This window comes from Carassius auratus, chromosome 29 (genome assembly GCF_003368295.1).
Source record: "Carassius auratus strain Wakin chromosome 29, ASM336829v1, whole genome shotgun sequence".
In the NCBI taxonomy this organism is placed as follows: domain Eukaryota; kingdom Metazoa; phylum Chordata; class Actinopteri; order Cypriniformes; family Cyprinidae; genus Carassius; species Carassius auratus.
In genome coordinates, this window is record NC_039271.1 from 21,003,737 (window position 1) to 21,075,825 (window position 72,089).

Here is a 72,089-nt window from a genome sequence, read left to right on the forward strand (position 1 = left end):
GGAGCACGTTGCGCGCCCGAGCTAGGACCCCGCCCGGCCACTGGCCGCTATGGGCGGGTGCGCCTAGGGGGCACGGTGGTTGGAAGGTACGAGCGAAAACACCGTGTCCGGCACATGCGCGCATGAGAAGGGGCTCTGCCCCCTCTTTCTTGGGAGACTCAGACGGCCGGTCTATCGTAAATGTCCGCCACCGGCGGTCGGAGAGGAGGCGCGAGGCGGGAGGTCGGCTCCGTCCGGCCCTCGCCCGTCCTCCTCCCGGCCCCGCGAAGCACACTTTTCCCGGTTACGGCCTCGATCAGCGGCCAGCCACCCCCGTGACCCACGAGCGGGGGAGGTCGCCGCACGTCGCCCTATGAGCGGCCGCACCGCCTGGGTTCCGCCTCCCCCCGGGGGGTGGACACCCTGCGCGGAGCGAGACCCGCGTGTAGGAAACAAGCGCGCTGCGGTTGTCCATCCCACACCCCCTCTTGAGGGCTACCTGGTTGATCCTGCCAGTAACATATGCTTGTCTCAAAGATTAAGCCATGCAGGTCTAAGTACACACGGCCGGTACAGTGAAACTGCGAATGGCTCATTAAATCAGTTATGGTCCCTTTGATCGCTCCACCCGGTACTTGGATAACTGTGGCAATTCCAGAGCTAATACATGCAAACGAGCGCCGACCCTCCCTCACGGGCGGGGACGCGTGCATTTATCAGATCCAAAACCCATCCGGGGTCGGGGATCCGTGCCTCGCCCCGGTCCCTTTGGTGACTCTAGATAACCTCGGGCCGATCGCGCGCCCTCTGCGGCGGCGACGACTCTTTCGAATGTCTGCCCTATCAACTTTCGATGGTACTTTAGGCGCCTACCATGGTGACCACGGGTAACGGGGAATCAGGGGTTCGATTCCGGAGAGGGAGCCTGAGAAACGGCTACCACATCCAAGGAAGGCAGCAGGCGCGCAAATTACCCATTTCCGACTCGGAGAGGTAGTGACGAAAAATAACAATACAGGTCTCTTTCGAGGCCCTGTAATTGGAATGAGCGTATCCTAAACCCATGGGCGAGGACCCATTGGAGGGCAAGTCTGGTGCCAGCAGCCGCGGTAATTCCAGCTCCAATAGCGTATATTAAAGTTGCTGCAGTTAAAAAAGCTCGTAGTTGGATCTCGGGAGTGGGCTGGCGGTCCGCCGCGAGGCGAGCCACCGCCTGTCCCGGACCCTGCCTCCCGGCGCCCCCGGATGCCCTTAACTGGGTGTCCGGTCACCTCGGGGCCCGGAGCGTTTACTTTGAAAAAATTAGAGTGTTCAAAGCAGGCCGCCTGTCGCCGCTGAATACCGCAGCTAGGAATAATGGAATAGGACTCCGGTTCTATTTTGTGGGTTTCTGGAACCCGGGGGCCATGATTAATACTTGTTACTTCCAAACAATTGAAACCTGGTTAGAGACATGGAATAAGCTCATTATAATAGGGACACAGAAAAGCATGACTGGACCGAACACTTGACTTGTGTTAGTCAAGTGTTCGGTTTTTTGTGTGTGTATGTGTTCTGTTTTGCTCTCTCCCTTCCTCTCTTTCAAATGCTGATGACTAACAGATCGAGTTCAGTTAGCTGATGATTCTGCTGACGATGGCACTGTCCTGATTGGTTCATTAGAGAAAATGTTTGGAGTTAAAAGGCAGAGCTGAGACGTCTGTGCTGTGGAGGCTTGGAGTAGGAGGTCTTTTTGTAGTTGGTCCTTAGCATAGGTGGGTTGTGTTTAGGAGTTAGTATGTTTTTGTTTATGTTGGCCTTGACCCCTCCTGAAGCTCTGTTTGCTTCCTTGTGTTCAATAAATTTAATTATGATTTGCATGGATTATGGTTTTGTGTGAGTCAGTCGAAGGGGAAAGCTCCCTCCATTCATCCACCACTTTTTTAGTACTACTTCCCATCCCTAAAATGGGGAGGTATGTAAACAAACACATTATGATGAGGAAAAATCATTTCCCAACACAAGTTCAACCTTCACCAAAGGAAAATGAATGATAAAAAGAAATAATATGTTGGCTACATATGTTACTTTTACCTTTGAATACATTTTTTACTGAATTTTGTTTTCAGTTTCAGCACCATAAATCTAACATATGCATGTTGTAAATATAGAAAGGGGCAGAAATAAACAAACTTTTCAGACATTAATGTGATAACGGTTTATTGTCCATGATAAAGATAGTACATCTGCATAGGTTTAATTGCCCCCCCCCAGAAGAGACCAGAAGTGATCCTAAAAGAGGAAAAAATTGCACATTTCAAATGGCTGTAACTCAAACTGATTACTAAATAAGACTTGATGCAATTTTCTCACATATACAGAAAGTTTAAAAAATAAGTGTTTTTAAAAAGTGTTCTTAGTATAACACCAAATTTCAGTCTGGTTCTCAAATATATCATAAAGGTTTGCACAATGAACATATTGAGGTAGCCCTTTGTTCATTAAATATACTATTTACTTCATTTCATTACTAAAAGGTTTTTAAACTACATTACCCATACGCCTTTGGCACTATATTGATGTGACATGGGACTGTAAATTGTAGTTAATTGTAGTTCCCTACTTATGCTGTAGGGTTAGGGTTATGATTTCGGTAAATGGGTAATTTCTTTGCTACATATCAATCACTTATTGTTCAGTGACAGTTGCTGAAGTCATAATGACAATAAAACATAGTGTGCAACATGAAGCACCTTGTATTTTTGCCTAAACATTAGTCCAGCCACAGCGTGTAAAAATCCACGTCACACAAACTTGTCCAAATGTGGTCATTACAGGATCTTCTGGCAGAAGTAGGGTTATACCAGAAGTTCAGTTAAATATTTTTTCTTCTCGTTAAAAATAAAAATATAATTTTACAGGTATACATTCCTATCTTGGGGTAACGTGACGTAGAAACAGTTTAGTGAATCCTTTTTTCAAAGCATTGATTTTCATAGTATGAACCGGTTGTACTGTATACAAATAAACTATTATGTGTGCATATATATGTATGTATATACATATATATGTGTGTGTGTGTAATCTATACATATGTATGTGTATATATATATATATATATATATATATATATATATATATATATATATATATATATATATATATATATATATATATATATATAATAGATTTATTTGTAAACTATTATATAAATATACTCATACATATATAATAATATATTTATATTATTTATATTTCATGTTTGCCATAACAGACAGATGGTTCATATAAACTTATCTATACAGAGATGCAAACAGGTAGGAGGGTAAAAAGGTGAGAACCGAGGACATGCTCCAAACAGAATTATTTGTTTTACATGAAGATTATTTGACAGAAGATTTTTGTTTTACATGCTAATTGTAAGTTACTTACAGGTATTTGTACAATTATTTGTATTACCTAAAATGTCAAAAACTGTAATTTTACAAACACAAAAACTAAAAAAAACAAATTTGGACAATTTTATAAACATTATGTATTTAGTCAAAAGCCTATCTTATAAAAGATGAAGTGCTATGAAGGTTAAGACAATATTGGCTGATAAGAGCTAAAATGCTAAATGTTTGCCCTCTCTCTTCACCGTTCCCATATCTCAGACCTCAAATATTATCCTTTTTAGACAGTTTGGTAAACAAGTAAAGAAAATACTATACAGTTATTAGTCTTAGTTTTCCAATACAATTAAGGTACAATTAAACTAGCTTTTCTGCAACTGGTCCCAATTCTTTATTTACCTTATGTACACTTTCTCATAAGATCTAAGCAAATCTAAGTGACCTATTTTGCATCTATGCTATATTAAGGTTGCACTGTAAAAAAATATTTCATATATTTATTATATTTTAATATCTATTATACAAGTAATGTCTTTGGGAATGCCATTATAATGAAAAGCATGACTGTAGCATGTCCTATCCATAGGACTGTTATGCAGTTCCTGACAAATGTAAAAGGTGTTTAAAATGATACTTAAAAAAAAAACATACTAAAACAGTATATGCACTGTGCACAAACTTTAATGAAGAACAGCAAGCAAAAGAACAACAACAAAACACTCCGAATTGAAGAGTGCTTAACAAGTCCAGGTATTCATGGTCAGTAGACTGTCATGGTGAAAGCTGGTTGGGATTTGTAGACTCCCATGTGTCATCCCAAGTTTTGCCACTGTAAGTATCATAAGTTGAACATATCATTAGAATACAGAACAAAAATAAAGATTATTGTTGGGATTAATTTAGATTTCATTGACATTTATTGATATTTGTCAATAAATGTGTCATTTGTTTAAAAAATAAATAAAGCACTCTTAGATTACATGGAAAGGGGCTATGGTTTGCAGTTACAGAATACCGGACCAGTTTCAAGACTTCAGCATGTTTTGATGTTGCATTCCAAGCAGATCTGGCAGTTCTACAGACTCTGGGATAAGGATGGTGACTGCATCTTGCTCACATGGCCATTCATCATTGTTCTCCTCTTCTTCAGATTTAATACTCTTCTTTTTCTCATTGCCCTAATCTTCCTTTATGCATTTTATCACCACTGCTGTCACTGTTCTAGTCTTCATTGCAAGACACTACTGGAAGCACTTATTGTTTTAAAACCTCAAAAAATAAGATGCAAGTTTATTCATTTGAGTCTTGATGGATGTATTTTTACATCATCAGTTGGGACCACAGATCTCATTAGACTGCTATTGGTTCATTGAAAACCACATTTTCCATCTTAGAAATTTGCTAAATTAAGTTTTTTTAAATTAAGTTTTATGTTTCAAATGCTGAAAAATTATTTTCATGATTCACTACTACTACTACTAACGCATTACTGGGTAAATGTCCTCGGTCAATGTCCTGCTAAATAAATACGCTTCAGATGATTGTGTATGTAGCAGCTTAGCTAAAAGCAAAAATATGTTCACATCAGCCCCATTTTATTGTCAATACACAGGCTGCCTGTCAAATATTTTTTTTCAATTGTATTAATTGTTTAGAAAGCACTGAACTGTCTAGCTTCCACAATCTATTGTATCCACTTCACAAAATCCTGGGCTCTCCCTACTAACTAGATCTAAATTCACTCAAGGAGGTAGATCATTCTCCTATTTCTATCAAAAAAATTGTATATTCTTTTAAGAATTTAAGTTTCAGTCACACTCTCTGAGTTTCAGTCCAGACTACTGGTCATTGCCCTTTCTCTTGCCACAGACATCAATAAAAGAAACTTCCATGCTGCTTGTAAGAGACCATTTTAACTTTGCCTACATCATATTGGTCATGGAATAGACTACTTAGCATTACAATGGAATAAAAAAAAAAAAAGTTAAATAAAACAACTTACCACACAGTACAAGGCAACCAGTGGACTTTCAGTTCTGCTTTTCCCTACACACACAGAGAGAGTAATTATTATTTTAGCTGTTTACGCAATCACTGGATAGTGCATAACATATTGTCAAGTAGCCTAATAAAATACATTACCTCATTTATTCTTTCCCCAACTATTTTATCAAACAGGAAGATCTTCTGCCTACTACATTTTCGGCAACCTTTATGATAAAAAAAAAAAATATAACACTTGCAAGGTTATCATTTCACTCGTGAGGTTATCTGTGGTTCTGTCCACTTGTGCCCAATTGACTTTGTCCCTGCTTTTTGTGGATAGAGCAAAATGGGTTGAGTTTCCCAAAGCCCTCTTAGCTTTAAGGTGCAATAGGTCATTGTCTTCTGAAATATTTTTGTTATGCTGTTTGAAAATCTCTTCACATCCCAATAGCAATTATTAAATTAAGTGGTTTATGTATTTCAATCAATTAATCACCTTTATTTACATAGCACTTTTAACAATACGGATTGTGTCAAAGCACTGTACAGTATCAAATAGTAGAATAGAGTGTCATTAATGTATAATGAATTATATATATATGTATAATAAAGATTAAACACTCAATTTTCAACTTAAGCCTTAAGGCATTTCATTATTGAATGCAGAGACGTTATTGCCTAAGTCAGCTCCGTTTAAATAGATTCTGTGTAATCAATTCAACGATAATTGCTAGAAATTTAGTGTCCCCATTTAATAATGTATTTAAATATTCGGTGTAAGGTGTAGGCCCAAAAAATGTATGTCCAATCAAAACGCTCATTTCAAACATTTCTATTGGCTTCCCTACCTGACTGTCAACATGAATTGAGAAAACATAGTACAGTTAGTAAAAGTACTACAATACCAGGAAGGAAGGTCAGTTTGTTTGTTGGTCATTCTTGCTCTGTCTGCACAGCGTATATGTAAACGCGCAGATGACATTTTTCTCTGCGTGAACCAGTGTGCAGAAGTATGTGCAGTGTGCATTGTAGTAATGTTGTCTCTGATTGTCTGATCTGCATGTGTATATGCCTTCAGGGTGTGTGACTTTGGACAGCGATTTGCAGGGAGGGTCGCTTTTAGGCTAAAATTAGCTTTAGAACCACAGCCCCTGGACACTATCCACATAAACACATCTATATCTAAAGAACAAAATACTGTGTATTGGTTAACAATGACCCGAATAAATCTAATTTGCCTAAAGTCCACTTTGTCTGAAAGCAAATCTATTAATAGTGTTTATTTAGGTATATCACTGCAAAACAAAACTTACCCTTTCTTCTCTTCTTCACACATGGCCCCTCCTGCCTCAAGGACTGGGAGATGGAAGAGGCAGCAGGTGGAGGACAAGACTGTGGAAAGGAGAGATCTGTGGGGATAAGAGACGGAGGAGAGACAGAGGTGGCAGAAGGTGCTGCTGAACAGACTGAGGTTTTTGTTCTTTTCTTCCTCTGTCTCAATAACTTAGAGCATGGCAGTGGAGGTGGAGGAGGAGAAGATTCTGAAGGAAGACCAGCTGGAAAAGTAGTAGAGGAGGGAGGAGAGAGAGAGGTTGAAGAGTATTGGGAAGACAGAGGAACAAGGTTGAGTATAAATAGAGTCTCGGACTCCTTTGTGGGTTTCATCGGCTGCTCCACGGCAAGGCTCTCCGGCTCCGGCTGCTCCACGGCAAGGCTCTCCGGCTCCGGCTGCTCCACGGCAAGACTCTCCAGCTCCGGCTGCTCCACGGCAAGGCTCTCCGGCTCCGGCTGCTCCACGGCAAGGCTCTCCGGCTCCGGCTGCTCCACGGCAAGACTCTCCAGCTCCGGCTGCTCCACGGCAAGGCTCTCCGGCTCCGGCTGCTCCACAGCAAGGCTCTCCGGCTCCGGCTGCTCCACGGCAAGGCTCTCCGGCTCCGGCTGCTCCACGGCAAGGCTCTCCGGCTCCGGCTGCTCCACGGCAAGGCTCTCCGGCTCCGGCTGCTCCACGGCAAGGCTCTCCGGCTCCGGCTGCTCCACGCCAAGGCTCTCCGGCTCCGGCTGCTCCACGGCAAGGCTCTCCGGCTCCGGCTGCTCCACGGCAAGGCTCTCCGGCTCCGGCTGCTCCACGGCAAGACTCTCCAGCTCCGGCTGCTCCACGGCAAGGCTCTCCGGCTCCGGCTGCTCCACGGCAAGGCTCTCCGGCTCCGGCTGCTCCACGGCAAGGCTCTCCGGCTCCGGCTGCTCCACGGCAAGGCTCTCCGGCTCCGGCTGCTCCACGGCAAGGCTCTCCGGCTCCGGCTGCTCCACGGCAAGGCTCTCCAGCTCCGGCTGCTCCACGGCAAGGCTCTCCGGCTCCGGCTGCTCCACGGCAAGGCTCTCCGGCTCCGGCTGCTCCACGGCAAGGCTCTCCAGCTCCGGCTGCTCCACGGCAAGGCTCTCCGGCTCCGGCTGCTCCACGGCAAGGCTCTCCGGCTCCGGCTGCTCCACGGCAAGGCTCTCCGGCTCCAAAATGGAACCATTGCACTGTTCCTCACTGGGGCTGTTGTGCTGCTCTGCGGTGGGGATGTCACTGTCCGGCTGCTGTGCTGTGGAGGTTGCTTTAATACAAGTTTAAATTCATTTAAAATCTGTATTATATTAACAAAGAAAAATACACATTTTAAATAATAATTATTATTACTGAACACATACTTGCTCTTACACTTAGTCAAAATAAATTCATAAGCCCTCTGCATCTTCTCCAAAAACATTTTTGTGACAGGAGTGGGGTGCAGATGGGTAATTACATCTGCAACCCACTTATTTGAAGCCTTATTTTGTTTGCCAATAAATAAAATGGGCTTGTAACCCACTGCCTCAAGTTTCCGCACCTGAAAAACAAAAACAGTTACTACACTTTAGTTAAACCTACTGAATTATTAGATACATAAGTACTGTATAAAGCAATTTTATTTTCAAATCATTTAATGGAGTTTAAATTTAATGGGTTTTTTTACAAAGTTTACTTTCAGATAAGGCCAGTTTCTACCATTACCAACATGACTTTATGTTGCCTTTATTTGACAGAGAACACAACTTATTTCTATTTAGCACAATTTAAAGACAAAGAATATTCCTTGTACTGTAGGAAATAAGAGTACATTTATAAATGCCTCATCATACTACTACGTATATGATTTTCACTATGTGACAAACATGGCCTTTCAGTTACACTTCAAATAACACTTTGCATTTTTAAATTACATTTGTATGTTACTTACTGCAATACGAGCAGAATCGATTACACAGCCAACATTTCTGCTTTTCTTAACAGATTGCCCCCACTGTCTATCCAGTGACACCACTTTGTCATTTATTTTTTTTTTAGTGGATAGACTTCCAAAGCAGACATAACAGCTTTTCCTGCTGGCCTGATTGGGCGTCTGGCAAGATGGGCAGGGTCGGAATTTGGGCCGTGTCATAACTTGACAAGAAATAGAAATATACACAAAAACAAAAAATAGACAGACAGACAATGTGTTAAAATAAAGAGTTTGTCAGAGAGAAACAAAAAGACGGACAAATATGACAATATGAACAGAGAGAGAGAGAGAGAGCGAGCTACAGACAGACAAGTGCAGGGTAACAAGACGGACGTGGCTCTTAAAAGTGCCTTTGGTTTGTGTGTGTGTGTGTGTATGTTTGTGTGTATGTTTGTGTTGAGGGAGGTTAAAATAAAGGAGGGGAGAATTTGAAGGACCTGATAAAAAAAGAAAGAGATAGAGAGAGAGAACAAATGAACTCCTTACATTTTTACCAGTATTTTTTTTCCATCGGTGTTGGCAGATTGGTCAGTTTTCAATTAGATATTAGTTTGTACTAGGTGGAATAAAATAGCTTTAGACAGGTGGCATTTTGATATTTCTGTTGTTCCCTTTTATTTCTTTAAGGCAAATGACAGACACGTAGCCTTACAATGTAGCCTTCTTTAGAGAGCACTTAATTTCCTTTATTACATGCCATTTGATGAGCCACAATACTGTAGTAGATGTGTGTGTTTATAATTTTGGATTGTGGATTTTGAACAATTACTGGAAAACACACCAATCTGGCAACTTGATCTGAACATTTATAAATGGCTAAAGTGTTGTGATCGAGCTAACTTAATATGGGTAACCGATCACATATAATAACGAAAAACCATACAATCTCCTATATTACCTTGCCTTGCATGATTGTATGTGAAAAAATACACAAGCTTGAATTTAATTAGCTAACTCAGCTAACGTTAGGCTATTGCACACGTGGTGCAGCAAGTTATATTTTGTAATGACTGCTGTCATTTACTGCATAAACTGATACCTTGCAACTCTAAAAATTCTAAACACAACATCTTGACCCAATTAAACGGTTTTTGTTCCATAAATATATGGATTGTTCCCATCTGTATTAATTAACTGCTCTACTTACCAAGTGGAAAATCGCACTGGACCTTGGGATCGCGCCTTACGATGACGTCAGCGCCACTGATTGATTTATTAATACATACAAATAAATAAATAGATAAACAATCAAACAAACAACCAAACAAACAATTAAATGCATAAATAAATAAATACATTTAATGAATGAATGAACAGGTTGATTGCATCGCACTGCAGTGATTAATCATTAAACAAACAATCACAGCACATTAAATACGTTTTTATCATCAACAAGCCTCCGATAAAAAAAACAAAACAAAACAAAAACAAACAAACAAATACCAGTATTACCTAGCAGGGCTGCAAGATTATGACAAAGATCATAATTGTTGATTATTTTCATAAAATTGTAATTGCGATTGTTAATTACGATTATCACAGTAATTTACGCTGAATGATTATACCATTGTCTGAAGAACCTGCATGCCATATTTTTACATAAACAAGATAAAAAACACTAACTGAAAAACCTTTATTGCTTTTCTATAGCATCTATAAATCTCAATTATACATTCGATTGGTTTATACTTAAAAAAATGGTAGGCTACTATAATGTTATACTAAAATTAAAACAATGAAAAAACCCTTAAGATAACCTGTAGAAAGAAAGAAAAAACTTCTTCAGCATGCAGAATAACATAAGTGGACTATAAACGATTAATTCACTTTGAACATTACATAATTGCGGCATCTGAAATTGTAATTGCGATTAGAAAATCGATTAATTGTGCAGCCCTATTACCTAGCAAAACTCGGTGGAGCGTTGTTAAAGTCACCGTTGCATGCTGTTTCACATGCGGCTCTTTAATATCAGACACCAACGTCATTTTTACAATAAAATTAAAAAAAAACTGTTAAATATGACACGGGGCGCCAATTGACTTGCCCTACCATAACTAAATTATTGTAGCCTTTTCTTTTTTATGCCTAATTATCGTAGTCTCGACCCGTACGCGCTGCAGACAACGGTCTGGTTACCTGCACGTCACGGGCTCCGGTCAGAAGTCTATGGGATTCCCTGCACGTTGAAACATGACGCCTAAGGGGTGCCCAGTAAGTTAAATATTGACGCCAAAGGGATCCTGACCAAGCTTCAATATGTGACGAGTTGGGAGTGAGAACGTGTTGCCCAAAACTTCATCAGGTCACGCAGCACATCTGGTGACGCTATGGAAGAAAAAATTGTACTTGTGACTCCTCAAAACTTTACATTGGAGTAGAGCTTTCAAATAAAATATGAAGTAACGATTCTAATCTTTTCAACAAATCCAGTTATGGCACTCTTAGATACTCAAGTAAAGATAACACATAAGAAATGCTTGCTGTTTAGACAGGCTTTAAAACAGATGACAAACAATGTGCTAAACTTTTATCACAGTGCTGAACTTAAACAGTACAAACTTTACAAAAGTAAAATCCCTGTAGTCTCTTTTCCTCTCCTAGTTTAGAATGTCAAAAAGATTACTTTAAATGCTGCTTTAAATACTGTGTAATGTAAACAAATTATGAAGTTTAATTTAGCAATTGTATGTGCATTTGCGTTTCATTTAATCTCAGTTTGAGCTGGGCTTTACTGTTTCTGTCAAACATTCACATTTATGTCTTCTCCTTTCCCTGTGCTGTTGTAAAGCACACAGCAGAGGACCGAAAGGAGGAGGGAGAGAAACATGACCATTTGACAATAAAACAGTAAACCAGCTCACACTGAGATGAAATGAAACACAAATGTACATAAAACGTGGTAAATATGAAGAACCACTTTATTATTGTAGCAACTGGGATTGTTAGGAGGAAACAATTATATGTGAATTAAGAGAATGGAAAATAAGGAAATAAAAACCATTTACAGTATTACCTTCCTCTATGAATTTTCTCAAAAATCCAGTGACAAGACTGATTTTCTCCAATGGAACAGTGTCGTCCTCATCCTCATCGCTGTCAACATTGGGTTGTGGCCAGGAAATGCTCTGGATCAAGGTCTACAAGGGATAAAATATAAACATTTCATGTCAGGATTGAAACTTTTATTTAATGTTGCAAAGTGATCTCAAAATTGTAGTGATCTTTGTATGAATGAACAATCAATTTGTGTCACATTAGTAACAACTTTAACATATGACTAAAATAAACCATTCATTTTAGATGTACACACCCCTGTGACACCAAACAAAACTACACACAGTCTTTGCAAAAATAAAATCATAAATGGCTAAATTGGCTGGATGTCGAGTCGGCCAACTTCTACAGATATTTCTGTAGAAAACGGTGGGGGCACCGTTTTGATGAGTTGAGTAGTTCACACATAACGACTGGCGACCTCTGATCGATCACTGATTTACTCGCAATCACAGCCTGACAGTCTCCGAGCAGCAAATCTGGCTAAATATTGAGTAGTGTGAATCATGTTTACCTGTGGGTTAAGCTCCTCACTTGACTCCCTTGGGAAAATTAAGGGGTGGACATCTGGCCTATCTGAAAGAAGTGGCCAGATTCCTGTTTGTTTAAGGCCTTTCCGTATTTGTTTAATTGGCTGTTTAACACGATGAAGTACCTGCAGACAGATTTGACAGGACAGAGGGTAACATTTACACAAAGGCACTATTTTATAGGAAAGAGTTAACATGAGTTACACGGCCAACCTCCAATATAAATACTAACAAGTTAATTTATAAAAATAATTACTGCATGTGAAAGCAATTCCTGGAACAGCCAGACACGATTGGTGGAGGTTGGAAATGGAAGATCCCAGGACAGGCAAAGCTCAGTCACTTTGGTGTTTTCTTCTGCAGTAAGTTCAGCATTCTTCAGCTAAAGCATGTACACATTCACAAAAGGTAAAATAATTTAATTACATGAAAAGTTGTCACCAGGCAATCCACAAAAATGCAAAAAGGTACAATAAATATAACTAACATTTGGAGTAAATAGACACCAAAAGCTTTGGAAATCATGGATTATAAAATGTCTCGGAACAGACACGTTTGACATGAATAAAAATTTAATTCGTACAAATGTGCAATGTGTAACCAAGTTACTCACCAAACCAATTGTTTCACGATGGTCAATATCAGGACAGTCTTCCAGTGTCAGAGCTGATGCTGCAGTGTCGATGCTCTCACCAGTCAATAGGGTCACCACAGGCAAACTGAGTCCAGAGAAGCTGGACCCACCATGCAGGAAAGAATGGCCAATCATACGACCTGCCATTTCAAATAGGTTGCTTTCCCGCAGGACAGCAGCTGCAGAGGGAACCCGATGTTCTTTTTCCCCCTCAAAAAGGGTTGTAGGAGCAGCAGAGCCTTATTAAAAAAGAAAAAGGCCAAGTAACTGAGCATTATGTTTAAAAACATGATTGATCACAGTTAGACCCAAATGAATCTTTGGAGGTTCATTTAGATTAAGTTATAAGTAGAGTTTACAAGTCAATACAATTCCCTCATTTGATGACAGTGTCCAATAAATAGGCTATAAAAAGTACTGCAATTAAAAAAGAAAACGGACACACACACACACACACACACAATATACAAACCTAAATTTATTCTGAATCCAGTTTTCAATTTCTGCATGGCCATTGACAAAACATGTCTGTTGACACCATCACCCACTGCTGCATCTCCTTGGGGGAAAATATTATTTGAGATGAAAAGGATAATCGACCAGATTATGTCAAGAAAACGGAGCATGGCTATTGTGCTAAAATTTTCTGAGTTTCTACAACGACAAATAAAGGTGGGTTAAGGGACATGTACTCAAATCAATTCAGTGAATAACTACCTATAATGGAAAAAGTTGCACGCTTTATTAATACCTCTCAGCTTGCACTTGAATGGAGCTGCCCAGTCTACATTATTCTGCTTATAGAATGAGATGAATGCACTGTCCTGTTCTTCTTCTTCATCAAACATGTTGAGTGACAGAGAGAGGCGTGGACTTTCAGAGTAACAGTTCAGTAAATCTTCTTTGTACAACTCGCATGCTTTTTGGAGCTCGACTTCAGTGGCCCAGGTTGAAGCTGTAATTTACCACAGAAAAGTTGTTGATGCAAAGGGCCTTCTAAATTATATACTAATATTAACTTATTTCCAAAGCAAGAATACATTTGTTTCAGCAGTGACATTTTGAAATCCCCGCAGTTTAATCTAATATGTCATGAGGAGGAATTTGATATCAATATTCCTTTATTAAATCACTTGACAAAAGTTCTTTTGACAACATTATTTTCAACAATGCAACACTATAGCAGAAATAGTGTATAAATTACCTGCTGACAATTGTGGAACTGAGGGTCCTGGCAATTCTTCTCCCCTTGGGGGACTGGCTGCTACACTAGGTCCAGCACAGTTCATTCTTAGAACAGACCAAATAAACTATAATAAAAAACAATGCTTGGAAGAATGGGAAACAGCCAAATCATAAGTGGTGATTACTTTAATCATTTACCATCTAGTTGGTCAGTGGTGCCAATTGTTTATATTAAAATTAAGACATGGAGTTAATTTACAAAACTAGGTTAGTTAAAAGGTGCTACAGTATTAATATGAATAAAAAAATTTGGTAAAGCAGTAGCTCCAGAAACACTTCAACACGTCATGCCCCAACGTCATGCCACCACGTCTTGACCCCCCCCCCCTCGCTTTATGCAGAAAGGTGTCCCGCTGATCATTCTTATCGTAATACGCTCATGTAATGACACTCTTTACACATGTCCTTCCTCATACTTAGAACATGTCATTACATTCTGATCATGTCTGACTATCAGTTACCTGAATCTATCAGACATGAACGTCCTACCTGTCACCACATGTGCTTGCATGAAATGGGAGAAAATCAGCTGGGTACGATGCAAGACAGATTGGGCAGACCTACAAAAAAAATAAGAATAGCGTCATGTTTTTTGCATCTAACAAACATGTTATATTCACTAGCGACAGGAAATATGCTATGATAAATAAAAAATAAAATAAAAAAAAATTCAGTTTGAGATATGCCCAATCTATTTATATATCTGCAAGCATTACATTTATCTGTACTAAAACTTCTGCTTGCTTACTTTATGTGATGAATAAAATAATACTAATGCTTTCTTACTAAATTCCAGAGCAACAGAAAGACAACATCTATTACCGACAAGGATTCATCCGTGCCTATGGTAGATGGGACTGGCTGCTCAAGAACTGAACAATCTTCATCAAGACATGTCCCAGATTCACTCTCCTAAATAAATAAAATACATGTATAAAAATATATTTTTCAATCAATCAATCAATCAACATTTATTTGTATAGCGCTTTACAACAACTGTCAGGTATCCAAAGTGCTTCACATCATAGAATACAATAAACATCATATCATACAATAAATACATATAACAAAAAAGAAAACAGCAAGAGGGAAATTGTGTCACCACTACTATGTATTAAAAGCCATCCTAAACAGGTGGGTTTTAAGTTTAGACCTAAAAAGAGTTTCATCTGCAGTTGTACGGATATCAGGGGGTAACTTGTTCCAAAGTCTTGGGGCAGCAACTGCAAACGCCTGATCACCCCAACGCTTGTACTTTGACCTTGGGACTTCTAAAACCAGTTGATTTGAAGACCGTAACGACCGGCTGTGCTCACGCAGGGTTAAAATCTCACTTATGTACTCCGGTGCTCGGCCATTTAGGGCCTTAAAAACGAACAACAAAATCTTAAAATCTATTCTAAACTGTACTGGAAGCCAGTGTAAGGAATAGAGGACAGGAGTAATGTGTACACGCTTAGGTGTATTTGTTAAAAACCGAGCGGCAGCATTTTGCACAAGTTGAAGTCGTGCAATAGAGCCTTGACTTAAACCTACATAGAGAGCATTACAATAATCCAACCTCGAACTGATAAAAGCATGAATCACCTTTTCTAGATCATGCCTATTAAGAAAAGGCTTAACTTTAGCTAGAAGACGAAGCTGAAAAAAACTCATTTTGACAATATTGCTGATTTGCTTGTCAAATTTCATGTCGCAATCAAAAGTAACCCCTAAATTTCTGACAGCAGGCTTAAGGTATGGAGCCAAAGCCCCCAAAGTCACCGCTGAACCGTTTGGGTTGCCGAAGATGATACACTCCGTTTTTTCATTATTTAAACTAAGAAAATTTTGTGACAACCACATCCTAATATCATCGATACAACTAAGTAGGGAGTCTAGTGAGACATTATCATTCGGTTTTAAAGGCAAATAAATCTGCAAGTCATCAGCATAACAGTGAAAGGATAGATTGTGCTTTCCTATAATACTCCCTAACGGCAACATATATAAAGAAAACAAGATTGGGCCAAGAATTGAACCCTGGGGTACCCCACAAGAAAGAGGAGCAGCCGACGAGGAGCATTCACCAATCATAACAGAGAAGCTCCTATCTGCTAAATAGGAGCTAAACCATTGAAGTGCCAAACCTCGAATGCCCACACAATGCTCAAGACGAGAGAGGAGGACTGCATGGTCCACCGTATCGAACGCTGCTGTGAGGTCCAAAAGCACTAACACAGCAGGACTCCCGGCATCCACAGACAAGGCAATATCATTATGTACTCTTAGCAGTGCAGACTCGGTACTGTGACGTGATCTAAAACCAGACTGAAATTTTTCGAGGACAGAATTTTTCTGCATAAAGGCTTGTAACTGTATAAAAACAACTTTTTCCAAAACCTTTGACAGAAAAGGCAGATGAGAAACTGGTCTAAAGTTAGATAACACTGAAGGGTCAAGATTTGGTTTCTTAAGTAGGGGCCTGACCACAGCATGTTTAAATGCAGCTGGGACACAACCTAGACTAAGACACAAATTAATTAAAGTGAGTAAACTTGACCCAATGGCGGTATTAAAAACTTCTTTCACTATCCTGGCTGGGACAATGTCTAACGGACAGTTGGTGGGTTTCATGTGCTGCACTACCTCAGAAAGCAGTGTAAGTGAAACTGGCTTAAAATCCTCAAAAACAGCAGAAAGCACCGGAGCAGCAGGTACAAACACGTTAAAATTAGCACTGCAGTTTTGCCTGACAGCTGCTACTTTGTCCGTAAAATAACCAAGAAATTTCTCACATGTACTAACTGAAACCTCTGTCGGATCAGAGGTGCATGGATTCAACACAGAGTTAATGGTATTAAATAAAACTCTAGGTTCATGACAACTGCTATTTATGACTGAAGAAAGATAGTGCATCTTCGCCGCCTTCACAGCCTTCTGGTATGTGGCTAGGCTGTCTCTTAATAAACCTAGTGAAGAAAATAATTTGTCCTTTTTCCACTTTCGTTCGGCTTGCCTACAGTGTTGCCTAAGGGCCCTTGTGGTGTCATTTAGCCAAGGATCCACCTTAGGTTTAATAGATTTAGTCCGAAAAGGGGCAATAGAGTCTAGAATTTCAGTGCTTGTGGAGAGAAACACAGAAAGAATATTATCTGGGGATGAAGGAGAGACCAGACCATTCATAGCATAAAACTGTGAGCCCATAAACACAGAAGCAAACTCTACACCTACAGAGGGTGTGATGCAGCGGCGCCTAGAGGCTGAGGAGACAGGTTTACTAGTGGGTGGTGGAATACTGATCTCAAATCTAATGGGGAAGTGATCTGAGATACCAGATTCTGTTATTTCTTCAAGTGAAACTGAGAGCCCGTGTGAAATAATGAGATCCAACGTGTGGCCAAGTTGATGTGTCGGACCTTCCACACATTGATTTAAGCCAAAAGAACTTAAAAGAGTTTTAAAATCATGAGCAAGTGGGTTTGAGGGATTTTTATACTTTGTAACGGTCATTTGAACAAACTAAAAAAAGAGAAATGAGAGACATGTTGTAATACAGCTTACAGTCAATGTGCCATTGCATCCCTCCACATGCAACGGCAACAGCTGCAAAGGCATCTGACTGCCACATGTAATGCATTTTGACTGTGGCATCTTGGCGAACTCTACTGAATCATAGGAAAGTGGTTCAGTAGAAAGCTTCTCCTGTAGTGGAACTACAAATACTATGTTTTTCCCATTGTTAGATGCTGATTTAAGAAGCCTTGTGGAGTAACCCTCAGCGTCAGTTGGAATTATGGACAGTTTGCGACGTCCGCTACCACCTATTTTAAAATGGAAAGTAGTAAGAGTCCTTTAAAACCGTGCGGTCTCACAATTATTAATATTACAAGTTATATTTTGTCAGGCAAACAGGTCATAGTACTGTCCTCTACAACATGAATAGTTCATCGCATGACATATCTGAGGTTTTGATTTTTTAAATAAAAAAACATTATATTTTTTTGTAATTGGAGATTTAGAAAAATACTACCTGTAGACTTGAAAAACATCCAACCCCCTTGTAAGGTCTTTAGTTTAGGATATTCCTCCTCAAGAAGGGCTACAATCTAAAAAAATATATATATACACACACACATATATATGTATATTTTGCAAATGATTAACATTTTTAATCATTACCCATTCTACAATATTATATACAATGATTACCTCATCATGTTTCAAGTGGTCTGGTATGCTTAACATCCTCTTCCCAAGGCCAGCATGGGCAAGTTCTAGCACTTCTGAGCCCTTTGGTGTGAACTGACTGGGTTCCGAAAGGACATAGATATGGAAGTCTGTCCTTTTTACAATGCAAGGGGCAGAGGTCGAGAATCGCCGTTTTCCTCTTGGCTGATCAGTATTAAACATACTAGGGAACTGCCTGGTGTGGGAAAGACAAATTGATTTGCAGGGAAACCAGATTTTATTTTTGTAACGTTTACCTACTTTTCAATAATTTAAACAATGTCTCAAAAGTATAAAATACAATAACACTATTCATTACTGTTCCAGACACCAATATCAAATGTGTCAGAAGAATATTACTCACGGCCAGTAAAGTGAACATGTGTCACTTAATAGACAATACATAAGCTTTATCTATGTACCAAACACTTTGGTGGACTGAATAATCTTTTCTTAAGCAATCAAATGTCAATTTTTATGTGAATTTCTGCTTTAGCAACATTCTTCACCAAAACATTCATATAAATTAAGCTAACATGCCAATTAAGCACCCCCCAAGCCCCAGACCCCCCAAAAAAACTTAGAACAATAAGTTAAATGTATCACCTTCTCATAGCCTGTCTCACCCTAGCATCGCTAACCGGTAGAGGAGCAGCACTGCCCCCAGCCCTGACTGTTGTACTCTCTCTCGGTGCGTTTGGGGCCGAGGACAGCTCCCGGGCCAACAACTGCACAAAGGCCCGAGCTGCTACCTCGGCTTGGGGCGACAGACCCTGTCAAAAAGTCACTTAATTCACAAGAATTTCAACTTTATGGAACGATGCTAGCCTGACCCTATTAGCATGCAGACACGCTAGCCTAGCTCACTAGCTTATGTTGATAGTTGCACAATTAACGTTAAACCGGTTGACATTAACAATTAAACAACATCTCATAACAAGGAGATAACTATCTTAACACTTTAAGTTGTACTTACCGCTCCCCTGTCGTTTCCAGAGGCCATGGTGAGTTCTCAACCAACCGAGAGACAGACAGAAGAACTCCAGCGCACTAGCTTGCGCTTGAGACAGACAGAAGAACTCCACCGCGCTAGCCCGCGCCCGCGCTCACGCCACACATCGCGCTGTGTGAACGCGTTCGTGTGATTGGCTTAGAAGTAAACAATCCCCCGCGTGGGGTGCGTTCTTGTGATTGGCTAAAACCAGGGAGATATCTGATTGGTTGCTGATCATTCCCTGTTAAAAAAAGGCATTTGTGTGTCGAGCTGAGTCAGAGGAGTCTCAAAATTCACACACAAATGCAGTGAAGTTCACAGAACGCAAGCAGTTTGTAAATCACAATATATTTGTGTGTGCATCAGAAATACATTTCTGAATCTTGTCCTGTGAATTTCTGAATCTTGAGTGCATTTGAAAATGTTGTTTGCATTTCTGAATTGTGTGTATTTATGGATTTTGTGTGCATTTCTGAATTTGTTATGCATTTGTGAATCTTCTGTGCTTTTTAAATTTTGTGTGTGCATTTGTGAATTTTGTGCGGATTTGTGTATCCTGTGTCTGTATTTATGAATCATGTGTGTGCATTTGTGAATCATGTGTGTGCATGTGTGAATCATGTGTGTGCATGTATGAATCCTATGTGTGCATATGTGAATGTAGTGTGTGCATTTATCTTTATTGAGACTCTTTTGGCTCCATATTTTGGCTCTCAATTTTCCTCTGCTTGGGACTGAAAAGAAACAATGATAAATTGTTACCATTACTGCCTACCATTTTTGTGCCTTTCTGCTTTTTCTTATTTATATGTCTAGGTCAGAGATCACCAACTGGCAGACTCCAGGCTGAATCCCGACCACAAAATATGTCCATGTGGGACGTGAATGCTTTTGACAATGAAATTAATACCTTACACTAATTTCTAATAAATCTAATTTATATCAAGCCTATTAACTTCAGCTCGGTAGATCCCTTTAGGTGCAGTCATTCATGCAGAGATAAGAGCAGAGAACAGTTTGACACAGAGACATAAAATAGTTCATTACTGGAGCTCAAGCTGTTTTAGTTGAAGATCCCTAATCTAGGTATTACATTAATAAAAATTAAATTAAGATTTACACCCAACTTAACCATACCATTGTTTTCAGAGAGATTTCTTTTAGTGTTTGGTCCATCAGATGTGTCCTACGGTGACAGTTTCCTCCTTTTCAAAGGCTCTGTGGATATGGATAGGCAAAATCATCGTTTTACAATGCTTTGATTTAGATATGCTATGAACAAACTCTTGAATATCTAAGTAAAGCATATGTATAGATTTAACTTTTTCCCCAATCTAAACTAGTTTACAAAGCTCAAGACATTTTCAATTACATTTAACACAGAAACAGTTGTTTTCAGATCTTACACACCCACAAATGTTAATTGTATGGTGTATAATATTGTTCTAAACATTTGAAAATAAAACATTAACCATTATAAACAAGTTGAGAATGGTTTTATTACAAACAAAATCCAACATTTCAAAGAACATAACCTTTTTTTTTAAACAAAAAGTACACTTTTCTTAACTTTTAAACATCAAAACGCAAGTGTTATATTGTCTATAATATAACACCTTTAAAGTTATGAAACAATCACCAAAAACATCCTGAACTTACAGTACTTAAAGTAATACTTCATTATAAAAATGAAAATTGTCATGTACTCATCCTCAGGTTTCAAACATTTATGAGTTTTTCAAACATTTATGAGTATTGAACACAATAAGATATTTTGAACAATTCTAGTAACCAAACAATTGTTGATCGAACTGACTTCCATAGTACACAAAAAATAAAGTACACAAATCAGTGGAGCTCAACAACTGTTCAGTTACCAGCATTTTACAAATCATTTTATTTTGTGTTCTTGTACAAGTTTGGAACAATATGAGGGTAAGTAAATGACAATTTGAATTTTTGACGTGAACTGTTCCTTTTATATACTTTTTAAGCACTACAAAAATATTGCACCTACATTTTCCCTAGAAATGCATAACTACAATTTCTTTCAATGAGGCCGCTTTAAATACTTCCTCACTCCTCATTCCATTCCTAAACTACTCCTTGATCTGCTTCTTTTTAAACATAACAAACAAAAATATTGCCGCTAGTTTTTCCCCACAGAAACTTCTTAGACGGATACTGCTGTACTTCCTCACTCCTTATTACTTTCCTAAATATAAGAAAACAAATACAGCTAGGCATAACTTTAAATTATACAAAAAAATTAATACAAAATTGCAAATATTGACAAAAGAATTCACTTAAACTTCTAAAAATTAACATTCAATAAATATCCACTGACATTTCTCAATCATGTGTGTTGCAACTGCAACCTTATCATCCACAATATCTATCTCGAACACTTGGTCCACCAACAGCTCCAACTGACACCTCATGCTTCTTAGCAATTGGAGGTACTTCACCCATCTTTGAATCTTGAGTTACTTCTCTCAATATAGAAACTGAAGCAACTTCTTCCTGTACAGAGCCTGCACTGGGTGCTTCTTCCTGAAGGTAGATGAATCGATTGCAGTTTTCTCCAGAGAAACAACAATGTTGTTTTGTATTTTGATTTTGCATTTCTCCGTGCTCATCTTGATTGTCTGCAAGTAATTGCAGAAGTTTCTCTTCTTCCAAATACCGTTTCAACACACTGTTGGACAAACTGACATCTTCACCGAAAGTACCTGCTAGGGACACTTTCCCTTTTACAATACATTCAAAATTGAGACACTTTTGCAAAAGTGCACATCTCTGACAGCGATGAAACTTTCCTTGTGGATCGATATCCATTTGCCAAGCCTGCCATTTTTGGCACCTTCAAGAAACAATAATCTCAGCAGCATTGATTTCACAGATGACTGTTTCACTGCATCTTCTTCCACTGTGAAATCTTCATTAGGAAGTAAAATGCCTTCCACCTCTTGAATCTCTGTATTATGTGAACTAGGGTGGCCATTCATGCCATTTTCGCAGGACATGTCCTGGCCAGGATTTCTATATTGCCTAAAATATCCAGGTTTTGGCTTTGGTTTCCTGTTTACATACTTAATGACGGTAATGATCACTTGACCAATAACCTGCAGACATTGTACGTATATCAACCAATCGTGGTGCATGAGAAGGTGGTATCTACAGAGAACGGTCAAAGGGATGCAAATACGTGTAGATTATTGTTGGACTGGAAAGCAGCACAGAGCAGACTGATCGGTGTATGACATCACAGTAACGTGAAAGCGATTCAAAAGCACAAGAAGCAATTGGCCTGTGCAGTGCAAACAAAGCGAAAACGTGTATATTTTTGGCAAAAAAGTTAACAGCTTAAGTCATTTGTGGATTAATGCGTATTAGAGATGTGGACCGTTTAAACCGATTCAGTTCGATTTGGTGAACTGAATGATTCGTTGGCGAACAAATCCAGGCTGCATTAATTTTACTCATTCTCACAACAGACACGGAAGAGAAGACAATCCAATTCAATTAAAGTTTATTTGTATAGCCATTTTTACAATACAAATCGTTACAAAGCAACTTTACAGAAAATTATGTTTCTACAATATTTAGTAGTAGCTAGTAGTTTGTGCAAGTTTGACAGGATTTTATAAAAAATAAAAAAAATTATAATAATAATACAAGACATAGTCAGCTAGACGATGAACTATCAATATTATTAATTAATAGTTATTATATGATGCAGTCACACATGTAGCAATAATTGCTAGTTCTGTTTGTTAATTTTGGATCAACCCGCGGATCACTGATGGGTTGTAGCATGGTAGAAGGCTAGTTAGGTACGCAGGAGCTAAACCATTTAGGGCCATATAGGTAAGTAATGATTTGTAACTGATACAGAACTTAATAGGTAGCCAGTGCAGAGACTGTAAAATTGGGGTAATATGATCATATTTTCTTGACCTCGTAAGGACTGCTAGCTGCTGCATTTTGGACTACCTGTAGCTTGATTATTGACGAAGCAGGACAACCACCTAGAAGTGCATTAAAATAGTCCAGTCAAGAGGTCAAAAATGCATGAACTAGCTTTTCTGCATCAGAAACAGATAACATGTTTCGTAGCTTGGCAATGTTTCTAAGATGGAAGAATGCAGTTTTTGTAACATTGGAAATATGATTTTCAAAAGACAAATTGCTGTCTAATATAACACCCAGATTTCTGACTGTAGAGGAAGTAACAGTACATCCGTCTAGTTGCAGATTGTAATCTACAAGACTCTGTGTAGTGTTTTTTGGATCAATAATTAATATCTTATCCGAATTTAATTATAGAAAATTATTAGTCATCCAATCCTTTACATTTTTAACACACTCTGTTAGCTTAGATAATTGGGAAGTTTCATCTGGTCTCGTTGAGATATATAGCTGAGTATCATCAGCATAACAGTGGAAGCTAATTCCGTATTTTCTAATAATATTACCAAGGGGCAACATGTATATTGAAAATAGAAGGGGACCTAGGACGGATCCTTGTGGCACTCCATATTTTACTGATGATAAATGAGATGACACCCTATTTAAGTAAACAAAATGGTAGCGATCGGACAGGTAGGATCTAAACCATCTTAGAGCCTGCCCTTGGATACCTTCTATAGTTTTGTAATCGATCTATGAGTATGTCATGATCTATGGTGTCGAACGCAGCACTAAGATCAAGTAAGACTAGAAATGAGATGCATCCTTGATCTGACGCAAGGAGCAGGTCATTTGTAATTTTCACAAGTGCAGTTTCCGTGCTATGCCTAAAACCTGACTGAAATTCTTCATGCAGATCATTTTTATGCAGGAAAGTGCTCAATTGAGCAGACACAACTTTTTCTAAAATTTTAGACATAAATGGAAGATTTGAAATAGGTCTATAATTTGCCAGTACACTAGGATCTAGTTTTGGTTTCTTAATAAGAGGCTTCATAACCGCCAGCTTGAATGGTTTTAGGACGTGACCTAAAGATAATGATGAGTTAATGATATTGAGAAGCGGTTCTTCGTCTACAGGTAACAGCTCTTTCAGTAATTTAGTGGGTACAGGATCTAATAAACATGTTGTTGGTTTAGATACAGTGATAAGTTTAATTAGCTCTTCCTGTCCTATATTTGTAAAGCACTGCTGAATAAAGTCGTCATTTTTGCTATTTTTGGACCAAAATGTATTTTCGATGCTTCAAAAAATTCTAACTGACATGAGGGTGAGATATTAATGACATAATTTTGCTATCTGGGTGAACTAACCCTTTAAGACTTCTTCTATTCCTTTCTGAAAGTTTGTCTCAGCAGCTTTGTGAATAGGTTTTAAGAAAAAACCCTCAGCTAAAAACTTTTACTGCAATTTAGGAGAAGTCTTAGAGTTAAGATAAAATGTTTTGTGAATACGGGCCCTGATCATCAGTGTTTTGTGTGTTAAAGGAACACTCCGACTTTTTGGGACTTTAGCTTATTCACAGTATCCCCCAGAGTTAGATAAGTCCATACATACCTTTTTAATTTCAGTGCGTTCTGTAAGTTTTATTCGACACACCCACCGCTAGCCTAGCTTAGCACAAAGACTGGATGTTAATGGTAGCATAGTAATCCCAATAAGTGCAAAATAATGCAAACATTTTCCTATTTACATGTTGTGATCTGTATAGTCACAGCGTGTACAAATAACAAGGCTATATGAGACAGAGCCCATTTTTAATCGTATAAATACTGGGAACTATATTCTCACTAGGCGTAGGAGCACAGCTAACGTTACTTGGGCGGAGTGGCTACTTGGGCGGAGTGATTAGCGCAGCACACGAGACGCGCTGTTGATGGTTCCGTAAACAAACAAACGTGACTAACTAGCTAGACGTGACTCGTGATCATGTCTGACTTTGAGGAATTGTCAGAATCAGAGGAATTTTACTGTGTATCAAACCAAGATCCAGAACCATATAGTTTTGAGCCAGAATACACAGACGAGGAGTTACAAACTTTGGAAGCTGTAAGACAAGATGTCGAAGGAAGAATCAGAATGAACACAGACTGGTGCTGTAAATGTGGAACATGCCAACCTATGCCGACAGAACCAAGTGCCTCTGTTGTAATGAATGGGACCGGGTATTGCCATCAATGTCAAGGCTTGACGACAATCAAAATATTTGCGTCACTACCACGGAAGATTTCTCTGCCCTAATACACCCGGTAGTTGTCGTTTTTTTCCCATTGTGACAATATCAACTGGAAGAAACGCCCCATGCCGAGTGAACCTAATGGTCAGCTGCCCACCAAGTAAGTGATTTTGTTATAATGATCGCGAGCATTGTGTTCATGACAACACAATAATAACAATAAAGGGGATACATGGAGCCCCATTCACGTAATAGTGTCACTACTAAGGTTATATTACATTAACATGGCACTGTTACAGTATGGCTAATGTTAGTCATCTCAAAACATAACACTTACCGCAGCAACAGGTGATCCAATTTGTCCTGTCTTTATTATCGATGGGATGGCTGTATCTTTTAGCACACCTTTCATGGTCCGTATGGCAACTTGCATTTTTTCAAAATAGTCGTCTACAGTAAAATGTTCAGAGCAAATGAAATACTTTGTGATGGTGTTTACAGGTGTGTTTGGATCTATTTCCAGAGCAAGTAGCCATCGATTCATCAGGTCAGCGTTTTGGGTTGGAATTCTATGAAACATTATAGTATTACTTGGTCTCCCCGTTTATTGTCGCAGCTCTTTACAATACAGCGAACACCCATGATTGTACGATATAAATTTACTATCTAGTGATTGCTGACTCTATTACTCAAACTCTGAGTGAACTCTCTGCTCCTCACCACTGCGCGTCTTGGATGCTGCACTAATCACTCCGCCCAAGTAACATTAGCTGTGCTCCTACGCCTAGTGAGAATATAGTTCCCAGTATTTATACGATTAAAAATGGTCTCTGTCTCATATAGCCTTGTTATTTGTACACGCTGTGACTATACAGATCACAACATGTAAATAGGAAAATGTTTGCATTATTTTGTCAGTTATTGGGATTACTATGCTAACAGTATCCATTTACCAGTGTTGTAGTCAAGACCAGCTCATTCGAGTCCGAGTCCAGATAGAGTCCAGAGAGGGTCGAGTCCGAGTCAAGACCGAGTCCAGAAAGGGTCGAGTCCGAGTCAAGACCGAGTCCAGAAAGGGTCGAGTCCGAGTCAAGACCGAGTTTAGAAAGGGTCGAGTCCGAGTCAAGACCGAGACCAGAGAGATTGGGTCTGAGACAAGACCTAAAGAAATCTTCAAGAGTATGTCAAATGTTTGGTGGAAACAATAAAGGTTAAAAGGGCCACACAGGTCATTTTATTAGTATTATGAAGTGTTACTTGTCAATATTAAGTGCTCATTTTCACATAACATCGTTGTACCACTATACACATCCATATAACCTTTCTAGTACAAGTAACATTACTGTACCACTATACCTGTAAATGTTCAACTGTAACAGCTTTTACATAACTTTTAACCTTGAAGCTTAACTAATGACTGCTAATATCCTTACAATGTCTTGGATTATGTGCACTTCAGATGTTGTGAAGATTACAGATGGGCATAATTACTTTTCAAAAAAATAAGTGAGGAGACCATCCTGCTACCCAACCAAGCACGATGTGGTCTCATGATCAATCCACCCCAACTAAAACCTCTCTACTGGCGCAGAGGAAGCGGGGACTGACAACAGTTACCATTTTATCACTTTCTGTAACAGCAATGGATAATCTAATGCTAATTTCACTGGATGGTGCGTTTTAATGCAGGGTAAAATACACACTAGTCAAAGTTTTTATTAGTTACGGAGGGCATACACACAAGAGCCGACTGACTGTCCAGGAAAATTTCATCCAAAAGTGAAGAAGAAAGCTGGATCAAATGCCATATAAGTTCAATGCATTCTGCCAGACATTTTTTGGGGGGAGATGTTTAGTGTTGAGACAGTCAGTCTGTGTCTGTATTCATTATATAATTTAATTAAACAATATTTGTTTTTTTTTCTGTGACCATTTTGTCCTACTTTGTAAAAATAACACAGTTGAGAGAAATAATGTAGCAATGTGGCTTCCTGGAAAGCGGGATCACTACAGGCGGATGGCAGGAGGGTAACTTAAGGCCGGTGACACACTGGCTGCGTGGCGTCTCTGCTGCGTGCCAGAAGCGTGGTGGCTGCTTCGCGTTTTCTGTGTCTTTACACACCAGAAGAGTGCCTGCACGCGGCGCTTGGCGCGCTGCTGCTGCTGTAGGTGACATAGAGGGAGGCCGCCAAAAAACCAGGCTCTTGTCTTCATGACAACAATATCAACTTTTTTTTTTTTTTTTTACACACCTACTGATAGGACACCGTCAACAGTATTGACGGCAAAATAGAGTAGGCTATGTTTGACAGGTGCAATATTTGACAATCGATCATTATTAATTTATTTTTTTAATTATATTTATATCTGAATTTATGTCAACCTATAGACTTTCAAATATCCAAATGTCATGAATTAATATGTATTTGTGTGCAAAATGACATATAAACATATTTTCCTAGTATATTTTACCTGGAAACGCTTCCAACATGCACGCGTGTCGCGTGAAAAATAGGCGTCGGTTCTAGCATGCCCGGTTTTCCGCGCGTCTCACGCAGACAGTCTGCAAGATCTAACCTGTTAACATGGGAGCCGAATTAAAAACAGACACGCCACGCAGTGTGTTGCTGGTCTAACGTCTCACGTCAAAAGAAAATCACCAGTCATTGGATGTGTCAATCATACATCAATTTAAATAAACTTTAACATACAGTAATAATCATGAAATATTTTGATTGGGACTCGAGTGGACTCGGGCATAAGTCCGATTCCTAATATGTTCGAGTCCGAGTCAATACCGAGTCAAAATGCACACGAGTCCATGACAAGACCGAGACCATTAAAATACGGTCTCGAGTCCGAGTCTCGAGTACTCAACACTGCCATTTACATCCAGTCTTTTTGCTAAGTTAGGCTAGCGGTGGGTGAGTCAAATAACATTTACAGAACGCACAGAAATGAAAAAGGTATGTATGGACTTATCTAACTCTGGGGGATACTGTGAATAAGCTAAAGTCCCAAAAAGTGGGATTGTTCCTTTAAACACAATCTGCTAAATTACATTGTTATTTTTCATTAAAATGTAGTTTTTCACAAATGAAAATATATTTAATCATAATCTAAGACAAAAATACTATTATAAACTAGATATTGGATAATTCAGCAGCAAAAGGTACAAGAATCATGGGTGCACAAAAATGTTATAAAATCTAAACATTTAGTGGGGAACAAATAAAGTTAATAAGCCTAGGTCTAAATCTGGTCAAATGTTATGCATTACTCTTTTGTATTGTTGTAAAATACATTCATGAAAAACAAGTAGCATAAATATACTTATACTATAAATATATATATACTATAAAATAAACTGACATTTTTTCACAGTAATAAAGCCAGAAACATGTGATAGATGGGACAGAACAAGACTATTAATAATCTAAGAGTATTATAATATGAAAGGGTATGGCTCCTTCATATTTCAATGAGCAATAGTTAACATTTCACTTTATTTCACAATTTGTGCAAAATTTGAACAAAACTGACATTTTGGGCCCATTACAACAACATTGTCTGTAAATTAATAGATTTGGCATATAATAATCTTATAAATCATAGTTTCACATCTAAAATAAACATTGCACAAATACAGAATATGTCCCACAATACTGAAAGATAAAAAAAGAAAAAAGAGATCACAACAGTAATATAACACCCTTATAATTAGACCAAATGCTAAATGTCTGTCATATTCTACAATTACAATATGACCGATTAATTCCTTTTTGTTATAAAAGAAAGAAATCACTGCTTTTTAACTTTTTCAGCTAAAACATTATAGTTGTCTGAAGTAACTACCTAAACACTTAAATTACAAATTGTACTAAACTACACAAATACACATTACTTCTTCCTCTTTCCCTTCACACTCTTTCGAAAACTTCCAACACTCTTCAGTCACATCTCCAAGCACTACTTCTCTTATTTCCTGCATTAGCTGCCCAACAGAGCCTTCTGAAGTACTAGAACCTGCTTGCTTTTCTACACATCCTTCATCCTTCTCTTCAGTTTGAACTTCTGCAAAAACTTCTTTCCTCATCATATCATCAGTCATAGTGGTACATTCACTCTTGTTAGACTTGCACTGCACTCCGTACTTTGTGGTACAGAAGATGAACTTGCAGTGTTGATGTCTGCTACAAATACCACATCCAGAACACGCGGTCCACAAAACTTTACGTGGAGGTGACTAGATCCCTCCCCGAGCAATCTCAAAATGAGAAGATCAGGATCTGGAGTGCTGATGGCACATTCAGAAGTGAATGAAGCAGAAAGTCATCCAGAACAAAACACTCTGTTCATTCTTCTTCAAATGTCTCAATACCTTGCAATACAGACACAACTCTGGATGAATGGCAAAATGCGTCACATTGCTGACACCTGGTATGTGATGTTGCCAGATTTACTGAAGATAAAGGATGCTGTCTTGGGCACAACTAGTCTACCTTGATTTGACAATTTCACCTTCCTTTTCGGGTCAAACGTCCAGTAATGTTAACGGCGTTATAACGACGGGAAAAGTAATTAGTTAGATTACCCTGTTACTGAAAAAATAACGTCGTTACCTAACGCCATTCTTTTAAACGGCATTATTCCAAACACTGCCAATAATACATGTCAACATTTCTCACCTGCCAAAAATGACCTACCTGCATACTTGACAACACAACATTTAACAAACCATTAATCTCTTCCTGAAGCAACATGTTATCATTTGTGCAATTAGACATACTCAGATTCAACATTTCTTCAAAAAATAATACTTCACTCATTTAATTCTAATGTACACAATTTATCTATACATGCCATCATATCAAACAACTTACCATTTGATATTCACGGGCCTCTTGGAAAATATGCAGCACTGTCACATCGTTCACAACATCATGAGAGGACTCGTCAAATACAAAGTTAAGATGAAGCACACATGGATGCAAAGATGCTGTGCTCACAATTACATCAGCTTCACCACTTCTCTGACGTCTTACATGTGTTCTAAAAATACAACAAAACATCATTTACATTAGTTTTTTCTCAGACAAACCTGTCAGGGTGCAGGTACAGAAGATCCAAATGCAAAAGGTAGCCTTCAATAATTACAGTCCTTTATTATAACAAAAACAGCCGAAGGTAGCTGGCATAAAAATAGAACAAAAAACTCTCTCCTTAAACACGACTGAAGAGCCTCTGCCAGGCGGGGCAGCGCAGAACAAAAACTCTAACAGGACTACTCGAGTGGAGAGAAACTCCAGATGGCTCTTCCCGGCTGGGGACAGGAGACAGGGCACACTTAAGGCGAACGCTGCTACACAAGACAGGACAAGACAAGGTTATGGTAGACAATCACACAACGGCATAGCGCACACAATAATCCGACCCAGAACAGAGAGAACAAACGCCAGAAATAGACTGGAGTAATTAGACAAGACAAGACAAGACACAGGTGAGAGCAAGTAGGTATCGCTGCAGCCCGGAGACCTCCAAGTGGGAGGAACTTTTGCCGCTAGTGGGCGGGACTTCACGGAGAGCTCCAAGTGGGAGGAACTTTTGCCGCTAGTGGGCGGGACTTCACGGAGAGCTCCAAGTGGGAGGAACTTTTGCCGCTAGTGGGCGGGACTTTACAAATGGGCGGGGTTTAAGCTGAAATTTCACATTGCGTCATTGCCAGGGTGCGCGCGAATGAGGACGGCATAAAGTAGCGACAGATTTATTGTTTTTCATTGTAGTTTACATTTTATTAACAAGAGATTATATAATTTTGTGACAACTGCAAACATTCAAGTATATTAAATTATATACATTTTATAATTATATCAGTATCAAGAAAATGAATGAGTAATTTAGAGCAATAAAATGTTTACTGTATGTTAATGTTTTTCTTTAATGCAAGTTTGAAATCTGAGGGAGAAATTATATTGTTTAGATTGTTACAACCCCCTTGGCTCTAGGTGAAACAACATTACAAAAAGCCACACGTGGAAGTAAATTTACAAATAAACATTTAATAAAAAAATAAAAAAAAATCTAAATAGTAATACAAGAATTAATAATAATAAAAAAAACATTCCAAGACTTAAGAGGAAAATATTATTGGTACCAAAGTCCAATTTAAGACACTCTTTTCCCCATCTCCTTTTTATCACCAACTCAATCACAGGTAACACTCCACACCATTAAAAATTCAAGTTTTATTTGTTATATGACATGCAAAAAGCAGTGAAATGTAGGTCTGGCATACTCTATTTAGACTGTGCAAAAAAAAAAAAATAATGAAACAACAGGAAAAAAATATACTGTATAAAATATACACAATATACTGTATTAAACTACACTGATGATTTGTAGAGATGCTACATAGAAACTGCTACACAGATGATGTGCAGAGATGTAAACAATGTGCAGTGAGGATGAGTTGCATAGTTAGGTTGTCAAAAAGTGCAGTGTGCAGAGAGTTATTGGGTAGCCCTAAACAACCAGTCTATAAAGTGCAGTGTGTTTAATGTCCATGTTTAGTAGTCTGATAGCATGAGGGAAGAAACTCCTCCTGAGCCTCTCTGTTTTTGCCATCAGACTGCAGAAGCGTCTGCCTGACTGTAGCAGATGGTTGGTGGGGTCTTTAAGGATCTTAACAGTCCTAGATATACATCTTCTGGTGTGGATGTCTTGCAGAGAGGGGAGAGATGTTCTGGACATGTGCTCAGCTACTCTTTGCAGGGCATTTGAAGGTATTGAAGCTGCTCACTCTCTCCACTGGGGTCCCGTTAATGATGATTGGGGTAGATCCACTGCTGCCTCAAATAGAAAAGAGTTATTGTAAAATATTATTACAATTTACAATATTACTGGTTCTACTGCATTTCTGAACAAATAAATGAAGGCCTGGTGAGCATCAGACTTCAAAACCATTACAAAATCTGTCCAACCCCAAACAGTCCTGTCGAGAGCGCTGATAGCGATGAACAACAGGTGAAGAAAGAGCGCAAACAGGTGTGCGCGCACTGAAGTGAGAGAGAGAGCGAGAGAGAACGAGACCCAGATCCTGACAGTAACCATCATAAAAATATTACATTAATTTAAAAAAACATTTACTCATTTCAACATTGTCACCTGTATTTCTCCTTACTCCGAAACACATTGTGTTTGAAGATTGAACACCACTACACGACTGTTTCTTTCGCTCTCCTGTATTAAGGCTGTAAATTATTTGTGATGATCAGCCCCTTCCAAATTTCAGATACATCATGAAGATATCCTTCAATTTCTACCTTTCCCCTCGTCATGATTTTCACAACAGCAATACTCCTGTGCAAAACAAAAGAAAAATATCAAACAATACAACCTTATTCTACGATATACAAAGACATACAAACAAGATGCCCAGCGACTTCATGTATATTTTACACTGAATCTTAGAAGGCATAAATATTAAACAATCATTGTAAACATACATTCATTTCAATTTATTACTGTTATATGCTTCAATAAGACAGTGACTTATGGCAAACCCACTATGTAACACTAATGAGCTGATGGTATTTCAGCCATCTGTTCCATACTAGTGAATCCTGACTCTTAACACATTCGGAGCTCAAAAGACCAGAACGTGAGTAAACAAGGACCTTCGTTGTTTACATAATTCACCATTTTGGCCGCCCTGAAGTCGGCCACATCCTGCCTTAAGTGACAGTTATTTACGACAAGAAATTCCAGAGTCACGTGGGCGAGCCTCAAAGGAGACACTAAACCAACCACATTCCAACATACACAAAAAGAAACCTTTCGTAAAGTTCCTTACTTTTGTAAGTCCTTATTAATATGTATTTTTAATGTTTGTGTATTGCATAAAAATGGTTAATCCTGGGTAAATGGTTAAAGTGCTGACTTATAAGTGGAAATGTTTTCAACATGCCTAACTCTTTCTCAAATAGTCATGTGTATGTAACCCCCACCTTTGCAGGTCGTACAACTTTACGACCACCCTGGACAACAGGAGAGGAGAGAAGCCAAATCACTGGTTTCTTTTCCCCAATGCATTCTATGGAATGTATTCATTACCTTTTTGTTTTTATGTTTTATAAGTGTATTACGTATTCCTTTTTGGTACATTAGATGTTTCCCATATAAATTGGGACTATCTGCAGTGTTATCATGTGTTAATCAAATCTTTAAATGTGTGTAATTCTGCATTTGAATGTAACTTTGTGTTTTGATCATTTATATATATATATATATATATTATGTTTAGTATTGTTCTAATCGTCATGCTCTGACAGACCCATTTATCTAGAGCAAAGTAATGAAAAATGTATGTAATCTGGAATTACAAACTTGCTAGAAATATCCCTGAGGAAATCTGACAAGCCCTAGATCTCCAGGGGGTTGTTTTCTACAGAGACAAAGGAACTTTTTCCCGCTGCAGATCGTGGACATTCATTGGATGTTCCCTCGAAAAAGGGGCGTGAACCATTTCAAGCTATAAGAATCGACCGATCAAGGTCCGCCCTCTCTCTTCTTACGCTGACTCCCTTCCCTCCTGCATCGACCAACGTTGCTTCTGCGCGGCCCTGGGCCGCTCTCATAGCGCAGTCGTCCCCCCCTCAGCACAGGGGCTGAGAGAAAAAGCCATTTTAATGGCTCCTTTGGAAGCTTTCGTTTTTGTTGTTTCTTTTCTTTTCTTTACTAAGTTTATTCAACTATTCGCCTCTCCACACAAGGAAGACGAATTCTGGAACATTGTTTGTTGAACCTTTCAAATACCGCGCGAGGACAGAACAAAGGACCACGTGCTCCACGCTCACGCCAAGATCCAGCGCAGCGTGCACGCGCGTCACATGGCCTCCGGCACACGCCCGCTGTTTTCAAAAGGAACAGCGCGCAAAGCTCACACGCGCGACGCCGATCTCACGCCACGCACACTGGGCCATGCAAGTATCCTTCTCTATGGAGATTTAAATGCTGCTTTAAAGTGTTGCTATGATCTGATTGTTATTGGCTTCCAAAAGTTACTGACTGTGATTTCATACCTGAGCTCCTTATGTGATCTCATTCTATTTTCTCTCTCTCTCTCTCTCTCTTTTATTTGGATTCCGTTATGTCTTGTATAAAGCTTACTGTTTGTAGTGTCGTACGCATATTTACTCTGTGCGATTCGTAGTTTGATGTATTACTAGTTGATTTATTAAAAACCCATATACTGACGATTGGCTTGGACTCCACCCCACTCACATTACGAGTCACTGAGATGTCTGATCTTTAGCTACAAGCTTTAAATTTAGAAACTAAATTTATCATAAGGATAGGATAATGTTTTCATGGCCAGAGAATATTTTTCCTTGAATTATAAGGTGTGATAACTTTATTGGAAATTGATAGGTCAGTCTGGTTTGCTGGACAAACCACTGTTTGATTTGCAGTAATTTACAGTAAGAGATATCACAATAATTGGTATGAAGAATGGAATATTGACATATTAATGAGTAAATTACAATGCCCTGTGATTATTTATTGGTATAGGCAATTGAGCTATTTTTCATAATCAATCAAATTTAATGTAACTGTCATCTGAGATATAAATTAATCATATTCCTGATTAATTATTCAAATTCCCTATATATCATTTGAGTTAATTATTCTGTAAAACTCGTTGTTACAACTACTATGAACAATTCAATATTAAAAAACACACATTTTTAACACGCTTTCTATCCATAACACATAATTAAGTGTAAATGACCAATAAAATATCCTATACAGGTTCATCATGATATACAATAAAGGTACCCATTAGACCCAACAAAATCTAACTTTTACTGTATTCCAGACACATTAACAGGGCTCTAGACTCATTCTTCCCACTGGTCGCTCTTTTGGGACTTTCTCAGTTGGTCACACAAACACATCATTTGGTCACAATTTTATTTGTCTTTTTTTTTTTTTTTTTTTTTTTACTGTTTTTAACATTTTCATCAATATTATTTTTAGATTCAAATTTTGTAAACAGCTAACGTTATTCCTCTTTTCATGCACTTTTCATGCACAAATTCACCATTTTCCTAAAAAAAAAAAAATTGTCTGTTTTGCATATACCTTTCACTTTCTAAGACTAAAACAAAAGATGGATTCATTGTTATACTTAATTAAAAAGCACACAAAAAATAAAACAGTTGGCTACAATAACTATCTTACATAACCTTTATTAACACAAACGAATGTCTTACTTAAAGGGTTAGTTCACCCAAAAATCTAAATTATGAAATTAATGACTCACCCTCATGTCGTTCCAAACCTGTGAGATCTCCGTTCATCTTCAGAACACAGTTTAAGATATTTTAGATTTAGTCCGAGAGCTCTCAGTCCCTCTATTGAAGCTGTGTGTACGGTCTACTGTCCATGTCCAGAAAGGTAAGAAAAACATCATCAAAGTAGTCCATGCGACATCAGAGGGTCCGTTAGAATTTGTTGTAGCATCGAAAATACATTTTGACTGACTGAACTGCTGTGAAGAGAGAACTGAAGATGAAGCCAAGACAGATAACGAACGAAAGACTGACTCGTTCATGAGTCAAGATCCGTTTCTGTCAGACGCGTCCGATTCGCAAACCGAGGAGCTGATGATACTCAGGGCCGTGCACAGACCTTTTGAGGGGCGTGTGCTGAAACTGCACCCCCCTCCCATTTTTTATATCAAGATTATTTAGTAATCTGAAGGTAATTCCCCCGCACCGGTCTCCATCACATTCTCTTGATCTACACAGTTCTGTACTGGCTTTCTTCTCTTGCATCTCCTTCTGGTAACTCTCCTGCAGAGGCTCCTGTATAAAGAATAATGTTTCTTTTTAATTGTGAGTGTAGTTGCATCTGTTCAAAGTTGCATTTTTATTCATTAGCTTGGGTTAAACTAATTTTACTTTGTTGGATCAGCAGCTATGCTAATGATGTCTGTATTTTGTTTCTATGTTTCACCACGGGATTTACATCCTGTCGTAACTAGGATTTAAACAAGCTCCAGTCTGGATCCAGAACACCTGAGAAGAGATGATGCTGACCCTCAGAGGACCCCAGATGATGCTAACCTTGAATCAACAAACAGAACTAACAATTATTGCTAAATGTGTGACTGAATCATATAATAACTTAATAATATTGATAGTTCATCGTCTATCTGACTACGTCTTGTATTATTATTTTTTCTAAAATCCTGTCAAATGTGCACAAACTACTAGCTACTACTAAATATTGTAGAAACATAATTTTCTGTAAAGTTGCTTTGTAACGATTTATTTTGTAAAAAGCGCTATACAAATAAACTTGAATTGAATTGAATTGAATTGTATCTTGTTCACCAGCAAATTCTTGTACATCATCTATCGCTTCTCTCTCTACATCTGAATTACTACTTCCTTCCTTTTCTTCTTCCCTGCTACAAACTGGCCTGATCCATGAAGTAAGTGAGCTGCTACCCTTGGCTGCCTCTCCTTTTTCTTATTTCTCTCTTTCAAGGCATTGCACTGCAACCACCAAGTAATCAAAATTTATGTAAGTGCACAAAAATATTTTTTTGTCAGTATTATTTGTAGGGTCCTGTGTTTGTGAATTGCTCTTGAGTACTCCCTCTTTTTTTAAATTGCATTTATAGAGAAAAAAATACTTGACTCGTACATAAACATGTTAACCAAAATAATACAAATTAGCTTATAAAACCAAACAGAAACAAAAATCTTTTTTTATTGAACTTATTGAAACTGAAAAAAATTATATATATTCTCTTTTTTAGCTTTTCTGTTTGGTCTTATAAGCTAATTTGTATTATTTGGTTAACATGATTATGAATGACATTGAGAAGAGGGGAAGGTGAGCAATGAGTATTTTTGACAAACTTTTTTGAAATATAATTTAAGTAATTATGTCCAACTCAATTCCAGATTATAAGAAACTATAGCCATACCATCACTATAACATATCCAACATGTATCCGCCTACCTGGTAAAAAATTGATACTGTGGTGGACCAGGGATGTTGGTCTCTTGAAGGTCTCTTATTCATTACACTTTCCCTAAAATAAGCCAGCGATGAAAAAATAAATAAAAGTTGCAGTGAAAAGCATTTCTGAAGGATCACGTGACACTGAAGAGTAATGATGCTGAAAATTCAGCTTTGATCACAAAAATAAATTACAGTTTAAAATATATTCAAATAGAAAACAGTTATTTAAAATTGTAAAATTATTACATAATATTACTGTTTTTGAAAATATATAATATATAATAATATATATATATATATATATAATAATATATAATATACAAACTGTCTGACCAAACAATTAAAATGCTAATTAGGCAAGAAAACCTTGTGCTTTGTTCACCTAAACAACTTACTTAGACTTTATATATTGAATGCGATTATACACACACTTTAATAAAGCCAGATCAGTTTTTGTAACAAGTGAATACGTTCGTTGACTAAAGACATAACACATAATACACTCTTTTTTGCCACCTGCTGGCATATTTTGTGTAATAGAAGAAATGATAACTGAACGAATCATTGAACGATTCTGAACGAATCATTTTGGTGAACGAACTGAAAATGAATGAATCTCTAGAAAGAATCATAATTTCCACCACTAATGCAATGCAGAAGCAGCAGCGAGAGTGCGTTATTGTAATGCAAAAGCACATTAAAATAATGCACGAGTGTGAATCCCTCTGTGCGCACGCAGATTTCCTTTGCTCTGTCACAAAACCAGACGTGCTTGCCCGGAGAGTGTGTGTGCACTTAAAACTTGTCTCCTCTCACTTAAACTGTGTCCTGTGCACTCACAACTCTCTCTATGATCATGTGCTAGATATTCATTATTTTCAAGTTTTTATTTCTAGCCTTTTACTGCGTGCAGTGTGAACGCTCTGATCCGTTAACATGGGCTCGGAAAAAAGGCGCATCACATATTATTATACAGTTCATGCATAAGAAACTTTTATCCAAAACGACTTACAAAAGAGGAACAAATTACTCCAGAGTCAGTCACAATGCCAGGTTTATTTTATAACATTAATCAAGTGCTAAGATTATCACAAATTAAACAAGATTTTGATGCACATCTTTCTTATTAAATTGTTGTATTCCACCTCTTACTACGCTTGAAAGACAATCACTTAAGACACTTTGCTGTAAACCTATTCCACATAATAATATTCATTAAAACTGTATGTTAACACGTAGGAGCTTGCTGCATGAATCCGTGAGTACAGTTTACAAATCCAAGGGAACGGATTGCGAAAGCGTGTGCATGGATAATTAATTCGTGGGTACAGATTCTAAAACTGAGGGTACGGTTTACAAAATCTGAGCGCACGGATTGAAAATTCAGTTAATCCGTGGGCACGATTTGTTAAACCGAGGGAACAGTTTAAAAATTTGTGAGTACGGTTTATGAACTGACAGAACGGATTGCAAAACCAATTATTTTTTTACTCCTACAGGTGACGTGCGGGGCTCCATACATTCGAACTAGAAAGACACAGCTCACATTTGACTAAGATTTTAGTCTTTATGCTTAAGAGCATATGTCCACTTTGAGAAACTCGTGTTGCTCTTTCCTTGACTCGCCATGACTGCCGCACATACTTGAATAAACGGAAACACGTCCACAGTGCGTCTGGTGTTTACAGTGGTTGGCATCCTCCAATCAATGCGTCGCTGCTGCAAACAGGTTAGGGTGTAGGCTACACTTCAGCCAAAATTAATTAATTAAAAATAGTAACGGACAATGCACCATGTGGTAACGGTTACGGAGTTAACTTATTTAAAAAGTAATGTGTTACAGTATTAGTTACTGTCAAAAGTATCTGCATTACAGTAATGCGTTACTAATAACGCGTTACTGCCTAACACTGGCTAAGTCTGAGGTACATCACCTCAATTATGAGGTAATACATAAAAGCTAAATTTAGCAGTTATGGCTCCAGCTAAAAAAAAAAAAACAAAGTTCTGGCTGCACCTGTCCTGGCAGGATTCTCCTCTCGTCAGCGCTCCTCTCGCACCGTTGCTATGTGAAAGAGCGCTAATCGGGAACCTCTGGTGGCAGATTAAGGAAATCCTGTGAAGGCGGAGGATCTCATACACTTTGGAGGACCCTTCGTACACTTCGGAGACCTGGTCTTTGAAGTCCATGGCCTTCTCAGTGTGGACAAAAAAAGTGGAAAATCACCTGAGGTCTCATTAATAAAACACTCTGTAGATTTCATCCTAAAAGTGTACATGGGCACAAAAACAAGATTTTTTTTTTAAATCCCAGTCATGGGAAAATTGTGCTTACGTACATCTCCATCTCGTCTCCTCCCCGAAATAACCATATAGGAACGAATGGAATTCACTGGAAAACTGTTTTTTTTTAAATTACATTAGATTTTTAGACTGTTTCCATGGTGACGCATCAGGCTTGTCACGTGACACACCACGTCAATGTTACCGGTCTCAACAAAGGAGGATGAGATATAGTAACTGTATAAAATGATGAGAAAACACACATTAGTGTCTGCAGCGTCCTGGCGCTTTCTTTTAATGACTTTTTCCTTTTTTTTTTTAAACCTTTTCAGGTAACAGGTAAGTATAACTCATTCATAACAGGTCACACATACAAAATTCAACTCACAGCATTTAAATGTATGTCCATTAAGTCAGCTAGTGTAATACATTTGACCATTTCTCTTCTATATTACACTTTTGAGCAACTTTAATAAACATCTGGATACGACTTTACATGTGTCTTGTCTTGTAACATCACACCGTTTTCTCTCAACACTTTAACGGTTCACTTTATCCATTTTATATATATATTAAAGTTCTAAACAGAGAAATCAGAATACTTTCAATGAAACAGACAGAATAACTCAGATGGAATAACCAATCAATAATGATTAACAGTCTCCGCTAATGTAGATATGTTTTTAAACACTTACTAGTGTATATTTTTAGAGAAAAACATCATTTTGAATTTCACTTTTGCACATAACAAAATGGTGTGAGTAAACACAATACAACCCATCATACAGCTCAACCTGGAAAATCCATCAAGATTACCTCTGAAATATAGTTGTTGTTGTATAATTGTTTCAAATCTCTTACTTACACATACCATCATCTATGAGCTTCGTGAATTAAGACTGTTTACTCAGCTGGAGATTGCATCGACGGAATTACAAATAAAATAATAATTTGAACACTCACAATCAGTTAAACTGAACAAACAGAGTCTTAAAGCATTTATGAATGTCTCAAGTATCACTAATGATCGATATTGATCCATACAAAACATTTTACATACCTGTATAAAATGATGAGAAAACACACATTAGTGTCTGCAGCGTTCCGGCGCTTTCTTTTAATGACTTTGCCCTTTGACCCTAAGGTCATTCCTCATCACTCTAGTGCAATGCGCCACCTACAGGCCTCAATCAGAATACACTTAATTCTATGTAGCATTAGAATGACTTTTTAAGACTCTTTTAAAAACTTGAACTGAAGAAAGAGAGAAAAAAATAATTTTGGGTTACCTATTATTACTCAGTACTTTTATCTTTCACTGTAATTTTTTCAGTCCGTCACATCAACAATATTATTATTTCAAATATTCACAAACTTACCACGTCATGAGCAATCTGATATTCAGATTCATAAATATGTGTAAATGAGTGTGTTGTCATATAAAAATCTTTCTAAATGATCTTGGTCTGTAATGTGAGATGTGTTTGAGTCTTGTACGTTGGATTTACAGCACGTGAATTTATCAATCTCTCCCGATATACAATTAATGAGTGGCCAGTGAACTGGGTGAAGATTAGAATGAACTTTATAGTTACTTACACCATGTGTTTCTGATATGAATAAAGCACATCTGCAAATTAAATTTGAAAGTATTGTTATTGTTGCTTCCATAGACATATGCGTTTTTTTTTTTTTTTTTACTCTAAATGTATTTTTTTTAACTAGTCCTTATAAACAAGTCCTTATAAAGTACATTGTGTGGATCATAAAGAACTTGATATTTCTCAACTTCTACGATGAGACGAGTTTCGGAAAAGATTATTGTCTTTCCAGGTGCACTCTTAAGACCACCGCCTGTGACACCACATGCTGTTGTTTATGATTGTCAGCATGATGTCAGCATGTTCTTCTGCCAATATATAGGCCTATTTATAAGAATACGACTACTAATAATAATAAATAAAGAGGTGCTTCCAGAAGTCATAGATCCTCTTCTGACTATTATTAATTCCTCATTGTCATTAGAATATGTCCCCAAAACCTTCAAACTGGCTGTTATTAAGCCTCTCATCAAAAAACCACAACTTGACCCCAAAGAACTAGGTAATTATAGACCAATCTCGAATCTCCCTTTTCTGTCCAAGATACTAGAAAAGGTGGTATCCTCACAATTATATTCCTTCTTAGAGAAAAATGGTATATGTGAGGATTTCCAGTCAGGGTTTAGATCGTATCATAGTACTGAGACTGCCCTCCTTAGAGTTACAAATGATCTGCTCTTATCATCTGATCGTGGGTGTATCTCTCTATTAGTTTTATTGGATCTTAGTTCTGTGTTTGACACAATTGACCAAAACATTCTTTTGCATAGACTTGAACACTTTGTTGGCATCAGTGGAAGTGCATTACTATGGTTTAAATCGTACTTATAGGACCGCCATCAGTTCGTAGCAGTAAATGAAGATGTATCATATCGATCACAAGTGCAGTATGGAGTACCTCAAGGCTCAGTACTAGGGCCGGTACTCTTCACGCTTTACAGTAGGTGGCCAGCCTTTCTGGGGCTTACCGCCGCGGCAGTACCGTGGTGGTAACTGTAATTAATTCAGCTGCCTGTTAAAATCATTCGCGAAACTACCACCAGGTAGCGCAAAGGGACGGATTGCGAAATGAACGTAATTGTAAAACAGTAAAACAACAATAACATTATGATATAACATTGTAACATTTAAAAAAAACAGTTTGTTTTACAATTGGTTAATTTTTAAAATGTAGGATAGTCTTAGACTACAGTCTACTAAAAAAAATTAAAAGACCTTAACACAAAGGATCCTATGCATGCTATTTTTATTAAACAGTAAATAAATATAAGGCCTATATAAGCTAAATGTTTTAATTTCATTTTCATTTCAATTCATTCTTAGTTTAAAAAAATCTTCAGGTTCCATATGCAGAGCAAAATGGGAACGGTCCAGCATTTAGCAATAATTAGTATTAACTCTGTTATTATTCTTGATTTTTCAAACTACCAGCATTTTTGAATTATGCCTTAGGTTTGACCAAAAATTAAGTATTATTTGTTTCAGCTGTTTGATCGCTGGTGCCTCTCGCACATATTCACTGGAAACAGCAGTCGTTCACCAGACATTCGACGTGAGCACTTTGACATATTGTTAATTATGTTTTTTTTTTTTTCATAGATACTGAAACGCACACAGCCTATTTACCTCATGAATAATAGTTAAGCTTCAAATGGGCAACATCACAAATATGGAAACTTTTGATTTCTCCCGATTGAGAAAGCCCAAGCTTACCTTATGCTTAGCTTTAAATTATTATTATTATTTATTACTAAGCCTATATTATATACTGCAATTATATTTATCCACTAGAATTATATATTTTTAATTATTGTTTTGTTCTGATAAATTTGTTACATTTAAAGGATTTGTTGTAAAATATTTTCTAATAGCCTATTTATTTCCTCTCACAAGCTCTGATTTATTTTTAGCGTGTTTAAAAAAAAAAACTAAAAAAAAAACATGAGATTCAAAATAATGCCAGCGAATGAACATGTACAAACTGTCAATAGTCGCAGTATCAGTATTGAAGGAGAAGTGCTGGATTTTTTTTTTTTTTTTTTTGCCCCGCAATTCACTTGAAGAAGTTCAGATAAATGGAAACACCATACACTATGTAACAATCCTTAATTGAAGGAAGAAATGTGGCAAAATATCTCAAGAGAGAACCTCATATTGTTAAATTCAAAAGTGCTTTCCATATTTGGATCAAAATAGGCTACATTTGTGAACGCACATTTTTTGAAATGTTGCGCATCAGGTCATGCAAGCCTGCATCTTAAACCCTCTGTCAAACTTTCTGCGTCCTCGAGTCCGCTATGGACCGTTAGGTAGGCGTGACGTAAAAATCGTCATTGGAGAGTGTGTGCAGAGGCTCTAGCAGACGACCGCGCGGACAGGTGCGCCTGGTAAGTTGGCTTCAAAAGCAAAATTGCACATGTGCAGCCAGGCAGAGTGAAGAAGCTCATTGCTACTTGAACCTGTGCAATCCGTCAATAAAAGAATATAAAGAGAGTCAGATGTGCAATAATTCTGGGCAATTGCAGAGCTGGCCATCAGCCTGCGCATTCAGAAGTATGAATTGAAGAAGTCTGCGTCCGCGCTGGCCGTGTACGCGTCCGGATTGCTCATGTGGAAAAGTATAACACAGGCGTTACAATCGCAACTTCTTTGTGTTACTCCTTTCAAGCTGAATCTCACAAAATTGGTCAGCTCCCGACAGCATCAGGTGTTTTATTTATGGGGAGTAGAATTGTTTGTTTCAATTAATGTAATATATATCATAATAGTTAGGCTATAATATTATAAATCAGGTTGGTTTGTATTGCTTATGTAATATGGAAATTATATGCGTAGACTTGCACTTAGACCATAGTGCGGCTCGCTGGAAAAAAAGGTTGAAAACCACTGAAATAAAGGTTGCTGTCCCATTTTAAACAGGAATTGTTCATTTTAAAAAATCGAATTATATTGTTAGTCCTAATTATATTGTTAACACAAGTTCATTTAGAACTTTTTTTAACTTATAAACTCCTTGAGAATATAAAGTTAGTTTAATTGTATTTAAATTCAAGTTTAAAAAAAAGTTTTTAATTGCTTAAATTATTTTTATTAATTAATAATATGTTATCATGTTTATTCTTGTTGTGTTTATTCTTTAGGAAAACAAGGGAAAAAATAAGGGACAATCCGAATATTTGTTTTGCTTTACCTATTTATGTAAGCTACAATTATTCAAATAATAATAATAAAATAATGTCATTAAAAATACTTTAGAGCATAACAACTGAAGGTTTATGAAACATTAGCCAATAAAGCATTTTTTTAAACAACGGAACTTAAAGTTGTGAACTAAAATATTATTTCAACCATACAGCATGTGAATAAATAAAATGCATACTTTTCATAACATTTCATTATTCATAAAATGCGTAATGTTTCTGGTGTTTGGATTTGTACTTCAATATAATGAGCTCCAAGTTTAAGAATAGTCCTAGACTTCTCTCTCTCTCTTTAACAGCATTAGCTCAATGATATACGTCTTCCTTCCGTTAGACTTCTCCTGCCTTGCTAAATGTTGGGCTCATGATCAATAAGTTCGCCTCAATCTGATTCAGTAAAGTCAAACTGCAGACAGTGAAGCCTCGGAGACCCGCACGCTGTGAGGCGGGAACAGAGGACTCCGCTTGGTCTTAAAGCCTCCCTCAAACATTCACGATCACAAATAAAATGTTGCTTAATAAATACACAATTGTGATAGAGAATAAGAAGCTGACGTATGACTTCTCCAAGCGGTCACATTTACCATGTTTACTATGGTAACGTTAATGTTTAGCGTGCACAGTCTTTTACATTGCTTCTAAATATTTCTGCCTTGTTTAGTGATTATAATCCACATTGGATCAAGTTATTTAAAACACTTGCTGCTAATTAAGAGTGAGTTTTGAGCTCAACTTATTTTAAAAAGTCTTTAATACTGGTGTTAAAGCTGTTATCTTTCTGAAATGATCCGCAGCGCAGACTCTAACATTACTCTCAAATTACTTTAGTTGTAAATTACTAAAGCTTTTTTTTTTTACATCGTAAAATTTTTTTTATTCGTTTCTTGTTTTAGGCAAATTAGGCATTAATAATGGGAACGAAATTACAGTGGTTCACATTTAAGCATGCAACAATTTCTTAATCTTAATTTCTCAATTTCTGAATAATGTAACGCATAATTAAAGTAATATAAATGATACTGCACACCTTTTAAATGTGTCCAATCTAAAATATGGTTTAATACCATGTAGCTTAGAAAATATAAGCACAGACTCTTTCTCGTTCTAAGAAATGCACATAACTTCATAAATACCAAACTTTCATCTGTGAATATTAAATATTAAATATATTAAATATTTAAACTATAGTGTTTTTCTTTCATTTTTCGTGACTGAAGCCATCAAATGTAACACATCAGCGAGGCAAAACTGACGTCTATTTGCAAAAATGTGCTTTGATGCGCCACTCAGTGGTCAAAAGCTGCAAATGCACTTTGCGATATCCGTGGCGTTAAAACAGGCGTTTTCGATGTTTACTTAGTGTACATTATACAATCAAATAACAAATTTAAAGGGGGGGTGAAATGCTCGTTTTCACTCAATATCCTGTTAATCTTGAGTACCTATAGAGTAGTACTGCATCCTTCATAACTCCAAAAAGTCTTTAGTTTTATTATATTCATAAGAGAAAGATAGTCTGTACCGATTTTTCCCGGAAAAACACGAGCGCCTGGAGGCGTGACGTGTGGGCGGAGCTAAAGAATCACGAGCGCCAGTTGCTTTGAGAGCGTTTGGAAGATGTGACAGCTGTGAAGGCTGAAACTGAACGAGAGCAGCAGCAGCAACGACTCGCTCCAAGCGGGGCTCGAACCCGGGTCTCCGGCATGGGAGGCGGACGCACTAACAAGGAGGCAGAGATATTTTAAGCAGTTTTACTCACCGCCTGTGGTTCCAACACACAATCGTGACCCTTTTTCGTTGGGATTGCATCATCCTTAAGAAATAAATGATACGCAAATCCGTCGTCAAACTGGGCTTTGTTTGTAAAACAAGCATTTTAGAAATGCAGGGAACAAACACAAACACTTGCACAACTCCGTTGATGCTCTGTAAAAATAAACTCCATCCACTGGTCTCTTAATGCTGTTTTTTTTGGTAATCTGTGCAGGGTTGTCTTGCCCTGGCAACCAAAAACACACTCCTTTTGTGACATTTCGCGACGCTCTCGCTCTGATCAGTGAATGTCTGTGCTCTCAGTGCTCTGCTATACGGGAGCGCGCGCTCTTCCGGCAGACGTGCCCTTAGGACCCATATAAGGAAATTCAGCTCCATCTAACGTCACACAGAGCCATACTCGAAAAAAACTTTCCGAAACTTGTGACAAACCGGAAGGAGTATTTTTGGAACAGAAATACTCCTTCAAACGTACAACTTAATTTTTGAAACTTTGTCCATGTTTAGCATGGGAATCCAACTCTTTAACAGTGTAAAAAATAGCATTTCACCCCCCCCCTTTAATGACAGTAGGAAGGAAAATGTTTATAGGCATAGATTATATTGCAAACAAACAAAAGTTAAGCATTTAATATTCATATCTATTTATTTAATTGTTTTTGCCTAAAGTGAGAGATCCTAAGCGTTCCATAAATGTAGACATTGACGGACTTTGTGAAAATGAGAGCAACATTTGATGAGAATATATAACTTGTTTCATGTCATAAACTAACAGAAAACAAAGAAATTGGTTGGAAAAAAGACGATAGAAAAAATCAGAAATCTAATTATTTATTGTCTATTTTAATACAAACAAATTATACTGTTTTTATCCTTTTAAAAATATATTTAGTAATGAAATACATCCATTTGGTACTGTATAGTAATGACATATTTCAAATCTAATAATTACAGTAATAACAGTTATTAATCATTTCTCTCCCTGAATAAATGGATGTGTTTTTAAAAATTGTTTTGTTTGGGGGGTGGGGGGTGGGGGGTTGGGGGGGGGGTGGGTCAGTGATTTTAAGTTAAGGCCTCTGCAACATAGCTTCCATTCAAACATTCAGGAAAGAAATTTTGGTCAAATATGTTTTAAGTTGAGGCTTAGATCAATAGGAAAGCCAATGGGCTAAATTTTATTAGCTGCTAATGCCACCAAATGTAAATATAAAGTAAATTTGACCTGTTCCTATTGTAAGATGATTATAAAATGACAATAACAGCTTTTCATTGCAACCTTCGAACTTTGATCAACAAATAAATAAAAAATGTAATTAATTCCACATGAAGATGAAGAAAAATCGGTAACACTTTAGAATAACGTTCCATTAGTTAATGTGAGTTAATGTATTAATTAAAATGAACAAACAATCAATAATACATTTATTACTGTGTTTATTCATCTTTGTTTATGTTAGTTAATGAAAATTAAGTTATTAATTGTTAGTTCCTGGTAGTTCATGGTAATTCTCAGTGCATTAACTAATGTTAACAAGCACAACTTTTGATTTAAATAATGCATTAGTAAATGTTGAAATTAACATGAACTAAGACTTATAAATGCTGTAGAAGGATTGTTCTTGCTTAGTTCGTGTTAACGAAAGTAGTTAACTAACATTAACTAATGGAACCTTATTCTAAAGTGTTACCGAAAAATCATCTAAGTGCCCTGGTTAATTGGTGTTAACTATATTTTAATTCATTCATTCATTCATCGCTTTTCTAAGCACTTAGTATCTGCGCATTCTGTCATCATCTTGTCGAAAGGATGGGTTGTGGACACCACCGTTGTCCACTCCTCTCCCACTGTAGACCGAGTACGCTGAGGGACCCCTATAGCTCATGTCCTCATCGAAATCAGTGTAGCGCTACAAAAACACAAATAATGGTAACACTTTAGAATAAGGTTCCATTAGTTAATGTTAGTTAATATATTAAATAACATGAACAAACAATGAATAATACATTTATTAGTGTATTTATTCATCTTCGTTAATGTTAGTTAATGAAAATACAGTTATTCATTGTTAGTTCATGGTAATTCACACTGCATTAACTAATGTTAACAAGCACAACTTTTGATTTAAATAATGCATTAGTAAATGTTGAAATTAACATGAACAAAGACTTATAAATGCTGTAGAAGGATTGTTCTTGCTTAGTTCATGTTAATTAATACATTAACTAACATTAACTAATGGAACCTTATTCTAAAGTGTTACCAAAATAATGTTTTTAAATACTTGCAGATGCTTAATTAATTGATTTATTATTTATTATAGAATAAATTAATTATTAGATAAATACATTATATATTAATAAATAATACATTTATCACTGGCCTGTAATAAGCCCAGTGAATAACATTGTACTTTTGGACTTACCGCTTTGCTTTCTGGCCGATCTCTGACAACCAGTGCCTGATTTTTTCCACTATTGGTCATCTCCAGATTGTTAGACTTCCAGCCATCATCAGGGTTGGCCCGAGGGATCCTGGGAATTCCTGTAGGTTTATGCAATTCCTTATTTCCATAGCTTGAGCTAAAGTCTACCTCAGATGAGGAGTCTTCCTTCTGATTCCTACAATTATAAAAGGATGCACAAAAAAAAAATCTGTACGTTAAGTAACACTTTATAACACTTTTCTTAATAAATCATTAACAAACACTATGAATGCTTAACTGATCACTAGTTGATGTTTACAAATGTCGTTAGACTTTTAATTCAGATGATCATGCACTTTTCAAAAATCTACAAATGATTTTAACAAATGATCACAATATCTGTTAAAGTAATTTGTAGATTTTCGAGATGTGCATGATCATCTGAATTAAAAGTCTAACGACATGTGTAAGCACTTTCATTTACAAGAAATTATTATCTGTTAATCATTATGTAATATTTATTGAGTTTATTAGTAAATATTAGTAAGCACATTATCTCGTTTTAAGCTATTTGACTATATATTAACTAATGATCCGTTAAGCATTATATATAGTTTGTTAATGATTTATATTCATGAGAGTTATTATAAAGTGTTACCATGTTAGGTAACATTGGAAGAATGTTGTTTTCTAGAAACTGTTGTGGACCCTCACCTGAAGCTTACAACTATCAGGGCCACAATAAAGATGATAAGCAATGCACCCAACACAGTGGACACCACGATCACCACCAAAAGATATGCTGTAATGAGAATTTGCATTACAAACAGATGCATAAATGTTCCTCAAACCAACCAACTGAACATAACAGAGAAATGCAGCTTGATTCAGATGATTGTGGACGGATGACTTACGATCACTGCAGTTGAACCCAGCGAAGCCAAAAGGACATCTAAAATGGAAAAAAAGAGCTCTTTGTGATACTGTGCAACCACACACACAAACACACACACACACAAGCAAAGAAGGATTAGGCTTCTCCTCATCGGAAAAGTTTTAAAAACAGACTATAAATCTAAGGCCACATCAAAATTGAACTGTAAGGTCATAAACCTTATTTATGCCATAAATAGCATCATCATCAGCATTTTGTTTTTCTTTATAGCACATTAACAAAACATATTGATGCTTATTCATCAAAAATATGCATATAATAAGTTGTGAATCTAAAACAGGGCTCGGCATGGGGTGCGCGGTCTGAAGCGCTGCATGACTGATGTATCATTTATCATTTATGTATCAATTGAACTTTACTCCAAATATAGTCACAGGAAATGCTGTCCTAATAGTGGTGTATGACTGTTGTATCCGAATATATGTGAACGTGGTTTTAAATAGTTTGTTATTTTATCAGTATGTTTGAAAGTATATTATTTCAATCATTGGCGCTTCCATAGGCTTTCTATCATGCACACATGGTTTAAAACACCAAAAAGTTATGAGAGAGCATATGACAAGTTCATATACTCTTTCTCTTGACCTTCATCCACCCACACACACACGCAATCTCACAGGCTGGTGATATGATGGCAGCAATATTTGCTGTAGACCTTTATCAGGTTAGATGCAATATTATTTTTAACATGAAAAAAAACAAGGCTGTGAGGGATAGGCTTACAGACTTTACTATGGCACACACTGTATAAAGGTCCTATATCATATCATTTACAGCTATTTTTTATTATTTTCATACCCTCACAGCTTCATTTTCATTCCTGTCAAAAACAAATTATGGCTCTAACCTTCCTAAGATCTGTTGCTGCAATCGCATGTGAGTGACGGGTTGCTGGTGGAGAGGGGTTTGTCCCGCTCTCATGTCGTTAAACACGAGGACAATCAGAGAAAAGATATCAGTTCCTTTGATTAAAGATTATAAGGGTGCACTGGAAAAATGAACGATGTATATAGTAATATAGAAGATAGCAATATTCTATTAAAAATGATTTCAAAAGAATTATTTCATGGCGACTTTAATATATATTTTACAGATCTGTCACTTAAATTCACAGGGATTAGACGGAAATTTCATTGGATGGGCATAATGAGTACACTATAGCATAGAGGACCGCAGTGGGCCCGGGACAATATTAATAGAATTTGCATGAAATGATTCCAATAAAACATTTATTTTTCATATAGAATTATACAGATTTGCATTTGACATGTTCCAAGTGCTTACTTTTCACAGATATTTGAATCCACTGCCTTTTCCCCATTTGGACAAGCTGTAAGGAGATTGAGAGCGCCATTGAAAAAGGGTCTGAGTGTCAACCAGAAGTTGTGTGTACATAATAACAGTGAGTAATTACGTTTCAAGACATTTACCAAGGCAGGCCTGAGATGTGGACTGTGATCTGACATATCCTTCTTTGCAAGTGCACATTGCAACACCACTAACCAGTTCCTCACAGTTTGTGGTGGTATTGTCACAAGCTCCAAGATCACACACTGAGTTTTCTGTGAATCAAGTAAAAATGTGAAACTTACTAGAGTATGCTTCTTTCTCATGCTTTACAAATCATTCGTTACTCTGGTACTGCTGGAAAACAAATGACAAGAAGCATTAGACGTACCTTTGAATTCAGTGGCGCCTGATATTTTCTTTTCAACAATTGCTTCCTCAATCTGAGATTCAACCAGTTCTTTTGTGACAGCGGATGACATGTCATAGATATTCTGCACTTCTGCAATTATACTGCCTTGCCTGTAAGGGTGGATGCAAGGAAATTACAACGAGAAGCACACATTCTATCAAACTTATTTAACATGAAATATGCATGTGGAGATGTAAAGCACTTCAACTCAAGTTTTTAGCTAGTTACCATATCGAAGCTTCAAAACTTTAGAACTTAACGGTAAGTCACAGTGGCAACTTTGTTTGCAGCTATAAGATCAACAGGTTAGTGTTTAAAGCAAATACTAATATTGTAACAATTGTTACTCACCTTAGACTCAAAACGATGGAACGTATGTAGCCATTGCCATCAAGGACTGTACTGAGCTGTATTTGGATTGAAAAATTACAAAGCAATGCTTTTTGACATCAACTGTTATCTGTTTATTTATAACAATCATCCTTTACAAAGCAAGAAAAAAAGACTACACTTCAATCCTTCCCCAATTCGGTCTCTTACCTCTTTCTCTATTCTATTTGATATAATTTGAAACTCCTGGGACGTCCTGTCAGTCATTTCTGGTTTAAACGTATCAGACAATTTTAAAGCTCCGGGGAAGATCTTTGCTGCAATTAATTAAAAAAAGAAGTATAAAACATAATGAGTATGTGAAAGGATACCAAATGTATAAAATATGTGAATGTGTTCAATGATTCCAAATTCATAATGGTAAAACAGCAAGGTAGTTATTGTACTTTAACTGTTAAAGTCAGGTCACACCACATGAAAGAAGTCACCAGAATCTTTAATTATTTAAGCTTAATTTCTGTACCAAGGATGACTGTTTTATGCGGTCTCAAAAACTTAAAAAAGTATTGAAAAGTGAGCCAGTCATACTTTGAACGCAGCCGCTTATTTGATCGTAAACCAGTCCAGGCCGGCAGAGGCAAACATATGTGCCGTCAAACCGTGCATCACAGGTACTCTCTCCGATACAAGGACTTGCATCACAGGGCCCTGTAAAATAATAAACAATAAGGTTATTCTAAGAGGATATTTTGAACCTATGAGGACCCTATGGGTTCCACATTAGAAAGAAAATCATACATGGTTGTAATGAGGTGATAGTGGGTAAGCTATTGTGTGTGAGTAATTGCTTTAAGTACAACTTTGTCCTATTATTTAAAAAAAAAATGGATCCTGCTGGATATGGAGATGTGAGTACCTTGTGTTGTAGTGACAGGACTGTCTGTTGTATCCGTACCTGACCCCTCAGGATCTGACAGATAAAACAATGAAAAAATAAAGTTCCATATGAAAACTATTGTCTGTGATGGAAAAAAGGCTAGAGAATCTGAACCATCAACACAACAGTAAATAATGACAGAATTAGCATTTTTGTGAACCTTTAAGTACAATGACTTCTTATTGTTACTATTTAGGCTTTAGGTGTGGTGGTGGGGCGTGAGACTTTGAAGATTAGAGTACCTTCTGGTGTAGTGGCTGTGGTATCCTCAGTACCCGACCCCTCAAATGCTGATGGATAAGACAATGATAAAATATTAATATTGACTCAGTGTACTGTGGTGGGGAAAAGTAGACAATGACAGAATTAACATTTTTGAGTCAACTGTCCCTTTAAGGAAAATTACTTCTTATATTTAAAAGTTACTGTGATGAACATTGGAAGAACATCAAATATTACCTGGGAACAGTGATAAATTAGCTTGACCTCTCTCTGTACTGCTCTCTCACTAAAACAGCTGGGAAAATACACCATCACTTATATTCATCCATAGTCTAGTCTGCCTGATGAAAATATCTCATTATCCAATGTGTGATCTGTAAAGCATCCAGAAGTACCCAAATACATTTTGTGATTACTGTAAATGTGATCAGGTGGATGTTACCAGAAATGTTACTCTTAAGATAAGAATAACCTAAAAATTATTATTATTTATTTTTTCCTTGCTTCATGGAATAACTTTTTTGTGATCAAATAAGTTCTCCAGTTGTGAAGCTTTACCATGACAGGTGAGAAATCATCTAGCTAAACCAATACAAATTGCTTCATGACTTTGAAAGCAATAAAAACGTCAGCAGTGACACAAAGATCAAAAAGTTCACACTATCTTATCCAAAAGGAAGTGCCATCTCAAGGTTAGAACATGAATAGCAAGAAATAAAATAATACAATAATACATTTACTAAAAATAAAACATTCAAACTACACTTTCACTATAAGCATGTCATGTATATGTACATCTAATTATGTTTTTCAAATAATAAACAAAACAAGTACACTTGAGGTAGCAAAACTAATTGATTGCCTATAACCATTATACAGTATGTTATTTAATAAGAGATAAATCTGTCTTTGCACATCAAGTAGGATCAGGCACTAGGAGTAAAGGCAGACACATCTCCACCCTGCCCTGCACTTGATGAGGTTAGTGAGTGAAGAATCACATTTTTAGGTTGCTGATCAAAACTCGTATAATTGTTTTACCCAACTGACCAACCTATCAGCAGATGAGGAAGAAAATCTGTTCTGCTTTTATACAGAACAATACAATGTCCTAAAATTATGTAGGATTATTAAATACTCCTCAGTGGCAAAAGTTGGCAAATCTACTTCCACAGGTACAGTAGTACTGTAAAAACCACAATATTGATGTTCATAAGTGTCTTCAGCTACAAGTAAAGGAGTTTTTGCTCTTTTTTTTTAGCTACACATGATAGTACTTCAAAACGGCTGAATTGTAACATTTGTTATAGGAGGGGAACAAAAACACTCACGGTCTTGTGCGGTCATTGCAGCCACCGAGCAGAACATCAAAATGATCTTCACTGATAAAATCATTTTCAGATTTCAGTCCAAGTGGAAGTAGCAAAAGAAGAAAAGATCTTCTGGTGCCAGGCTGCTTAGCACTACTGTCTGTTCAGTGATTAGAAGGTGATAGATAAGACCAGAATAAATGCAGCGATCAGAGGGGAATGTTAAAGATAAACTAAGTGACTCGATGGCAAGTCACGCCTCCCGGCATAAAGGTATTGCAGACATATACAGGTTTATTCATTTGTACAAATGAAAAACAAAGGAGTCTGTTCAATTTTGAATCAATTATCGAGAAAACAAAAAAGAAATTGAATTTGTGGTTAATGAGGGATATCTGAATATTTGGGAGGGTACTATTGCCAAAAGGTGAAAGGTAAATGTGATTTGGAGAGAGAGAAAAAACAACTATTTAATAAAGGAGGCAATTAGTAATCCTAAAGAGCAGGGGGACAAACTGCAAGTCTTACACTTAATGACACTGTCAAAATTAAATGGTTATGAAGAACACATGAAGTCCTTGGAATGTATTTCCTAATCATATATTTAATTGAAATAAGGGAACAAATTAATAAATCGAATGAATACTCTATTCATGATATCTTTCATTTCCCTTCCCATGTTTACCACACACAGTAAGAGATGCGATTAAAAGTGAAAGATGATAAAATAAACCTGCGAAATTAAAAGATTTAAGAAAAGAAACCATCAAACCAGAACAAAGTCACATTAATGAAGTCTATATCTCGAACGGCATCCAGAGGCAAAGTCACGATCTAACATTTCCCTAACCCTGCGAAATGTTTTTTTAGATTTATTTACAACACAATTTTTGCCCAAAATGTAATTTTCTAAAAGGAAAAAAAAAAAAACCAGCAAGACCTCAAGACAGAAACGAATAAAAAAAGTAAGCAAATAAGTTGTATTTCCTGTTCGTGGTCAGTCAGTAGCTGCTTGTGGTGTTTGTTTTGCATTTAAATAATTTCTGCGTTTTATTTCTCTCCTAGTAGCCTATAGTTTCTATAGTTTAGTTCAAAGCGGCTCGCGCTCGCCCCGTCAGATGCGCTGACAGAAAGACTGCGTGTGAGGCTGACAGTGACACGCTGTTTAATGTGTTTGAGATGTGCTGATTTCCTTAATGCATAACTTACATTTCACAGGTACATTCTCCATCTGTACATGCTAAAAAACCAATTGAAGTATTCGCATTTTGCTGTCAGAAGTGCATGAGCTTTTGCTTTAGTGATTCTTTGCTAATCTCCACAGACGAACGAGCGCGCATGCGCGCCAAACAGACAGAGCTCAGTGAAATAGAAGTGCAATAATTCTGTGTACAAAACTTCCCAAATGAGCTTAGACTACATAAATGAGAAGTCAGCACTCAAAAAAAATAAAAACACTTTAATTTGGCATTTATTAACAGTGCTTGCAGATTTTTTTTTCTTTTGAGCTGCGGCTCGACGTTGGCTTCCTCCTCATTTTGTTCTCTCTCTTCTCTCTTCTCCGAGGATGACCGTTTCTTGGTCTCTTCAACATTCAGGTCGTGGTCATCATGGTAGCGCGGATCCAGGAATGTTCTCTTGTGCATAAGCTGTCGGCTTGCTTCAGGCTAAAATACATGATTCCGGTCAGACCCGTAGCCAGTAATGGGCCAGGGCGGTACTGGCCCGCCCATGCAAGTTTGATTAAAATAAATGTGTAGTTTATTTTTATTATTCACATTTATTAAGAAAATATACGAATATAAACCTGATTTATTGTTGACTGGTGTGTGTTTAATTTGTTTTCAGAAGCCTCCCTCTGGAACATAGGCCTAATTGGTTGATATGTTGCTAGGGCGACAGGAAGACTCTCTGAGCGGCGGGCTCTGGCGGCCTTTAGCCAGTGTAATAACATCGTCATAATAATGGCTAAACCATAGACTGTATGGGCTAAACACGTTTCTTCAATGTTTTATTTAAAAAAGGAAAAAATGCCAGTGCCAGTGCTCTCTCCCGGTCAGCCTGACGCTGGTTCACCCGCAGATCTAACTGCAATAGATGAACCACCTTCACAACCCAATCTGAAGATATTTCACTGCACTTTCAAGAATAGAAAATCAAAGAGCTTGTCATCAAAGTGGTATGGACAGTTTTCTTGGTTGGAGTACAGTGTAATTAAGGACTGGATTTACTGTAGGGAATGTGTTATTTATTTCAAACCTTGCTCTGCTGAGAGTTTTCATTATTTGAATTTCTTTTACTTTTAGCCTTTATTTTCGGGTTAACTGTCTGCACTGCTGACTAACTTGAATAAAATAGACAGGTTATTGTCTATGCTGGTGGTTTATCCAGCCTTTATTGAGCTCTGTTGGTTGAACATGATGATTAGACAGTGTTTTGTTATTGCCTTTGCCAAATATTGTAAAATAAAGGTGCAGCTGTTTTTGTAGTTTGTCTATTCTTTTTTCCACTCTATGAGGTTTTATTATTAAGTCATATTTTTTCTAGGAAAAACTTTTTCACTTTTTTAATGGCCCGCCCAAAATACAATTTCTGGCTACGCCACTGATTCTGGTTTACAGGTTGGCTGTCAGATGTCCGTCCTCCTCCGATGTGGCCAGTGTGTCGTCTTTAATGAGACGCAACACAGGGAGAAGAGATGACGCAGTTCTGCTGATCTGTGATGTGACTCTATTGGCACGAAGCATCGTAGCTGTGTTCAGTTTTTAATTATGGTGGATGCTTTCTTTTAAACCAAATTATTTATAATTATTATTTTTACTTAATTCAAATAAATATTTAAGAAAAACGAATACTTTAAGAAATTAAGAATCAAAACAATTGTGTCACGGTGGGAAAGTGATGTAACCAGTGTTGCGGCTTAAAACCGGTTATCACCGTCTATCACAGCAAATCTAAATCACATCACAGCTACTAGCATTTTATTCAGACTAAAAGCCCTTTAATTCAAGTGAGAAAGCATTTTGTGTGTGTGTGTGTGTGTGTGTTTGGCTTTTGCACATCCTGTCATGCCAGTGACTTTTGCCTGTAATGGATTCATTTTGCATCATTACGTATAACGATTAATCGATTAATCGATCGTTAATTGAAACGTCAATCAGTTATGGAATTAATCAATATTTTACATCCCTAGTTGTGTTACATGTGATGCCCCAGCCAAGGCTCTTGTGAAGTCAATAAAACTATGTGCACCAATGCTGTCTTGGGGTTATGCACAAATTGATCCTCATGTGTCTGAGGGGACCTCTGGGAATCAGATTATCATCAGGGCATGTTAAGCAGATCAGTTTACAGCTCCTGAACCTTAAACCATGCTTTCCAAATGTATTTGCAAGAAAACCAAGAGGCTTGGAAGAAATTGACAGATGGAAGGCCACAGAACTGAGACGGTTTGTCCTCTATACAGGAAAAATTGTGCTTCAAGGCATTATTTCGAAGCAGCTCTATGAGCACTTCCTGGTTTTTAGTGTGGCATTATCCATCTTCATTTGCCCGAGACTGGCAAAACAGTACAGTCACAATGAAGAGGAGTTGTTGGTGTACTTTGTTGCACAAGGCAGACAATTGTATGGGGATCAGTTTCTCATTTACAATGTCCACAGTTTTTGAGAATGACTTGCATCAGCTGAAAAGACTGGTTCGTACCGGGCGAAACCCTCTCTCACAGATTGTGAGGCGGCTTGGAGAAAGAGACAAACTGAGAAGGATACATCACAAACAGACAGTGGAAATAAAACAACCCAACAATGTCTTTACTCTCAGTGATCTAGAGTGCTGTGAAGTTGTTGCAGTGTCTGGTGAGACAGAGTATGGGGAGAAGATCTTGCTCTGTCATGTCTTTGATCGACTTTCATCATGCAACCCTGTGACTCAAGGATGATCGGAGTCTACACAGCCAGAGACAGTCACACTCGGATGAAAAAATGATCCGAGAGGCATTTGAGCAGGCAGGCATTTATGACCAAGCAGACAGTAGTTTGAGAATTGTAGTTACGTTGCTTCATTCATTCTAAGGAGTTTACAGACTTCATTCCCAGTTACATAGTTGTTTATGTATTATGTCTCCTTATTTGTAATCTATATTTAACTGTAATATATTATTTATTTATTTTTTTTTTTGAGCAATGGTTGCTCTAGTTAATATTTGATACAGATGACACATATTGATGTCCAGCTTACAACTACCAGTTGTCAGGTGTTTTTTTTTTTTTTTTTTTTTTGTGTTGTTTTTTTGGTGTTGTTTTGTAAGCCACTCAAGATTTTTATTTCAAATAGATTTCTTCAAAAATACTTGCTACTTTTCCATTTTGTGGAAATAGAACACTTTCAGATTCCATGCATCCAAGTGGTATGTACTTGAAACTGTATATGAATTTAAACCAAAGTTTGGGCAAAGATCTTTAGCTTTAATCTGGTGTAAAATGACATACTGGTATATGAATTGGCTTGTTTTCTTGGATACATTTAATTCTTTAAAAAAATTACACAGCAGAGGTGATCACACATCTCCTATGACATACAGCTTTACAAGCAAGGAAAAGATCTGAAAAGGAACATTTCTGTGCTCGCCTGTGCATCCTAAGACAAAACAGTTAGCATGCTTTGTTCAAACTTTTGCCATGGTGTTACAGCTGGTACACCGTTGTTGCCTGAGAAAGCTAAAAGGCAGTGCCATGCGTGTAAACATGCAGATTAAGGGACAGTAATATTATAATAAGATTGTCTTCTTACATCAGTAGGAGAGCAAAATCTGATCTACTGATTTTTTCAGAATTTTTTTTTTCAGAAGTTTTCAGAAAAACACTCACAGTTACTGGGTTGTCATTTTTTGACATTTTCTGGGTTGGTAGAAGTGCCAGGGACCCGATTATAGCTCTTAAATATGGAAGAAGTAAGATTTTCATGATATGTCCCCTTTAAAGGTGCTGTAGGGAACTTTTGTAAAAAAAATATTTTTTGCATATTTATTAAAACTTTCATTATGTGCTGACAGTAGAATATGAGACAGATAATCTGTGAAAAAATCAAGCCCCTCAGGCTCCTCCCAGTGCTCCTATTGCCATTTGCAGAAATGCACCGCTCCCGGTAAGAAACAACCAATCAGAGCCAGGAGGAGTGTCTTAGGAGTGTCAATCAAGCTCGTGTGCGCGCTGATCACCACCCCCCCCCCCCCCGCACACTCACAGCGCGCGCGGTCATTCAAAATCAATACTGTCTGTGTGTTGCAGCTGTGCTAATGATGGATAAACCTCGTGTAACACCAGCTCATAAAATAACGGGTAAACAGAAAACGACAGATGACGATGAAAAACAAATAAAAAGGAAAGAATTTGATAGAGTCCAAAATAAAACGAGGGTAAATATCGGAGCGGTTTTTCAGAGGTGGAGGGAGCTACGTGTCCTGAAAGGATTTAAAACCGATGGCGAGTTAGCCACATGTCTGCTCGACAAGTAAGTATCCCTGCATGATTTGTTTAATTTTTTAAGAACTACACAACTAAGATAATTTCAAAACAGTCCTGACAAATTATGTATGGCATGATTTCTTGTAGATTTCAGGGTTGTGCTTTGCATATAACATCAACACCAACCAAACATCCGATGACTACGCTTCCTATCCCTGCCCTTTCTAGTAATGTTGGCGACTCATCCTCAGATCGGTATGAAAATTATTGTGAAAGCCTATATTACTAAGTTCACTATGTTGATTCAGCCTCAGCGGTGTTCATGGTGTGTTATTAGATGTTTGGTCCGAATGATTATGATATATGATTCATTGCACAAACATAAGGACAATTGAAAATTAGAGGCAAGTTGGTAGAGACGCAGTTCATAAAGTACATTTTAATCTGTGATAAATGTGTGAAAAATATGATAATGGTTTGAGCTCAATTATTTGATTTTCTACAGTGATGATGATTTTGGGGAGGGTCTGGGCTGCAGTGAAGTTGGGGAGACACCTATTTGTGTTTTAGAAACAAGGTAAGTCATGAAAGAATTTTTACTTATAATTTATTCTGGTTTGAAATAGAACTTAAGAGAAATAGCTCTGATGGTAATCTTGGTTGTAGGACAATAGGAAAGGAATGAAGTATGGTTGTTAGGTTGTTTGTTTATTAAACTTATTCAGTGCAACATAATTAAAAAATTAGTAGAGATAAACATGAAGCTAATTTTGGGAGATTTCTTTATGTAATGTAGACGTTTGTTCAGTATTGGCTCTGCAGTCAGGCATTCAAAATATTACTGTCAAATTATAAGTAATGTAGAAAGAAAATACACTGAACTTCTGTAATGGATTAACGGTATTGAAAAAATTCTGATGGATTACAATATTTTTTGTTATGTGTATCTGCATCAATTTTATTTAATGTTATTTTTATTTTTTTTGTTAGTATGTCATCGCTCGACATTAATGATGACATCGATGAAAATGACTTCAATCACATTCAAAACTCTGTGTAAGCAGTAGTATTTATATATATTTGATCTGAGATTGGACGTGTTGAGTGTCATTGACTAATATTTTATTCACTACATAGTATTCACTGGGCTGAGGACAGGACATGGGCTCCACATGAGGACACAAGAGAAGTTTAACATCAGAGGAAGAGGAAACCATAGAGGAGGCCAGTGACTATGATGACAGTGAAGATGAGGATTACATCCCACCTTTATGTGTTCGGTAAGTTCCTAAATAAAAGTTGTCTTTAAAGAAAATATTTTCTAAATGTTTTTTTTTTAATTATTCAATCAGCACTAGTGGTGCCATTCAACCAAAAATATGTCTGGATGCTCTTCAGGCCATCAGCTTGGAGGACACTGTTCATGACACTCTAGACCCAGAGCTAATAGAATCCCAACCAGTTCCAGAAATAATTAAAATCCAGAGTGAGGACGACATTGATCATCCTGCAGCCATCACTTATCATGTCTGTTTGAAACAGCTCGCAGAGTATCTGTTGCTCCCAATCCCAATGTGTACAGTGAAAGACCCACTGACAATGGTGGGATGTCGGGCCCCTGGACCATTCCAGATCCAGACCAAGTCCAGAGGAACAGTCATCATGCAATGGGTATGTTCATTTGTGTGTTGTTTAATCCGTTGTAAGGGCATCATTGTAACAGTTAGAAAGTAATGTTAAATGTGTTTGTTAATATGTTTTCCAGATCTGTCCAAACAATCATTGTGTGTGGCAATGAAACTCCCAGCCTACTTTCAAGTACGGGATGCAAGCTGGGGACTTCCTTTTGGCATCAAATATATTACTATCTGGCAACAATTATGCCAAAGTTGCATTGCTCTTCAAGTTTATGAATATGGGAATGGTGGAGCGGACAACCTTCTCTAAAATACAGGACACATACTGTGTTGATACCATCAAAGACTTCTGGATCAGCAACAGAGCAGAAGTGGTTTCCAGGCTGCAGTCAAAGGACAATGTTGTAGTACTTGGTAAGTATAATTATAGCACCCCAGCCAATGTTCACATGCATCTCTACTGACACTGTTGTCCACAGGTTTGACAAGATTTTTGTTTCTTGTGCATGTGTTCATTTTTATGGACAGTCCTGGGTTTTGTGCTCAGTACTGCACCTACACCATCATGGAAAATGACACCAAAGAAATCCTGTCAATAGTCAACATTGACAAGCGAGACACGCAGAGGAATTCTGGGATTATGGAGAGCGAAGGTTTTATCAGGAGTTTCGACCAGCTCCACCAGGAGGTTAAACTTGCTGAAGTATGCACAGATGCACATTCACAGATATCTGCTCTCTTCAGTAAGTCCAATACAGTCATACTAATACTAATGTTAAATGTTTGCTTGACCTCTGAGTCTGTAATTTGACAATGAATCAGAATATCTAATTATATTTCTGTTGCCCTCTTATTCGAAAGACCCAGTCAAAGGAAAATACAAGCATAGCGGAGTGCTGCACACTCTGGACATGTGGCATGGTTCCAAAAACTTGGGCAAGAAGATACTTGCTTTAAGTATTTTAATATATAAAAATGTACTTCACTATGGTCAAACTTGTACATTTTTTTCCTATATTTGTATTTGTTCATTTTATTATTTTGTGTATATTTAGGCAGGGCAGCAAAGGGGTTGTTCCATTCTTCTGCAGTGGATCAAGGATGTTTGCAATCATTTCTGGTTCTGCTGAAAGATGGCTGAAAACTATGATGACTTTTGGGAGTAATACTATTACTCACCCAAATATACTATATGCAATTTTCTTTAATAATACTTCAACACTCTGGTGTTGTTGAGATGTGAGATAAAAAGCAGTTTTGTGTAGAACTTGATATTGTTCATTACTACATGAGAAATGTTTTACAGTTATCAAATTAATAAAAATCCGCTAACAGTGAAACATGATGGATAAAAGGCAACTACTATACAAAGTGTATGTTTAATTATTCTGAAAATAATGTGGATTGGCCTTCTTCACCATGTCACGGGAGAGCACGAGTGGTCACTGGATGCCTGTCAGCATGGTCCCTTGGAGGAGCACAGAGACAAGGGCTGGATAGAGAAGGGGTCCGTGGCCCATCAGGCTTTATCAGAAATCATTCTCAATGAACGCTGGCTAAAGGACGTACACACGTACTTGCACTTTAGGTATGATTATCCTTATTCATTTTCTTGTCATGTCGCCTGTAAAAAATATTCATTAATTTTATATATATTACTATTGTGAAAAACATTATATAATTTTAAACTTCTCACTTAATTTGTAGGTCAACCGCTGAGCTGGAGTCTTTTCATAATCATATCTTAATGTAAGCCAGCAAGCGCTTTAGTTTCAGCCCGAATCTTACTGGCTGGCCTGGATTACAACAACCATTTTCACAGACCACCCAAGAGAAAGACTGATGGCTCCATAGAGTATGTACTATGCATAATGTCTTACCAAGAGTGTTAGGTTGTAAATGCACATTGAAAAGTGCATTGTATTACAGATGTCTGCATTGTAATCACCATGAACTGTCAAAACATAATCTGGAGTTACTATCGTGAACAGAATTCTAGCCTGCTTCTATTGATTAGCATTTGTATTTTGGAATACTAATAGACTCACATCACTACAGCAAAGTGTGTGTGTGTGGGGGGGTCAAGTTAATATTTATAATGCTTATCATTACTTTAACATATAAAACAAGATATAGAATATAAATATTTTAATTTGTTTTCATTGTCTTTCAATTATCTAATTTCAGATATCGTAAACTCTATAAGAAGATGTCCAGAAAGTGGAGTTTGTATGCCATAAAAGAGGAAAAGGACTCCCGTTACATCCCAGAAATTCCGAGGGAAATTGTAAGGAAATGGGTGTCATCAGGACGTGGACTCCCTCCACTAATAACCATGAGACCAAATGACCCACGTCAGCATGGTGTGCTGTCCCACCACACAGGAGCTATTGGAAACCCAAGTCAGCAGGGGCCAGGGTAAGAAGTGCCTCTATTTTTTTTTAATTAGGATTATTTTCAAACATGCACGTGTTTTCTTCTACCTCTGGTTGTAATCATTTGTCAATTAAAATGTCTGACACATCCAATTCTTTATGCTCCTTCAACAGGTCAGACATTGCCCCAGAAATAGTGGCACGTGAAGAAATCATCTTTCAGCAAAAATCTAAATGTTAACGTATTTTATTGTGCAGGAGTACTTACTTTTTTTTTACCAATATGCAAAATAAAGGATAATATTTCTAAGATGTTGTTATTCCTTGGCTTAGTGAGCTTCCTCGACATTGCATGACTAGTATTGACCCAGTGATTCTCATCAATCCTATTGAAAGTTAGTGTTTTAAACTGATCCAAAAGATAAGTCAGTTATGTACTATGGTAAAGTGTTGATTTTGTTAACACAAATGACCAATTACATAATTCAATTTTAAACCATTTATTGAAAAATATTTACAAAACTTGTAATATAAATATTGTTTTAAATAATCAAAATTTTTAAATAACAAGAAAGCTTTAAAATTTTAAAAAGCACACCACATCACACCCTCCTCGGAATAAATCCCCTGTATTGTCCATGAGGATATGGAAAGCAGTCCTGGATTGCCCTTGGGATAACCACTCTGAGACCAGGACCCAGAGTCCCACACTGCCAAGCCACAAACTGTCTATTTGCAGCATGTTTAAATTGCCTGATGTCTTCACCTTCATTTGGAAGGTCATACTACAGCACGCAGGTCAGACGCAGGACTCCCGCCTGCAGAATGCATGCCTCCATGTGTGGTAGAGTAGAAATGCAAAAAGGTGGCTGTTGAAGACAGCACTTCCTCTCCACCACATTGGGCTTTTCTCTGCATCTCTGACAGATGCACCATGATAGTTGCCCGGGGACAGGAGGTAATGTTGGAGGAGAAGCAGGTCCCAAATGGGTGAGGACATCCAAGATTAGGCTTGGATCCCGTGCCAAACATTCCTGCAACACTTGTTGTGTCTGTTGTAAATTCAATTGTTGAATTTGCTCCTAGTGATAACAGACAAAATTCTCATTATCTACAGATAAACGGCTAACATTACACTACATATATCAATATTATATAAACCAAATAAAATGTTACAATATTATACATTATGATGTGCAAAGGGAAAACATTTATAACTGAGCTAACTTACACGTTCATAAGCAATCCTCTCAAATCTTAAATTTTCCACACGCTCCATGTCCTCTCTGCTGAGGTGCTCGGGAGTTTGACCCACTCGACGACCTCTGCCCCGTCTCCCACGTCCCCTGCCTGATGCTCCGCGCACACCACGGTTTCCTCTCCTCCCCACCCGCTGACTCGTCGAACTCGCTGTGGCTGTCAATTCCTCGTTGGACCCCATTGACTCGGTGTCAAAACTCTAGCCGCATAACATACAAGTAAAATGTCACGCACTGTGCAAAGCAACAATTGAAACCTTTTAATTAACTGGCTTGTCATGTTGCTGAAATAATTTACTTGCAAACCTTATTTAGCATTACATATCGATAGAATAATTACTTGCATACTGTAACGTCAATTACCATTATATTATCTTACTAGCTATTTATTACTTAAATAAATGTTTTACAAAATACGTAATGTTTGGAGGACCATGTTTGTAGTCAATGTAAAGCATATTGTTGATGTTTCGTCCCTACCTGTGAATGTGCCATATCCGTTAATCCACCGTCATCAGTGACCCTGCATTGTTTACTAGCCCGCGCGTTCACGGCAGGCTCCGATGTGGGGGAGGAGCTGTGGAGGGAGGGCTTTAGCACAGCAGAGAGCGAGGGGGAGTGACCTGTAAGCTGTGATTGTTCAAAATTTCAGGCGAAGTCGACGTTTTCTAAAAGTTCCCTACTGCACCTTTAAGCTGTAATTGAAGCAATAACCATATTATTTCAGTTTTGTGCAGCACAACTCAATATCTACTGTCCACTACACTGAAAAGGTGAGTACACAGACCTATGTTTTTATGTTGTAAACCCTTAATAGAGCAATTCATGTTCCATGATTTTTTTTTTTTCAGATTTCTGCAATATGCTACACTTGAAACGTCCTCATTTATATGATTCTCCACTTTATTAACTGTTTGTATAAAGGACACAACTGATAAAAAGGTAGAATATAGTATCCTTTTAAGAATACTAATTTGATTACTTTAATTTCTTGATTTTCTGTTTCTCTTACTTAAAGTGAAGACTATACCATTGTCGAGTATCAATTCAGAAAATGTTCCTAAACTGATGCAGACAGTCAATAGTCGACATTATTATACAAATGAATAATATATAAGTTACAATTATATATTAAATATTGGATGGATGGCTTGATTTTATATACAGTATAGACTATGTACAGCAAATTTCACTTCTGTTTACTTCAGTGTCCTGTTTGTTTACTGATTGACATTAAAAGTTTTAAGTAGAATGTTAATTTTGTTCCCCACAGAAGTTTTTTTTCTTTTTTTTTTTTCTTTTTTTATATATACACACAGTACAGACCAAAAGTTTGGATACACCTTCTCATTCAAAGAGTTGTCTTAATTTTCATAGTCACGAAAATTGTAGATTCACACTGAAGGCATCAAAACTATGAATTAACACATGTGGAATTATATCTGGAATTATATACATAAAAAAAGTGTGAAACATATTAACATAAACATACATCATATTGTAGGTTCTTCAAAGTAGCCACCATTTGCTTTGATTACTGCTTTGCACACTCTTGGCTTTCTCTTGATGAGCTTCAAGAGCTAGTCACCTGAAATTAGTGACTATTAGTGACTATTAGTGATATGACATTCAGCCAAGTATGGTGACCCATACTCAGAATTTGTGCTCTGCATTTAACCCATCCGAAGTGCACACACACAGAGCAGTGAACACACACACACACACACACTGTGAGCACACACCTGTAGCAGTGGGCAGCCATTTATGCTGCGGCGCCCGGGGAGCAGTTGGGGATTCGATGCCTTGCTCAAGGGCACCTAAGTCGTGGTATTGAAGGTGGAGAGAGAGCTGTTCATGCACTCCCCCCCCCACAATTTCATCCGGCCCGAGACTAGAACCCACAACCCTTTGATTGGGAGTCCGACTCTCTAACCATTAGGCCACGACTCCCCGTAAATGGTCTTCCAACAGTCTTGAAGGAGTTCCCAATAGATGCTTAGCACTTGTTGGCCCTTTTGCCTTCTGTCTGCGGTCCAGCTCACCCCTAAACCATCTGGATTGGGTTCAGGTCCAGTGACTGTGGAGGCCAGGTCATCTGGTGCAGCACCCCATCACTCTCCTTCTTGGTCAAATAGCCCTTGATGCCTTCAGTGTGACTCTACAATTTTCATATTCATGAAAATAAAGAAAACTCTTTGAATGAGAAGGTGTGTCCAAACTTTTGGTCTGTACTGTATAATTTTTTTTTAATGGACCTCATTTGCTAGCACAATTTATATCACACTTTATCACACATGGAGAATACATGATAATGGATAAAAACATATTAGTTATTTTCTTTTTATTAGTTATTGATTTGGTGTACCATTTTTAAACCTGAATTTGGGGATAAAATTGTTAGTTTATTTACTGTACACAACATAATTAAATCATCCTGTAAGACCGAAATGGTGATCTCATTTTACTTTTTGAGAAACTTAAAGCTTAAAAGCAGGTTACAATTTATTTTATTTTTTACCAGTGATGTTCTCCATGAAACAGACAAAAATGAAATGCTTTCCTAAACTATACAATGGCATTAGCTGACCCACTCAATACATATGCATATTTTTGTTCATAACTGTCAATTTAACAACAAACTTCACAAAGCATTTGCTGTTCCAAACATAGATTAGGCATAAGCCAAGGAATCAACAGATGCAAAGTTTTTATTTCAGGTTCTAATTTAAAACCCTCATATTTCCTTAGTTTCCTGTTTACACTTGGTTCATTCAGGGTCTATATGACCCCACAGTTTATAGAGTGGTTGGAATTTTTTTTTTTGGAATTTTTAATAATAAACTATATATATATATATATATATATATATATATATATATATATATATATATATATATATATATATATATATAGTTCTCATCTATACATTAATGCTGTATTTTGGAGATTTAAATTACTTTTTTACCTATTCAGCACACAATTCGTCAACTATACCACTTTGCTCTAGGACCAGATCATGAGTTAAATGTAGAATTGCAGTATATATGCTGGATAGGTTTTTTTTATTTTATTTTTTTTATTTTTTTACAAAAAAAAACACAAAACAATTCCCATTCATTTTCAGTGTTGTCCATCTGACCCCAAAGGCCATGAGTGTTAGTTTTGTTTTTTTAACACACCTTTAGAGCAACCGTTTCAAGCCCGAGTTTTTTTGTAAGTGTGTTTGTGCATAGATTTAATTTTAATTCCACTGAGATTTTTTTTAACTAAAGAAAAGTCAATTGGGGTCATATAGACCCAAAAGGATGTAACAGAGATTCATTAAAACGTGCATAGATCCCTCATTAGAAAATTCATACCTGATGTGTTAATCACTGTTCTTTCATGGAATTAAATCAATGCACTGTTTTAAAAGTAGAACACATGTTGATCATTAAGACAGTTGGTCAGTGAGCTAATCAGTCATGACTGATTGGTTGTTCCTACAAAGCATGAGAGCTTTAAATAGAGGACAGGATTGAATCTACTATTGTTTGGTGTGGTTGTGTGAGACAGGCATCTGGTCAGGTAATGTTAAATTATATTTACAAAATATTTTAATCTACACAGGGGTCAAAAGTTGTATGTAAATGAATAAAAAACCCTTAGACTATTCTCATTCTCTCTTAGACTACTCTTTAATTCAGGAATGCTTTGTTCTCTATAGGGCCACAGCCTTTTAACCCACCTGAGCCAGCTAATGGAGTTATTTAGGCTTCTTTGAAAAGTGCATCGTGTGTCTGTGCATCATTCTTGCTCTTGTTGCTTGTGAGCACATCTTGGATTCTTTTGTCAAACCATCCACGTTTGTACGCAGTTTGCTGCTTTTTGAATAGTATGCATTGTTTGATGCCTTGTTTGTAATCTAGTTGTCATGTTAAGATCTTTATTTTGTTCATTGTACTAAAGTAATTTTTTTAATGCTTTACTGCAGGAGTGGACTGCAACACTCGTGTGGTGGTGTTTGATATACAGCACCACAATGTCTTTGAGTGTGTGGAGAAAGACAGGCAAGTGACAATTCTTTAAGGTTTCTCATTAAACCTGAATGGAAAGAATAAGTGATATGTTGGGAGTAATACATTTAAAAAAGTATGCATTTAGCAGACTTATCCAACACAACTTACAGTGCATTCAGGTAATTATTATTTTTTTTTTAACCCAACATGTGTTACCTTGGAATCGAACCCACAACCTTGTGCTGTTAACGCAATGTTCTACCACTTGAGCCACAGGAACACTAGTGCATACTAATACATGCTGTTTTAAGACCACAGGATGTCATTCTTGCTCCCAGTAGTATGTGTATGTTTTGGCTGTAACTAATGGATACCTGTTCTTCAGCAGCATAGCAGTTCTAATTTGTCAAGAATTAGCATTAACATTGTCTCTGACATGACAGACTTTAAAGTGTTACTGTAGAATTTATTCATCCATAATGGTTGTCAAGTTAAATTGCAACTTGAGTTTTTTTTTCTACTTACAGGAGTCCTGTGAAACTAACTGGAATCACATTGAAGCCATCGTTTCAACATTCAGGAAAAGACGATATAATTGTTAACAGCTACAGCAAGATTTCAATCATCCAACAGTTGTCATTTGCTTTTGATGATGGTCTGAGAGACACTAGTGAAACCAAGGATTATCAGAGGGTAAATTTTACTTTTTTTTTTTTTCTTGCTGAAAAGTTGAAAGTTTGCAGATGTTAGTTAAAGTAGGGGATATGAGGTTTATTTCTGAATTTACTGAGGTCTGTGTTAAGGAATGAGCATTTGAAACTGTTTTAATTGTCACAGGTGACTATCCAAGTCAAGATACTCTCTCTGCTTTGAGAAGCAGACCCTGACTCGAAGTCACAAGCAAGTAATGAGGAAGACCTATCAAGTAGCTGACAAGACTTCCAGCAGGACTTTAAGCGTGTGGGGTGATAGCCAGGTTGATGTTGGAAAGTGGTACGAGTTACAGAACGTGTCGACCACTTTGCAGACTGAGATCAAGGTTCTGCCTGACTTGGTTTAACTGCTTTCAGAGCGATGAACATGCCATTATCACCATTGAGGGAGACATAGTTGACACTGAAATCAAAGTTAGTCACTTATGTCCAAAACTGCACAAAATGGATGCAGTAAACACAACCACTCTTATGAATCGTTGCATTAAATGTGACAATTGTTGTCGTTTTACAAAATGCAAGTCAAATTTAAATGGCCATGTATCAATCGTTGCATTAAATGTGACAATTGTTGTCGTTTTACAAAATGCAAGTCAAATTTAAATGGCCATGTATCAATTGAGGTAAATGGAGTTCACAAGAAGATCATAATGGATGATGTCCATCTCCGTGAGGTCTTAAATTTGTCTGAAAAATTCAGAGATACAACCGATGACCTGGCAACCAAAGTCTTAAGTCATGACCGGCTTAGGGTCCAAATGATGGGCCGTGTACTTGTAAAGGCAGAGTTTGTTGACGTTAGTGAAAGTACTGCCGCCTTCCCTGGTCCAAGTAGCTGTGCATCCCCTGGTCCAAATGCAACAATGGACAAAATTGTGTCTGATGCAGAATCAGAAGGGTTTGATTTTCTTTTCTTTGAAGAAAAATAATTTAAGTCGTCTTTCAGGGATGTTTTTTTTTTTGGTTGGGGGGGGGGGGGGGGGTTAAGGGGAGCTGTTGAGTTGTTTCACTATGCTTTTTAATTTTCTTCTACCCCGTGATCTATGCTTTAAATACTGCTTTAATAAAGCCTGTTTGAGTTCCATTTCCTAAGTTTGACTTCTCGTGACTGAAGTTCACAATCACTTGTTAAACTTAAATGTAGGTTTGAAACTTTCTTTTTAATAAAGAGCATCTTTAACCGTTGCACTTAAACGAAGCCACAAAAAAATGGTACAGCTATTAATACTTATGCTGTTATGCCTTCAGAGACTCTGGGTTCTTATTTATTTATTTTTTGGTAAATTAAAGTTGGTGGCTTGTTAGCTTAACTCCATGTTTATTTGGAGTAAATGTGCCATACAGTTTTTTTTTTTATTACCTTGGGCTGGGTGTGGGACTAATATTATTGAAGGCTCTTAAATCCTAGTAATGATCCTGCTATACAGTATATATAAAAAAAGTGAAATACTGAAGGTGTTATATTGTTACATATGATATAGATGACGCTAGTGCTGAAAAGCCTATTTTACCTTTTTTCTTTATATACTATGGAGTAAAGGGTTCCAGAGGTCAGAGGCAGCCAAAGAATACAGTATGAGAATGAGAAGGGCCACATCAGGCCCTTAAATGTGAAAGTGGAATTCACATACAGCACAGTCACTATAATGAAGATCTGTTTTAATATAAAAAGGAACACAGAGCAAGCACTGACTTGCATGCTAAACAAGGATATTCATTAAGTGTAGTGCAGAGCAAGTACAGCAGAAAAGTGAGGTACATTAAAAAACAGCTAATTTCAGAAGAAGAGAAGTTCAAAATTTAGAAGATCAGATGAGAAGGACCATTTCTGATTCAAGACACACAGAAATTCCAGTGTCTGGAACAGAAGCAACACAAACCACCCTGGATTCAAGCCCACGACCTCTCGAGTTTGGGACCAGTGCCGTAGTCAAGTGCGCCACATTAGTTGACACACATTTGAAAAGCCACAGAAGAGAGGTTAAGGTGTGAGAATGATCTCTCAAAAGCCTGAAGTAGCATTTTAGCCAGATAAGCATGCTAAGCTAAAAAATGCTAACATTGCTCAAAGTTAATCAGATAGCTAAAGAGACTAAATTAGAGTGAATAGAAACGTGTTAGCATGTTAGCTAATTAGCATGCTAAGCTAACCTACATAAATCAATTAGCACAGACACGGTCAACTTCGGAGCTGTACATGTCGGGAACGGGAATGAATATCAAAAATCTGAACAAGATTTCAGGGAGGAGTAGCGAAAAAAACAACTTTTTCATTCAATTCAATATGGCGGACAGACGCCATGTTGGAAAATGACAAATGAGACATCATCAGATTCAGCATAACCAAAGGAACAAAATGACATAAAAATAAGAAAAAATGATCAACGATTTCAAAAGTTATAAGGGTT

The 72,089-nt window shown here is 37.4% G+C and overlaps 3 protein-coding genes and 2 long non-coding RNA genes across 8 annotated transcripts; 1 reads left to right on the forward strand and 4 right to left on the reverse strand.

Moving 5' to 3' along the window:
- Window positions 1–4,025: 4,025 nt before the first annotated feature.
- Window positions 4,026–7,121, reverse strand: LOC113048367 (actin cytoskeleton-regulatory complex protein PAN1-like). The gene is made up of 4 exons (XM_026210150.1): window positions 6,653–7,121; window positions 5,496–5,563; window positions 5,356–5,399; window positions 4,026–4,182 (listed from the first exon to the last, which is right to left on the reverse strand). The coding sequence occupies exons 1-4, from the start codon at window positions 7,002–7,004 to the stop codon at window positions 4,125–4,127; spliced, it is 522 nt and encodes a 173-aa protein (XP_026065935.1). The 5' UTR covers window positions 7,005–7,121; the 3' UTR covers window positions 4,026–4,124.
- Window positions 7,122–9,108: 1,987 nt separating this feature from the next.
- LOC113048368 (uncharacterized) lies at window positions 9,109–19,551 on the reverse strand. 3 transcript variants are annotated; one of them, XM_026210151.1, is made up of 13 exons: window positions 19,293–19,551; window positions 18,923–19,089; window positions 18,299–18,512; window positions 14,930–15,019; window positions 14,597–14,667; window positions 14,067–14,152; window positions 13,614–13,817; window positions 13,335–13,421; window positions 12,842–13,101; window positions 12,485–12,610; window positions 12,213–12,353; window positions 11,658–11,781; window positions 9,109–10,969 (listed from the first exon to the last, which is right to left on the reverse strand). In XM_026210151.1, the coding sequence occupies exons 1-13, from the start codon at window positions 19,317–19,319 to the stop codon at window positions 10,896–10,898; spliced, it is 1,671 nt and encodes a 556-aa protein (XP_026065936.1). In that variant the 5' UTR covers window positions 19,320–19,551; the 3' UTR covers window positions 9,109–10,895. The 3 variants fall into 3 exon arrangements, with proteins under 3 accessions (XP_026065936.1, XP_026065937.1, XP_026065938.1); XM_026210152.1 differs by lacking the exon at window positions 18,923–19,089; XM_026210153.1 differs by lacking the exons at window positions 18,923–19,089; window positions 19,293–19,551 and adding an exon at window positions 17,651–17,910 and having other exon boundaries at window positions 18,299–18,437.
- Window positions 19,552–48,045: 28,494 nt separating this feature from the next.
- Window positions 48,046–50,657, reverse strand: LOC113047759 (protein HEG homolog 1-like). The gene is made up of 5 exons (XM_026209035.1): window positions 50,584–50,657; window positions 49,696–49,733; window positions 49,496–49,583; window positions 48,782–48,977; window positions 48,046–48,265 (listed from the first exon to the last, which is right to left on the reverse strand). The coding sequence occupies exons 1-5, from the start codon at window positions 50,655–50,657 to the stop codon at window positions 48,128–48,130; spliced, it is 534 nt and encodes a 177-aa protein (XP_026064820.1). The 3' UTR covers window positions 48,046–48,127.
- Window positions 50,658–51,002: 345 nt separating this feature from the next.
- LOC113048370 (uncharacterized) lies at window positions 51,003–51,971 on the reverse strand. The gene is made up of 4 exons (XR_003276455.1): window positions 51,787–51,971; window positions 51,415–51,545; window positions 51,167–51,298; window positions 51,003–51,066 (listed from the first exon to the last, which is right to left on the reverse strand). It is a non-coding gene; the product is annotated as an uncharacterized LOC113048370 (long non-coding RNA).
- LOC113048369 (uncharacterized) lies at window positions 51,655–63,972 on the forward strand. 2 transcript variants are annotated; one of them, XR_003276453.1, is made up of 11 exons: window positions 51,655–51,696; window positions 60,205–60,276; window positions 60,690–60,755; window positions 60,837–60,979; window positions 61,052–61,370; window positions 61,465–61,750; window positions 61,865–62,079; window positions 62,198–62,924; window positions 63,044–63,191; window positions 63,524–63,754; window positions 63,886–63,972. It is a non-coding gene; the product is annotated as an uncharacterized LOC113048369 (long non-coding RNA). The 2 variants fall into 2 exon arrangements; XR_003276454.1 differs by lacking the exon at window positions 51,655–51,696 and having other exon boundaries at window positions 59,465–60,276; window positions 61,098–61,370.
- The last annotated feature ends 8,117 nt before the right edge of the window (window positions 63,973–72,089 follow it).

Bases quoted from the DNA above. Each gene is read 5' to 3' on its own strand.
- LOC113048367 (XM_026210150.1), bottom strand. From the start codon at position 7,004: ATGAAACCCACAAAGGAGTCCGAGACTCTATTTATACTCAACCTTGTT. The intron at 5,564-6,652 runs GTAAGTTTTGTT...TTTATCATAAAG, and splicing joins TGTGAAGAAGAGAAGAAAGG to GTTGCCGAAAATGTAGTAGG. The intron at 4,183-5,355 runs GTAAGTTGTTTT...TGATACTTACAG, and splicing joins TGGTTGCCTTGTACTGTGTG to TGGCAAAACTTGGGATGACA.
- LOC113048368 (XM_026210151.1), bottom strand. From the start codon at position 19,319: ATGGCCTCTGGAAACGACAGGGGAGCG. The intron at 14,153-14,596 runs GTAGGACGTTCA...GTCTGTTCTAAG, and splicing joins GCAAGCACATGTGGTGACAG to AATGAACTGTGCTGGACCTA. The intron at 12,611-12,841 runs GTGAGTAACTTG...TACATGCTTTAG, and splicing joins ATCGTGAAACAATTGGTTTG to CTGAAGAATGCTGAACTTAC.
- LOC113047759 (XM_026209035.1), bottom strand. From the start codon at position 50,657: ATGAGAGCGGGACAAACCCCTCTCCACCAGCAACCCGTCACTCACATG. The intron at 49,734-50,583 runs GTTAGAGCCATA...TTTCCATTTTAG, and splicing joins CAGCAACAGATCTTAGGAAG to ATGTCCTTTTGGCTTCGCTG. The intron at 49,584-49,695 runs GTAAGTCATCCG...TTCTCATTACAG, and splicing joins TGGGTTCAACTGCAGTGATC to CATATCTTTTGGTGGTGATC.